General features: G+C 48.5%; 1 protein-coding gene across 2 annotated transcripts; it reads right to left on the bottom strand.

Annotated features, from left to right (window-relative positions):
- Nucleotides 1-26645: 26645 nt before the first annotated feature.
- Nucleotides 26646-60731, bottom strand: RAB4B (RAB4B, member RAS oncogene family). 2 transcript variants are annotated; one of them, XM_063937710.1, is made up of 8 exons: nt 60550-60726; nt 56804-56884; nt 43031-43145; nt 42080-42142; nt 35481-35635; nt 33532-33627; nt 32573-32701; nt 26646-27529 (listed from the first exon to the last, which is right to left on the bottom strand). In XM_063937710.1, the coding sequence occupies exons 1-7, from the start codon at nt 60563-60565 to the stop codon at nt 32586-32588; spliced, it is 642 nt and encodes a 213-aa protein (XP_063793780.1). In that variant the 5' UTR covers nt 60566-60726; the 3' UTR covers nt 26646-27529; nt 32573-32585. The 2 variants fall into 2 exon arrangements, with proteins under 2 accessions (XP_063793780.1, XP_063793781.1); XM_063937711.1 differs by lacking the exon at nt 56804-56884 and having other exon boundaries at nt 60550-60731.
- Nucleotides 60732-72089: the final 11358 nt, after the last annotated feature.

Below are 72089 nucleotides of genomic sequence, written 5' to 3'. Positions count from 1 at the left end.
TGGGGAGATGTATCAAACCTTGCAGAGTGATAAAGTGGATAGAGATACAGTACTAACAGGGCCAGATTTAGGCTTGCGGGGGCCCCGAGGCAACTAATTATAACTGTCATTTTCAAACACAGCCTGAAAAATAGCAGCTAGAACTTTTGGTAGCTGTGAAGAGGGACATCTGCGCGCGCCCGTCTGAAAAGGGGGCACGGTCTATCAAAAGGGGGCATGGCTTCACGAGAGGGTCCGCTATCGCGAGCCACGCCCTTGTTTTCATCACTGAGGGGCATGTCCAGCGCTCTGTGAGCTGCTGGCATGCCCCCTCTCCTCCTGTCTCCACTGAATAGACGCTGTGCAGGAGTCTCCCAACTGCCTCCCCACCCCCACCACGGGACACCGTGGCCCGCAGGTGGGGCAGCGGGACAGTCCCAAAAAAACGTGACTGTCCCGCGAAAATCGGGACAGTTGGGAGGTATGCTTTATCTATCACCGCTTTATCTGTCTCCGAGGTTTGATGTATCTCCCCCTTGGTGTGAAGTTGTTTGCAGACTAGCTGCGCTTGATAGAGAGGGCTGACAAAGTTATAAGTGCCAAACAGACCACTTTTTGTTTTGTTTATAGCAATCTTCCTTGCCCTGTTCTACCCTGTCAGACATACATAACAGCAATTATATACTGCAGATCGTCTCATAGTGAGGAAACTGTAAAAATAGGATCATTTTCACCTGTTTTTACACATTTGCAGTTCTTAAGAGGGACACTGTCCCTTCCACCGGGAGCATTATTCCTGCTTACATCCGTTATTGTGGCTTTTTATGTATCCAGAAGTTTCCTCAATCTGACTGGATGGTTCTTAACTGTACTGTGATATTTATAATAGTGACACAGTAAAAGGAAGTCCTGGCAGAGAACATGTATACTGTGAGATGGAGATAGATCATTTTACAGAGCCAGTGCAATGAGAAATCTCAGCCCTGAATCAATCTCCCCATCAGCCACCAGGAAAACAAGCAGTGACTGGAAATACACACATATACACACAGACATATACACACAGACACTGCTCGCTTACTCCGCAGTCTCTTGTTTTGGAAGACGCAGACGGGCCAGAGGAAACAAACTTCTCACCAAAACTTCCTGGCCTATTTTTCCCCTCAGCACCCCTCCCTTTTCCTCCCAGGAAGACCAGGAAGTGTCACGCGAAAGCCCCATTATGGAATTCTTAGGAAAACACATGCGTGTGTGTGTGTACGTGTGAGATTATTGACCTTGACCAGGCCAAGGAGGGTTCAGCCACATGGTTCAGACAAATGACCCAATGATAATGGCCTGTTTAACCTGTCGGATGCAGGAGGGAGTGGACTTCAGGCTCAGCCTTGCACATATCCCACTGAGAGGTGACCGATGCAGAGAGACGGATGTAATTAGTAATTATGGGAACAGGTATTGCACACACACTCAGGAAAGAGACTCCACTTACTACTAATATGGAACTAGTGAATCCCTCACAAAAGCACATTCTAAACCAAGATGTATGAGGGTGACAGCACAGGCAGAACAATAAGGGTGGATAAGTTTGAAGTCTCACCATCCTCTCTCTTGCTGCAGGCAGTGGGCAGCGAGGTGCGGTCCGGGCTGCGCTTGCGGCAGACTGCACAGTGTGACCTCTGACTTCTCGTCACACTGCTCAGTGCGCACAGCATGGGGCAGGGGGAGCCAGGAGGAGGGAGCTGGGCAGCGCCTGAGCCTCCTGAGGGCACACAATGCTGCCTGGCGTTAATAAACAAGGGGGCTTTCTAATCCTGAAATCCCTGGGATTAAAACATCCAATCCCGGGATTGAAGCCCGGCCAATTTTAGACCTAAATCCTGGGATCCCGGCGATCCTGATCCCGTGGTTGGCCACCCTACTATTATATGGCAGCACCGCAGGGACACTCCCCTTTACCCATGGCCATGCCCCTTTTTCCTAATATGTACCGAATTCTTGTTCTACGATGTTGGAGGGTATGCCATCATCAGTATCGGCACATCTTATCCCCATCCTAGGTGCAAGACATTAATCAGAAAAAGGCCAGGTTTCCTTTCTTTATAAAGCATGACTTAATCACACAGAGCTTTAACCACATGCCCAAAAGCACCGAGAGGGAAAGAGTATTGGGTACTAATTACCTGGCCCAGGCTAGTTGCAGGGATGTGGCCACGCCTCTCTAAATGTGGCCATGCCCCCAGTATCCAGGCCCATGACACTCCCATGAGACTGACTTCTTACATGGTACCACCCAGTTTTAGTAAATTTCATGCAAACTGAGATCCAGCAAAGAACTGATCCTAGGTACGCAAAAATGCATAAACTTGCTTCTGAGCATGTGATGTATGTTACAAATCGCTATTACATCCGTAAGAAGAGATCCGTCCGACCCAGGTCCAGAAGATGCATCTATTCCGAGGCCTGAGAGAGCAGCTAATGGTAACTAATTATCTTATAGGCTGAATTTTTATAAATATTAAAATAGTTTAGATGTCAGAGTGATTACTGAGTCATAATACAATAACACATCCTTATCTACTCTCCTGGAATGGCCGGGAGGCTCCTGAAAATCAAGTTGCGCTCCCGGCCACCCGGAAGAGTTGGCAAGTCTCCCGGCCGGCAGCTGAGCCCCTGCACCCCCTGGGGAAACAATCAAGTATCCCCCGCAGGCCGCAACGGGGGTGCTGATGACGTTATTCGCGTCCTCATGACCCCCTGCCCCAACTATGCCGGTAATCTCGGCATAATGTAGAGGGGGCGGGGCTACAGTGATGAGATATCGCTGTCACGCCCCCTGCTCCTCCCCGTTATGCCTTCCTTTGCCATGCCACACCCCCTGCTGAGCAGACCTGGAGGTCTCCTCCCGGAGGAGGCAGCCAGAATGTCGGCCACTATACAATAACATTTACCCCATAGAATTGTGCCTATAACACAAAACTTTGGCCTGAAGAGTGAAGACCATCGATGTGTATTATCTGACATACAGACAGCGCAACAGAAACGGACCTTAGTCAAATGAGAACGAATTTATGTGAATCTTAACACATAGGACCGGATGTAATGACACCGAGATCAGCGGCCGTGCGGGATGCCGGCAAAACTCGGATGTTTTGTTTTACTTTAAGGGGCAATCACTTACAAGGCATGGGGTGGATAAGTGAGGAGTAGGAACAGTATAATAAACTACAACATGTGTTATTAAATGAAACAGAACTTTGTGCCAGATACATTAATAAGAGAAAGCCAGCTAGGTTCCCCAAAGACGTGGCAGCTAAAAAAAACTACATATAATAAACAGAGACGGACCCAGTCAGGGGGCAGGGTAAGGCAGACACTGTAGCTAGTGTGCAGGGGCAGATTGGGATGGAAAACGAGCCCGGGAAATGTATAGAAGCAGCCCTAATGGGGGTGTGGTCTGATGAGGGGGTGGAGTCTGTTGAGGGGGACAGAATCCCTCCTCATAGGGCCTGATTGTACGCAATTGCATCCTTCCTTGTGTCTTTTGCTGCAGTTGTGTCTGAGACCAGGGACGGATTGGGAACTAAAAGTGACCCTGTAAACTTTTGTAGAAGTGTCCTGACATAGGCAGCACAAGAGGCATAACATACCGTGTAGCCATGGCAGCATCACTGGATGGCAGAGTTGCTGTATAGCAGAGATGGTATAACAGAATGAATGGGGACAATGCAGTGTACTGAGGGGGTCATTCCGAGTTGTTCGCTCGTTGCCGATTTTCGCTGTACTGCGATTAGTCGCTTACTGCGCATGCGCTTAGTTATTTTACACAAAAGTTAGGTATTTTACTCACGGCATAACAAAGCTTTTTCATCGTTCTGGTGATCGTAGTGTGATTGACAGGAAGTGGGTGTTTCTGGGCGGAAACTGGCCGTTTTCTGGGAAAAACGCGGGAGTGTCTGAAGAAACGGGGGAGTGTCTGGGCGGACGCTGGGTGTGTTTGTGACGTCAAACCAGGAACGAAACTGGCTGAACTGATCGCAATGGCTGAGTAAGTCTGGAGCTACTCAGAAACTGCTAAGAAATTTCTGTTTGCAATTCTGCTAATCTTTCGTTCGCAATTCTGCTATGCTAAGATACACTCCCAGAGGGCGGCGGCTTAGCGTGTGCAATGCTGCTAAAAGCAGCTAGTGAGCGAACAACTCGGAATGAGGGCCTGAGTGCGGTGGGCTACCGGTCATGTGGGGGATGGGGCCATTTGACAACACACAAAACAGGCCCCACATACAAGTCAGCCTACCAGGAATCTTCCTGGTGAGCCCCATGGCCAATCAGCCGCTGCTAGTGTGAGACATTAAAAATATATTTGAAACAGAATAAAACTTTGGACAGTTAGTGCAGGAGGTGACAAAAGTTCTTTACATACATTAATAAAATTAAATGTAAATTTGAAAAAAAGGAAGTAGGGCGAAAACAGAAGTGGGCGGATGTGCTGATATTGTCCAAATAGCTACAGCAAGAGAGGAGAATGCAACACTGCTGGAAATAGATATATTTATATTTACCACAGAAGAAATATTGAGGCAGATTTACTAAACATTGTTTTTAAAGCCGCTGATGATCAGCGATGGATTTAAAATGACAGTAGTCATTAATGCTACACAAGTCTGATCTAGAGTTTATTACAGTGGCTGTTTGAAATCCATCGGTCTAAGCCATGGTGAACCCTGATCATCAGCGGCATTAAAAAAACTATTTTTAGTTAATATGTATCATTGTGTAACCAGTGCTTTAACTGGGCCAATAAACATCCTGGGCTGCCTGTCTGTAGCCCCATGTGATATCAGAACACGCGCTGGGAACAGGGGAAAAGCAGGATATATAGCGGTGGGGGGAGGGGAGTTTCCAGAGCGGGGCTGGAGCCAAGCATGGGAGGTAGAGGCCGAGGTCCATTAAACTTACAGACACAGTAGATAGACAGGCACACATTACCACACACAGCCACATGCTTACTAGTAGATTTACCTTGTGCAGCAGCATCAGGAGCAGCAGACCAGCAAGAACGAGCCACTGATGGGGGCGGGCCCTGGGTGCATTATGTCATTAGACCCCACCCCTTCCCGACGTGATTCATCTTTAAATGGGACGTGTTCAAATGTTGATAGGGACAGGGCTTAAACCGCGTACCGCGATAGGTAGATCCTGTGCAAAAAAAAAAATTATTGGTATATCAGGGGGTTTTCTGGGTACTTCAAATCCAACCCTAGGTGTACCACTGGGGAGCAGGAATATGGGTGCAAGCTAGTCCCAAAGATAAGCCATGCACCTTTGCTAAGTGGTGGGGAGCCTTTCCCACATGCTGGCAGAAGGTGGCACTGTCGCAACAACCATGCTGCTCTCTGGGTGGTAGCACCGGTCATACACCCTCTGTTGATACGCAAATCTACCTTTTCTTCCCTGACCTCTCCCGCGCTCTCTTCACTCGGGTATCCAACTGTCTCTCTGCTATCTCCTCTTGGATGTTCCAGCGCTTTCTTTAACTTAACAAGTCTAAGACTGAGCTGATCATCTTCCCACTCTCCTGCACAACCTCACCTCCCACAATTTCATTATCTCCTGTAGCCCCCAAGTACACTGTCTTGGAGTAAACCTTGACGCCTCCCTCTCCTTTAAACCACACATTCAGCATCTATCACAAACCTGTTTTCATCTCAAAAATATTTCCAGGATCACACCTTTTCTCACCCAGGATGCAACTAGGACCATTATCCACTCACTGGTCATCTCCAGACTGGACTACTGTAATCTCCTCCTAACCGGCATCCCTGACAAAAGCCTTTCTCCACCCCAATCTATCTTCAGTGCTGTAGGCCGGCTCACCTTCCTCACCAAACGTATTGCGTCCACCACCCATCTCTTACAAGCCCTTTACTGACTCATTTTCATTTTCAGAATCCAACTGAAGCTTCTCATACTTACAAAGCCCTCACCCACTCCTCTCCCATTTACATCTCTGACCCTATCTCCCCTTACACTCCTACCCATCCTTTTCGCTCCGCTAACGCATGCCGTCTCTCCTGCCCACTGATTACTTCCTCCCACTCATGCCTCCAAGATCTGAAATTCTCTAATTGTGGACCCAAGTCAGACCTGATCGTAGCAGCAAATTTGTTAGCAGATGCAAAGCCATGTGCATGAGGGGGGGGGGGGGGGCAGATATAACATGTGCAGAGAGAGTTAGATTTGGGCAGGGGCTGGCTGGGCAGGGTGCCATCTACCCCTGTGTTCCAGGGACATTTTCTCACTGCATTCCCTGTGAAAAGCTGGGCCAGGCTGAAAGATGCCAGCCAACCCCTGGTTTTGGGTGGGGTGTGTTCAAACTGAAATCTAAATTGCAGTGTAAAAATAAAGCAGCCAGTATTTACCCTGCACAGAAACAATATAACCCACCCAAATCTAACTCTCTCTGCACAGGTTATATCTGCCCCCTCCCCCCCTGCAGTGCACATGGTTTTGCCCATTTGCTAAGAAATTTGCTGCTACGATCAGATCTGAATTAGGCCTTTTAAACGGACCCTAACCCACTTCTTCACCAAACCCAGCCTAATCTCATCTCATCTCTGTTCCACGCTCACTGTCTACCCCATCTGTGTCACCTCTGTCTGTGTGCCATTCCCTTTTAAAATGTAAGCTCTCATGAGCAGGGCCCTCTTCCTTCATGTGCCTTTCCTTCTCTTACTTAAACCATCGTCTACTACACAGTCCCTTTGATGGCACCAAACCCCTCGGTTTTCTGCCACCCTAATACTTATTTCAGTGTTGTCTGCCGATGCAGCTGTTTATATCCCCTGTACTTGTCCTATATTGTCTTGAACGGTTAAGTCTCTGTTTTCTTGTTTTGCTTCTTTGTTTACATGCTCTGCAGTTGGGCACTGCGGATCCCATGTGACGCTATATATATATATATATATATATATATATATATATATATAAAGGATAATAATAATAATGATGATGATAATCGCAGCAAATGTAGTTGCATTTTACAACAGTAGCAGTATTGAGCATTGTAATCACAGGCCTGGAAGCCGCAAGAAAATATATGGAATTGAGGCAACAGTTCATGGCGGGAGACTCGCGGAACTGGTCATGAACTGGGGGGAGGGGCGACCAGGAGAGGGTCTAACTCCCCACCGCTGACGTCAACCCTAGGGATTGCAGCCTCATACTAATCCTGGTGCCTTATGATCCCTAAGGCCTAGCGCTGGAGCACCCGTGGTGGCGGCGCGTCAGCTACTGTTTGGTAGTCTCCTGCCAATACAGTGCGGCTGTGTCCGAATTCCCCGACTACGTGGAACCAATGCCTTACCTTCTCCCTGTGCTCAGACCACAGCCTGGTAACGTCTGCTGGACCTGCTAGTATATCCGACACAGACGCCTGTCGAGACAGCACTGTACACATGGGTAAGCCTTGTTGCGACCCGGCGGAGAGTTGTTGCAGCGACTCTTTCCAATATGCGTATAAGACGCTGTTAGGAAAAGTCGCTCAAAAACATAGTAAGACTATAAAAATAAAATAAGAAAGCTTAGGGCTGCCAAGAACAGCAGCCCTGTGACCATGGTCCGGCTCCTGCCGCACCAAACAAAAAACTGATTTGCCTGAGCCAGTTGGCGGGGATATATGGACGGGCTCGTTGCATCCTGGGAGGACTGAAAGCTTGTGATCGTTTGGTGCCAATACGCTGTCGCTCGATCATATCCCATTATTATCCTGTGGATAACCTGTGGACCCTGCCGGAGAAAAATCTAGTGGATTTTGTGACTCGTAACTATGATTGGCCAGTGGATGTGCTGTAGCTGAATTTTATCAAAGCATCTGATTAAAAGTGAATCCCATTGCATTATAAAATACGCGGCACTATAAAGTATCTGCAGAACAGGAAGTGGGTGTCTCACATTTAGTTCGGCAATTAGTTAACACTTGTATTTTTTTAAGGTATAAACTTAATGTACCGATTTAACTTGTTTTGTAAGTCTTTTTATACACTATATGATACTTAATGTAAAGCTTTACTGCTTGTCTTTATATATATGACTTCACTATTCGATCAGCACATTACTTCGGTCAATATTGTGTATTTAATGTGTGACTTCATTACTTTTTCAAAATAAATTGAAAAAACTGAAGGGGATTCCTTGAACATGAGACACACCATGCTTACCTACTCTGCCGGATTCTGCGGGAGACATCCGGTTTCTTGGGTAGTCCCCCGCAGCCCCAGAAGAGTAGGCACCCCTAGTGAAGTAGGCAGTATGTGAAGATAAAATAAGATTTTAAACCTACCGGTAAATCTTTTTCTCCTAGTCCGTAGAGGATATAACCTGGAATATACGCAACCAGTTAACAGTATGAACAAAAAACAATATCAGTCAAAGACCGATTCCAACTGTAACATAACCCTTTATGTAAGCAACAACTATATACAAGTCTGCAGATGTACTCCGCACTGGGACGGGCGCCCAGCATCCTCTACGGACTAGGAGAAAAAGATTTACTGGTAGGTTTAAAATCTTATTTTCTCTTACGTCCTAGAGGATGCTGGGGACTCCGTAAGGACCATGGGGTTTATACCAAAGCTCCTAACCGGGCGGGAGAGTGCGGATGACTCTGCAGCACCGACTGAGCAAATGCAAGGTCCTCATCAGCCAGGGTATCAAACTTGTAGAATTTTGCAAAAGTGTTTGAACCCGACCAAGTAGCTGCTCGGCAAAGCTGTAATGCCAGGACGCCTCGGGCAGCCGCCCAAGAAGAGCCCACCTTCCTAGTGGAATGGGCCTTTACTGAATTTGGTAACGGCAATTCAGCCGTAGAATGAGCCTGCTGAATCGTGTTACAGATCCAGCGAGCAATAGTCTGCTTAGAAGCAGGAGCACCAACCTTGTTGGCTGCATACAGGACAAACAGCGCCTCTGTTTTCCTAACCCTAGCCGTCCTGGCTACATAAATCTTTAAGGCTCTGACTACATCTAGGGACTTGGAGTCCTCCCAGTCCCCCGTAGCCACAGGCACCACAATAGGTTGGTTCATATGAAATGAAGAAACCACCTTAGGCAAAAATTGAGAATGCGTCCTCAACTCTGCTCTATCCACATGGAAAATCAAATATGGGCTCTTGTGGGACAAGGCCGCCAATTCGTACACCCGCTTTGCAGATGCCAAGGCCAATAACATGACCACCTTCCACGTGAGAAATTTTAATTCAACTGTTTGAAGAGGTTCAAAGTCAAACCAGTGAGATTTCAGGAAACTTAACACCACGTTAAGGTGCCACTGGGGGCACAAAGGGGGGCTGGATGTGCAGCACTCCCTTCACAAACGTCTGGATTTCTGGGAGAGAAGCCAATTCCCTCTGAAAGAATATAGATAGGGCCGAAATCCGTACCTTAATGGAGCCTAACTTTAGGCCCATATCCACTCCTGTCTGTAGAAAGTGGAGAAACCGGCCCAGATGGAAATCTTCCGTAGGAGCATTCTTGGCTTCACACCAAGATACATACTTCCTCCAGATACGGTGATAATGCTTTGCCGTCACCTCCTTCCTAGCCTTTATCAGAGTAGGGATGACTTCCTCCGGAATACCTTTCCCAGCTAGGATTCGGTGTTCAACCGCCATGCCGTCAAACGTAACCGCGGTAAGTCTTGGAACACACATGGCCCCTGCTGTAACAGGTCCTCCCCGAGAGGAAGAGGCCACGGATCTTCAGTGAGCATTTCCTGAAGATCTGAGTACCAGGCCCTTCGAGGCCAATCTGGAACAATGAGTATTGTCGGCACTCTTCTTAGTCTTATGATTCTCAATATTTTTGAGATGAGAGGAAGAGGAGGAAATACTGTACGTAGACCGACTGAAACACCCATGGTGTCACTAGGGCGTCTACTGCTACTGCCTGAGGGTCCCGTGACCTGGCACAATACCTCCGAAGCTTCTTGTTGAGGCGTGACGCCATCATGTCTATTTGAGGAATTCCCCAAAGACTTGTTATCTCTGCAAAAACTTCTTGATGAAGTCCCCACTCTCCTGGATGGAGATCGTGTCTGCTGAGGAAGTCTGCTTCCCAGTTGTCCACTACCGGAATGTAGGACAGCTGACAGAGCGCTTACGTGATTTTCCGCCCAGCGAAGAATCCTGGTGGTTTCCGCCATCGCCACTCTGCTCCTTGTCCCGCCTTAGCGGTTTACATGAGCCACGGCTGTGACGTTGTCTGATTGAATCAGAACCGGTAGGTCGCGAAGAAGATTCTCCGCTTGTCGTAGGCCGTTGTATATGGCCCTCAATTCCAGTATGTTGATGTGTAGACAAGCTTCCTGGCTTGACCATAGTCCCTGAAAATTTCTTCCTTGTGTGACTGCACCCCATCCTCGGAAGCTCGCGTCCGTGGTCACCAGAACCCAATCTTGAATGCCGAACCTGCGTCCCTCTAGAACAGGCATGTCCAAACTGCGGCCCTCCAGCTGTTGAGAAACTACACATCCCAGCATGCCCTGACACAGCTTTAGCATTCTCTGACAGTAAAACTGTGTCAGGGCATGCTGGGATATGTAGTTTCACAACATCTGGAGGGCCGCAGTTTGGACATGCCTGCTCTAGAAGGTGAGCACTCTGCAGCCACCACAGGAGACACACCCTGGCCCTGGGGGACAGGGATATTTTCTGATGTATAAGTAGATGGGACCCAGACCACTTGTCCAGAAGGTCCCACTGAAAAGTCCTCGCATGAAACCTGCCGAAGGGGATGGCCTTGTAGGCTGCCACCATTTATCCCAGACCTCGAGTGCATTGATGAACAGACACTCTTTTTGTTTTTAGCAGGTCTCTGACCATGTTCTGGAGATCCTGGGCTTTTTCCAATGGAAGAAAAACCCTCTTTTGTTCAGTGTCCAGAATCATGCCCAGGAATGATAGCTGAGTCGTTGGAACCAATTGTGACTTTGGCAGATTGAGAATCCAACCGTGCTGTTGCAGCACTTTCAGGGAGAGCGACACGCTCTTCAGCAATTGCTCTCTCGATCTCGCCTTTATCAGGAGATCGTCCAAGTATGGGATAATTGTGACTCCCTGCTTGCGCAGGAGCACCATCATCTCCGCCAATACCTTGGTGAAAATCCTCGGGGCCGCGGAAAGCCCAAACGGCAACGTCTGAAACTGGTAATGACAGTCCTGTACAGCGAATCTCAGGTACTCCTGATGAGGGGGGTAAATGGGGACATGAAGGTATGCATCCTTTATGTCTAGTGACACCATCAAATCCCCCCCTTCCAGGCTGGATATTACAGCTCGGAGCGATTCCATCTTAAATTTGAACTTTTTCAAGTACAGGTTTAGGGATTTTAGATTTAAAATGGGTCTGACCGAACCATCCAGCTTCGGGACCACAAACAGGGTCGAATAATACCCTTTTCCCTGTTGGACCAGGGGAACCTTGACCACCACTTGCTGTTGACACAGCTTTTGAATTGCAGCTAACACCACTTCCCTCTCCGGGGGTGAAGCTGGCAAGGCCGACTTGAAAAATCGGCGAGGGGGCACCTCTTCGAATTCCAGCTTGTAGCCCTGGGAAACAATTTCCATCGCCCAAGGATCCACGCCTGAAAGAATCCAGATCTGGCTGAAAAATCGAAGGCGTGCCCCCACCGGTGCGGACTCCCTTAGGGGAGCCCCAGCATCATGCAGTGGATTTTGTAGAAGCCGGGGAGGACTTCTGCTCCTGGGAACTAGCCGAAGCAGGTGTTCTCTTTCCTCTACCCTTACCTCTGGAAAGGAAGGAGGAGCCCCGACCTCTTCTGGACTTATGCGACCGAAAGGACTGCATCTGATACTGTGGAGTTTTCTTTTGCTGTTGGGGAACAAAAGGTAAAAAGGTAGATTTACCCGCGGTAGCTGTGGCAACCAGGTCCGCGAGCCCCTCCCCAAACAACACTTCACCCTTGTAAGGAAAAACTCCATATGCTTCTTTGAGTCTGCATCACCCGTCCATTGGCAGGTCCATAGAGCTCATCTCGCAGAAATAGCCATGGCATTGGCTCTGGAACCCAGCAGCCCAACGTCTCTTTGAGCGTCCCTCATATATAAGACTGCGTCTTTAATGTGGGCTAAGGTTAATAAAATGGTATCCATGTCTAGGGTATCAAGGTCAGCTGACAAGGTATCTGTCCATGCTGCAACTGCGCTACATACCCATGCCGATGCAATTGCCGGTCTGAGCAAAGCACCTGTATGCGCATAGATAGACTTTAAAGTAGTCTCCTGCCTGCGATCAGCAGGATCCTTGAGGGCTGCCGTGTCCGGAGACGGTAGCGCCACCTTCTTGGACAGGCGTGTTAAAGCACAGGGGTTTATTGCTGCCCTGGGCGCCCCTGCGCCCTGCACCCATCAGTGCCTGTGTGTGTAGTGTGTGGGAGCAAAGTCTTCTTTTCTTCCTATACTCACCCCGGCTTCTATCTTCCGGCTCTGCGAGGAGGACGGCGGCGCGGCTCTGGGATGAACGGCGGGGTGAGACCTGCGTTCCGACTCCCTCTGGAGCTAATGGTGTCCAGTAGCCTAAGAAGCAGAGCCTATCAGTTAAGTAGGTCTGCTTCTCTCTCCTCAGTCCCACGATGCAGGGAGCCTGTTGCCAGCAGTGCTCCCTGAAAATAAAAAAGTTAACAAAATTATTTTTCAGAGAAACTCTGGAGAGCTCCCCTGTAATGCACCCTATCTACTCTGGGCACAAAATCTAACTGAGGTCTGAAGGAGGGGCATAGAGGGAGGAGCCAGTGCACACCCATACTAAAAGTTCTTTATAGTGCCCATGTCTCCTGCGGAGCCAGTCTATACCCCATGGTTCTTACGGAGTCCCCAGCATCCTCTAGGACGTAAGAGAAATACGTAAAAACTGCAGAGCCCGTCAGAGGGGGCGGGGACTAATGACTTAATTATATAATAATTGCATAATTTTAGCCCCGTCTATATGCTAATCACACAATTTTCCCCATGAGGGGACGAGGCCTAATGACACAATTTGCTCAGCCCCGACGCCACCCACCTGCTTCTCCTCTACGGGTATCTCCCGGAGTGGAGATTTATAATGTAGGTAAGTATGGGACACACTGAAATTGGGAGTGAAGAAGACTAGAAATCATGAATGAATTCATGAATGCACAGGGCAAAAACGTTCCGATTGTTAATGTGGAACCCCAGAAAGTGGTGTGTGTGCCCCTTTTAAATCTAAACTTATAGTGACTGCAGCAGTGACGTTAAAGTGCTGGCACAACAGGGTTTAAGGATAGACCCTGTCCGATCACATGGTCTCGATACTGATCGCGTATTGGACAAGGCAGTCTGGGAGCAAAGGAGCCTTATAGGAAGAAGGAGTCTGATGGAAGTGATTGGAGGTGCTGGACATGCTGAGTGAAGAGCAGAGTGGGAGCTATTGTTTTGCCTTACTTTTGTAATTATTTTTAATATTTTTGTCAATCAATCCTCATCCTCAATCCAGAGTTCATTGCGGCTCAATAAAAAGACATCCTGTTGGAATTGCTGACTCACTCCTGTTGCGTATCAATCTATCCTACATCTCTAAGCAAGGTATTACAGAACAAGGAAGGAAGAACATTTCAAGGGAAAGATCTGTCACATAGCTAGTGGTTGAGAGAGATACCTCTCTCAACCACTTAGACATAACCGCCAACCCCGGGGTGTTAAATTAAGACATATCTAAAATATTCAAAAGTTCCCTCAATAAGAAAACACGCAAAAGGTAGCCTATATGGACTTGCGATTTTTGCTATTCTGTTCTATGTTGCTATTTTGTTCAAGCCAAAAAATGGCTACCTCCACTACATATACCTACCAACTGTCGTGGTTTCAGTGGGACAGTCCCAATTTGAAAACTTCAAAAGGGACAGAGGTTACATGGAAACCGTCATAGCTGCATCAAGAACTGGACATTTCCAGGCAGAGTTTGGATGGATCAGTGAGGGTCTTATTTTATTCTGATTTCACATTTATAAATATTGGGAGGCAGTTTCGGACTGGGGCATGAAGGACCCACCGGGGGTATGCAGTGGTAGGGTCCCAGGGGTTTGACTAGCCAAAGAGTGTATGCACTAGGATCCTTTATAAAGATATACAATATTGCTATCAGTATTTACTGTATATTGTCATGCACGTACTAAACAGCAATGTACTCTAGTGAATACACCATAATCCTGGGAATGCAATATACTGTAACATATGTATAATAATAAGAATTTACTCACCGGTAATTCTATTTCTCGTAGTCCGTAGTGGATGCTGGGAACTCCGTAAGGACCATGGGGAATAGACAGGCTCCGTAGGAGACTGGGCACTCTAAGAAAGAATTAGGACTACTGGTGTGCACTGGCTCCTCCCTCTATGACCCTCCTCCAGACCTCAGTTAAGGAAACTGTGCCCGGAAGAGCTGACACAACAAGGAAAGGATTTGGAATCCAGGGTAAGACTCATACCAGCCACACCAATCACACCGTACAACTTGTGATAACCATACCCAGTTAACAGTATGAACAACAACTGAGCCTCAGTAACAGATGGCTCATAACAATAACCCTTTAGTTAAGCAATAACTATATACATGTATTGCAGAGAGTCCGCACCTGGGACGGGCGCCCAGCATCCACTACGGACTACGAGAAATAGAATTACCGGTGAGTAAATTCTTATTTTCTCTGACGTCCTAATGGATGCTGGGAACTCCGTAAGGACCATGGGGATTATACCAAAGCACCCAAAAGGGCGGGAGAGTGCGGATGACTCTGCAGCACCGAATGAGCTAAGGCAAGGTCCTCCTCAGCCAGGGTATCAAACTTGTAGAACTTAGCAAATGTGTTTGAACCCGACCAAGTAGCAGCTCGGCAAAGCTGTAAAGCCGAGACCCCTCGGGCAGCCGCCCAAGAAGAGCCCACTTTCCTTGTGGAATGGGCTTTTACCGATTTTGGATGCGGCAATCCTGCCGCAGAATGAGCTTGCTGAATCGTGTTACAGATCCAGCGCGCAATAGTTTGCTTTGAAGCAGGAGCACCCAGCTTGTTGGGTGCATGCAGGATAAACAGCGAGTCAGTTTTCCTGACTCTAGCCGTCCTGGCTACATAGATTTTCAAAGCCCTGACTACATCCAGTAACTTGGAGTCCTCCAAGTCCCGAGTAGCCGCAGGCACCACAATAGGTTGGTTCAAATGAAACGCTGATACCACCTTAGGGAGAAATTGGGGACGAGTCCTCAATTCTGCCCTGTCTATATGGAAGATCAGATAAGGGCTTTTACATGACAAAGCCGCCAATTCTGACACATGCCTAGCCGAAGCCAAGGCCAAAAGCATGACCACTTTCCACGTGAGATATTTTAGCTCCACGGTCTTAAGTGGCTCAAACCAGTGGGATTTCAGGAAATCCAACACAACGTTAAGATCCCAAGGTGCCACTGGAGGCACAAAAGGGGGCTGAATATGCAGCACTCCCTTAACAAACGTCTGAACTTCAGGCAGTGAAGCCAGTTCTTTTTGAAAGAAAATAGATAGGGCCGAAATCTGGACCTTTATGGAACCTAATTTTAGGCCCATAGTCACTCCTGACTGTAGGAAGTGCAGGAATCGACCCAGCTGGAATTCCTCTGTAGGGGCCTTCCTGGCCTCACACCAAGCAACATATTTTCGCCATATACGGTGATAATGTTGTGCTGTCACGTCTTTCCTAGCCTTTATCAGCGTAGGAATCACTTCATCTGGAATGCCCTTTTCCGCTAGGATCCGGCGTTCAACCGCCATGCCGTCAAACGCAGCCGCGGTTAGTCTTGGAACAGACACGGCCCCTGCTGTAACAGGTCCTGTCTGAGAGGCAGAGGCCATGGGTCCTCTGAGATCATTTCTTGTAGTTCTGGGTACCAAGTTCTTCTTGGCCAATCCGGAACGATGAGTATAGTTCTTACTCCTCTCTTTCTTACTATCCTCAGTACCTTGGGTATGAGAGGAAGAGGAGGGAACACATAAACCGACTGGTACACCCACGGTGTCACTAGTGCGTCCACAGCTATCGCCTGAGGGTCCCTTGACCTGGCGCAATATTTTTTTAGCTTTTTGTTGAGGCGGGACGCCATCATGTCCACCTGTGGCCGTTCCCAATGGTTCACAATCTGCGTGAAGACTTCTGGATGAAGTCCCCACTCTCCCGGGTGGAGGTCGTGCCTGCTGAGGAAGTCTGCTTCCCAGTTGTCCACTCCCGGAATGAACACTGCTGATAGTGCTAGCACGTGATTTTCCGCCCATCGGAGAATCCTTGTGGCTTCTGCCATCGCCATCCTGCTTCTTGTGCCGCCCTGGCGGTTTACATGGGCGACCGCCGTGATATTGTCTGATTGAATCAGCACTGGTTGGTTTTGAAGCAGGGGCTCTGCTTGACTCAGGGCGTTGTAAATGGCCCTTAGTTCCAGTATATTTATATGTAGGGAAGTCTCCTGACTTGACCACTGTCCTTGGAAGTTCCTTCCCTGAGTGACTGCCCCCCATCCTCGGAGGCTTGCGTCCGTGGTCACCAGGATCCAGTCCTGTATGCCGAATCTGCGGCCCTCGAGAAGATAAGCACTCTGCAGCCACCACAGCAGAGACACCCTGGCCCTGGGGGACAGGGTGATCAACCGATGCATCTGAAGATGCGATCCGGACCATTTGTCTAACAGATCCCATTGAAAGATCCTTGCATGGAACCTGCCGAAGGGAATTGCTTCGTAAGAAGCCACCATCTTTCCCAGGACTCGCGTGCAGTGATGCACAGACACCTGTTTTGGTTTCAGGAGGTCCCTGACCAGAGATGACAATTCCTGGGCCTTCTCCACCGGGAGAAACACCTTCTTCTGTTCTGTGTCCAGAATCATGCCCAGGAAGAGCAGACGCGTCGCCGGAATCAGCTGCGACTTTGGGATATTCAGAATCCAGCCGTGCTGTAGCAACACTTCCTGAGAGAGTGCTACGCTGACTAACAACTGCTCTCTGGACCTCGCCTTTATAAGGAGATCGTCTAAGTACGGGATAATTATAACTCCCTTTTTCCGAAGGAGTTTCATTTCATTTCATTTCATTTCGGCCATTACCTTGGTAAATACTCTCGGTGCCGTGGACAGACCGAACGGCAACGTCTGGAATTGGTAATGACAATCCTGTACCACAAACCTGAGGTACTTCTGGTGAGGTGGGTAAACGGGGACATGCAAGTAAGCATCCTTGATGTCCAGCAACACCATAAAATCCCCCTCTTCGAGGCTTGCAATAACCGCCCTGAGCGATTCCATTTTGAACTTGAACTTCCTTATATAAGTGTTCAAGGATTTTAAATTCAGAATGGGTCTGGTTTCGGTACCACAAACATTGTGGAATAGTAACCCGTCCCTGTTGAAGGAGGGGAACCTTGATTATCACCTGCTGGAGGTACAGCTTGTGAATTGCCGCCAGTACCACCTCCCTTTCCCTGGGAGCAGCTGGCAAGGCTGATTTGAGGTAACGGCGAGGGGGAGTCGCCTCGAACTCCAGCTTGTATCCCTGAAATACAATTTGTACCGCCCAGAGATGCACTTGTGAGCGAACCCACTGGTTGCTGAAGTTTCGGAGACGCGCCCCCACTGCACCCGGCTCCGCCTGTGGAGCCCCAGCGTCATGCGGTGGACTTAGAGGAAGCGGGGGAGGATTTTTGTTCCTGGGAACTGGCTGCCTGGTGCAGCTTCTTTCCTCTACCCCTGCCTCTGGGCAGAAAGGATGCGCCTCTGATCCGCTTGCCTTTCTGAGGCCGAAAGGACTGTACATGATAATACGGTGCTTTCTTAGGCTGTGAGGGAACCTGAGGTAAAAAAGTTGACTTCCCGGCTGTTGCCGTGGATACGAGGTCCGAGAGACCGTCCCCAAACAATTCCTCACCCTTATAAGACAAAACCTCCATGTGTCTTTTAGAATCAGCATCACCTGTCCACTGCCGAGTCCATAATACTCTCCTGGCAGAAATGGACATTGCATTAATTCTAGATGCCAGCAGGCAAATGTCCCTCTGTGCATCCCACATATATAAGACGACGTCTTTTATATGTTCTATGGTTAGCAAAATAGTATCCCTGTCGAGGGAATCAATGTTGTCTGACAGGGAATCAGACCATGCGGCTGCAGCACTACACATCCATGCTGAAGCAATAGCAGGTCTCAGTATAGTACCCGAGTGTGTATACACAGACTTCAGGATAGCTTCCTGCTTTCTATCCGCAGGCTCCTTTAAGGCGGCCGTATCCTGAGACGGCAGTGCCACCTTTTTTGATAAGCGTGTGAGCGTCTTGTCCACCCTAGGGGATGTTTCCTAACGTAACCTGTCCGTTGGCAGGAAAGGGTACGCCATCAGTAACCTCTTAGAAATCACTAGTTTCTTATCGGGGGAACTCCACGCTTCCTCACACAATTCATTTAATTCATCAGATGGGGGAAAAGTCACTGGCTGCTTTTTCTCCCCAAACATAATACCCTTCTTGGTGGTAACCGGGTTAATATCAGAAATGTGCAATACATTTTTCATTGCAGTAATCATGCATCGGATGGCTTTTGTAGATTGTGCATTTGTCTCATCCTCATCTACACTGGAGTCAGACTCCGTGTCGACATCTGTTCTTTCTAGCAAGCTCAGGAGAGCCCACTAGGAGCACCCAGCTCTGGCCGGGCACAGATTCTAACTGAGGTCTGGAGGAGGGGCATAGAGGGAGGAGCCAGTGCACACCAGATAGTACCTAATCTTTCTTTTAGAGTGCCCAGTCTCCTGCGGAGCCCGTCTATTCCCCATGGTCCTTACGGAGTTCCCAGCATCCACTAGGACGTCAGAGAAAACTAGGTGATACGGTCTATAGATACCATATTAATGCACTCTACATGTGACAGGGGACCCAGTTACTGACCAGACAGTGTCTAATCTCAGAGAACAGCATTAGGCCAAGTTAAAGAGACATACTGTACATGGCATTGTTAAAACAAAACAAAATGCAAGTGATAACCTCTTACCACTGTGATGACTTCATTGTACTGTAGGATAGTGAATGAATGCAGAGCTACAATGCCATTCCAGTCACTGGCAGGAGTCCAGTTGCTTCATAATCACCCACTTTTAGTGGCAGGAGGGTGAACCTTGATGTAGTTTCTATAGGAGCGAACCAAGCGTCCATGTTCATCTTTGGTCCAACAGTTAATAAATACTTTGAATGTAATTCAAATGTTATCTTGCTGGCAGCCACTACATAGCACCCTAACAGAGCTATTCAATTGTACTGTAGCTCTGTTCGGGTTCGATAGCTACTGGTGTCTGCACTTCAGCTTGTACCCCCTGGGGGTGGCGAGCTGAAATGTGCAAAAAGTGCCCCTTTTTGGTGCACAAATGGCATTTTTCATGATCATGCCCAGCACTTTGGTCGGGTTTAGTTGCTTTAAGTGGCTAAACCGGACCTCTATGGGCACGATCAGCGCAAAAAAAGAAAATTGAATGTCACCCCCACGATCTCCCGTAACTTTAATCAATTGAATTTCACCTTTTGAGTGCATAGTCAGCAACCTGACTCCTAGAGGAAGGAGTTGGACCTTAGGTGGTAGGACCCACAGGGGATTTTCCCTGTTCGCCTGTGGGTCAATCTGACCCTGAGGTATGACTACACTTAAATAAATCACTTGCATTTTAAACTATAATGAAATGCAATGATCAGTAAGATAAGCAGAAGCATAGAACATCATATATAACCAAAATAACATCTCCCTGGGTACTTAGGACACAAAGCAAGTAAAGAACAAACAAACCAGCACCAAGACCTATCAGTGACAGTTTCCTGTTGTAGTACAAATAAACCACTTCCATCCTGATTGTTTTTACACAATATGATCAGAGTGAATCCATTCAGCTACATGCAGAGGGAAGTTGATAGAAAAAAAAAAAAAAAAGGACAAAAATAAGATTTTACTTACCGGTAAATCTATTTCTCGTAGTCCGTAGAGAATGCTGGGGACTCCGTAAGGACCATGGGGATAGACGGGCTCGGCAGGAGACATGGGCACTTTAAGAAAGAATTTAGTTCCTGGTGTGCACCGGCTCCTCCCTCTATGCCCCTCCTCCAGACCTCAGTTAGAGAAACTGTGCCCAGAGGAGATGGACAGTACAAGGAAAGGATTTTGTTAATCCAAGGGCAAGATTCATACCAGCCACACCAATCACACCGTATAACTTGTGATAACTACCCAGTTAACAGTATCAAAGCAACATATCATCAGTTCAAGACCGATGCAACTATAACATAACCCTTATTGAAGCAATAACTATATACAAGTATTGCAGAAGAAGTCCGCACTTGGGACGGGCGCCCAGCATCCTCTACGAACTACGAGAAATAGATTTACCGGTAAGTAAAATCTTATTTTCTCTAACGTCCTAGAGGCTGCTGGGGACTCCATAAGGACCATGGGGATTATACCAAAGCTCCCAAACGGGCGGGAGAGTGCGGATGACTCTGCAGCACCGATTGAGCAAACATGAGGTCCTCCTCAGCCAGGGTATCAAACTTGTAGAATTTTGCAAAAGTGTTTGAACCCGACCAAGTAGCAGCTCGACACAGCTGTAGTGCCGAGACCCCCTGGGCAGCCGCCCAAGAAGAGCCCACCTTCCTAGTGGAATGGGCCTTGACCGATATTGGTAACGGCAAACCAGCCGTAGAATGCGCTTGCTGAATCGTGTTACAAATCCAGCGAGCAATAGTTTGCTTTGAAGCAGGGGCACCAATCTTGTTGGATGCATACAGGACAAACAGCGCTTCAGTTTTCCTGACTCTAGCCGTTCTGGCTATGTAAATTTTCAAAGCCCTGACCACATCAAGTAACTCGGAATCCTCCAAGTCACGTGTAGCCACAGGCACCACAATAGGTTGGTTTATATGAAAAGATGAAACCACTTTTGGCAGAAATTGCGAACGGGTCCGCAATTCTGCTCTATCCATATGGAAAACCAAATATGGGCTTTTGTTGAGGCGGGACGCCATCATGTCTATCTGTGGCAGTTCCCACCGACTCACAATCTGTGCGAAGACTTCTGGATGAAGTCCCCACTCTCCCGGGTGTAGGTCGTGTCTGCTGAGGAAGTCTGCTTCTCAGTTGTCCACTCCCGGAATGAACACTGCTGACAGTGTGCTTACATGATTCTCCGCCCAGCGAAGAATTCTGGTGGCTTCCGCCATTGCCACTCTGCTCCTTGTGCCGCCTTGGCGGTTTACATGAGCCACTGCGGTGATGTTGTCTGACTGGATCAGAACTGGTCGGTCGCGAAGTAAGGTCTCCGCTTGACGTAGGGCGTTGTATATGGCCCTTAGCTCCAGGATGTTGATGTGAAGACAAGTCTCTTGACTTGACCAAAAACCCTGGAAATTTCTTCCCTGTGTGACTGCTCCTCAACCTCGGAGGCTTGCGTCCGTGGTCACCAGGATCCAGTCCTGAATGCCGAATCTGCGGCCGTCGAGAAGGTGAGCACTCTGCAGCCACCACAGTAGTGACACCCTGGCCCTGGGAGACAGGGTGATCAACCGATGCATCTGAAGATGTGACCCGGGCCACTTGTCCAGTAGGTCCCATTGGAAATTCCTCGCATGGAACCTGCCGAAGGGAATGGCCTCGTATGACGCCACCATCTTTCCCAGGACTCGAGTGCAATGATGCACTGACACCTGTTTTGGTTTCAATAGGTTCTTGACCAGAGTCATGAGTTCCTGGGCCTTCTCTATCGGGAGATAAACCCTCTTCTGGTCCGTGTCCAGAATCATGCCCTAGAAGGGCAGACGAGTCGTAGGAACCAACTACGAATTTGGAATATTGAGAATCCAGCCGTGTTGCTGTAACACTTTCAGTGAAAGAGATACGCTGTTCAGCAACTGCTCTCTTGATCTCGCTTTTATGAGATCGTCCAAGTACGGGATAATTGTGACACCTTGCTTCCGCAGGAGCACCATCATTTCCGCCATTACCTTGGTGAAAATCCTCGGGACCGTTGAGAGACCAAACGGCAACGTCTGAAATTGGTAATGACAATCCTGTACCGCAAATCTTGGGTACGCCTGATGAGGTGGATAAATGGGGACATGAAGGTACGCATCCTTTATGTCCAGTGACACCATAAAATCCCCCCCTTCCAGGCTTGCGATGACCGCTCTTAGCGATTCCATCTTGAACTTGAACCTTTTCAAGTATAGGTTCAGAGATTTTAAATTCAATATGGGTCTGACCGAACCGTCCGGTTTCGGGACTACAAACATGGTCGAATAATAACCCCTTCCCTGTTGGAGGGGAACATTGACCACCACCTGCTGAAGATACAATTTTTGTATTGCGTTTAACACTATTTCCCTCTCTAGGGGGGAAGATGGTAGAGCCGATTTGAAATACCGGCGAGGAGGCACCTCTTCGAATTCCAGCTTGTAACCCTAAGACACAATTTTTATTGCCCAAGGATCCACCTGGGAGTGAACCCACATGTGGCTGAAATTCCGAAGACGTGCCCCCACAGGGCCCGGCTCCGCCAGTGGAGCCCCAGCGTCATGCGGTGGATTTTGTAGAGGCCGGTGGGGACTTCGGTTACTGGGAACTAGCTGCGTTGTGCAGCTTCTTTCCTCTGCCCCTACCTCTGGCAAGAAAGGACGCACCTCGGACTTTCTTGCTTCTTTGTGAACGAAAGGACTGCATTTGATAATGCGGTGCTCTCTTAGGCTGTGAGGGAACATAAGGCAAAAAATTTGACTTTCCAGCTGTAGCTGTGGAGACCAGGTCCGAGAGACCTTCCCCGAACAATTCCTCACCCTTGTAAGGTAAAACCTCCATATGCCTTTTTGAGTCGGCATCACCTGTCCATTGCCGAGTCCACAGGAACCTTCTGGCAGAAATTGACATAGCGTTTATTCTAGAACCCAGTAGACTAATGTCTCTTTGAGCATCTCTCATATATAGGACAGCGTCTTTTATATGCACCAGGGTCAATAATACAGTATCCTTATCTAGGGTATCCAATTCCTCAGATAAGGTATCCGTCCATGCCGCTACAGCACTACACAGCCAGGCCGACGCAATTGCCGGTCTTGGTAAGGTACCCGAATGTGTATAAATGGACTTCAGAGGAACCTCCTGTTTGCGATCAGCAGCATCTTTGAGGGTAGCCGTATCCTGGGACGGCAGGGCTACCTTTTTGGATAAGCGTGTTAAAGCTTTGTCCACCCTAGGGGAGGATTCCCATCGTAACCTATCCGTTGGCGGGAAAGGATACGCCATAAGAATCCGTTTGGAAATCTGCAGTTTTTTATCTGGAGATTCCCAAGCTTTTTCACATAACTCATTCAGTTCGTGTGAGGGGGGAAAAGTTACCTCAGGCTTCTTTCCCTTATACATATACACCCTCGTGTCAGGGACAGGGGTTTCCTCTGTGATGTGCAAAACATCCTTTATTGCTATAATCATATATCGAAGGGATTTAGCCAATTTTGGCTGTAACTTTGCATCATCGTAACCGACACTGGAGTCAGAATCCATGTCGGTATCTGTGTCAACAATTGGGATAGTGGGCGCTTATGAGACCCTGACGGTCACTGCGACATAGGGTCAGGCATGGGTTGAGACCCTGACTGCCCCAATGCATCAGCCTTGTCAAATCTTTTATGCAAGGAATTAACATTATCATTTAAAACCTTCCACATATCCATCCAATCAGGTGTCGGCACCGTCGGCGGAGACACCACATTCATTTGCTCCCGCTCCTCTCCCACATAGCCTTCCTCATCAGACATGTCGACACAAGCGTACCGACACACCGAACACACAGGGAATGTCCTTTCTGAAGACAGTTCCCCCACCAGGCCCTTTGGAGAGACAGAGAGAGAGAGTATGCCAGCACACACCCCAGCGCTATAATATCCCTGGAATAACACAGTAACTTAATGTTAACCAGGTAGCTGCTGTATGTATTAGTTTTTGCGCCTAATTATGTGCCCCCCCTCTCTTTTCAACCCTCTTCTACCGTGTATCAGCAAGGGAGAGCCCGGGGAGCTTCCTCTCAGCGGTGCTGTGGAGAAAAAATGGCGCTGGTGAGTGCTGAGGGAGAAGCCCCGCCCCCTCGGCGGCGGGCTTCTGTCCCGCTTAAACAGTAATTTTGGCGGGGGCTCATAATTATATATACAGTGCCCAGCTGTATATTTGTGTTCTTTTTGCCAATATGAGGTCCCAAATGCTGCCCAGGGTGCCCCCCCCCCCCCCCCTGCGCCCTGCACCCTTACAGTGACCGGAGTATATGAGGTGTGTGGAGCAATGGCGCACAGCTGCAGTGCTGTGCGTTACCTCTAGTGAAGATCATGAAGTCTTCTGCCGCCTGTGATGTCTTCTTTTCTTCTCATACTCACCCGGCTTCTGTCTTCCGGCTCTGCGAGGGGGACGGCGGCACGGCTCTGGGACGGACGGCGAGGGTGAGATCCTGCGTACCAATCCCTCTGGAGCTAATGGTGTCCAGTAGCCTAAGAAGTAGGACCTAGCTTCAGAGAGTAGGGCTGCTTCTCTCCCCTCAGTCCCTCGATGCAGGGAGTCTGTTGCCAGCAGAGCTCCCTGAAAATAAAAAACCTAACAAAATACTTTCTATCAGTAGACTCCGGAGAGCTCACTGAAAAGCACCCAGCTCCTCTGGGTACAGTATCAAACTGAGGTCTGGAGGAGGGGCATAGAGGGAGGAGCCAGTGCACACCAGGAACTAAATTCTTTCTTAAAGTGCCCATGTCTCCTGCGGAGCCCGTCTATCCCCATGGTCCTTACGGAGTCCCCAGCATCCTCTAGGATGTTAGAGAAAATAGCTAAACAAAAAAAGTTTAGATTAATATACAAATAAGGGATTCTTTATACAGCATGATAGAATGTTTTTATATGCTGTATTATAATAATTTTATTTATATAGCGCTCTTTCTTCAATAGGACTCAAGGTGCTTAACAGATACATAGCGTAATATAGTACAGAAAATATAGTACAGTACAGCTTTTCATAAAATGTATTCTACGCTGTAAATTATAACTATGTAGAAAGGCTGCAGTCTAAGTGCTTTCATATAATCTACAGGGATTTCTAAATTTCGTTTTAGGCTTTATAATGCACGTTTCCTAAAAAAAACTAAAAAATAATTAAAAAAATTATGACATCATAGTTCATTCTTTACGCAGATATCACGTACAGTTGAGTCATATTATAGCATTATGTTTATATTATGAAGTAATACAGAATCTGTCAGTTTTTAGTGGATACCTATGAAAAATATTCAATAAACCTTGCGATAATACTTTCTCTACCCTTCAGAGAAATGAGATGGAGCTACATCACAAATGTACGTTATAACTCTTTGTGAACTTGTAAAATTTCAATGATGGCGGTAAAATAAATGTGTGACTATTCATACCTGATCACACCTCTGCATTTTTTGCAGAGGTCTTCCATCAGATAGCCACCGCCCATAGAGAGTGAAAACACACCCTGTGCAAGTGTGCGAAAACTTCGCCAGACATCTGCAATCTGTTCGCAACTCACTCACCATCGAATGATTTTTCCAGTCTGTGCGTAGCCCAAGACTTACTCCTATACTATGAAACAAACAGGCTGATTGGGGCCGGACCTGACACACCCATCTGCGTTTTTCCTGACACTCCCAGAAAACGGCCAGTTACCACCCCCAAATGTCCGCATCCTGTCAATCAGCCTGCGTTCGCCTAGCGATCAAAAAAAGCCTCAGGATTTTTTCGCTGTTTGGCGTCGTGCCTGCACGTTATGATCTGTACACATGCGCAGTCAATCGATAATCGGCCGCACAACAGCGATTAGGTCTGAATTAGGCCCTATATCTGTAATCACACCCTCTTGAATATACTATATATACTGTAGATATTCTTTATTCTAGTTGAACCACTGTATTTTCATGCAGCAAGCGCTCAAAAATATTAGCACTCTTATTCAGTGTAGTATCAGACCCAGCTGCTGGCTGCAAGGGAATCTCCCTCTGTGTAAATACACCTGCTACCTGTGGAACTGTCCCCATTGCTAGATAGGTGGTAAATCGCATTGGAATTGTATTGACTGTGATCTTTAAATGCCCTCCCATCATTTGGGCACCTCGCCATGTTTGTCTGGATCCTGAAGAGCTGAGCGCCCAAGTAGCGGATCCGTTATGTAACAATAGAATATAAACATTACCTGTGCTTCAAGCTGGGTACTTCTTCCAAAACCGCTAAATCTCTTAGCATATTTTTACAGCATATCTCCCTTCTTTCCTGCCACTATTTCCTGCTTTATGCTACAAACAATCTACAGATGGAGAGCAGTTTATTGTATGGAACAGTGCGCTATAAATTGCAAGAGCCAATCAGATGCTTACTTTCATTTTCTAACCTGCACTAGAAAAAAAAATAAAAAAATTTCTGTATGCATATTAGAATAGGCAAATTCAGCAGGGAATGGCTCCGCCCACCACAGTCACTCAGCAGTGAGGATGTTTGAAGGGTGTGAATAGGTGGACTTTAAAATAAATTATCAGTGTTTTCTCTACAATCTGGATAAATAATACATATGTTTTATTTAATACATGATGTATTTATAACACATACAGATAAATGTATAATATAGCATCACGATGTCATTCTTCCATCCCAGGCATAACTATTTAAATGACATTTTTTGACACAGATCACACCAGTCGCTTCTACAGTGAACCTTAAAATAAAAAAATGTAAATAAAAAAACAGGTATAATGGCTTTATGAGAGATGTGCTGAATTTACAGCTATGGATTTTTGTCATAAAAAAAAAGAAAAAAATATTAAGTGAACTTTTTGGGTAATCTACAAAAAAAAAAAAAAAAAGTTTATAGGCGCAGATATGCCTGTAATGTATATATAAATTAACCGTTTTCCAGCCTAGGTGATGTGCAAAGCAGGACTGGGCACTTTAGGGGAAGATGAAGGGTTACTCTGGAACTGTCCTGTAGCCTCCCAGATGAATAAAATTGTGAATGACAGCACAGAAGAACGCCACATTTTTGAGCAGCAAAGCATTGTGGGATGAAGATAATAAGTGCCATATAGCTATCTTGCCAGCCCCCTGCCACGGACGGAATGAGGGGGTTCCCCTGGCATTGTAGACGGCAGAACCAGAATAATCATGTTTTTGGCTGTTCCTCCACCTGGGAGGAGGTTTGTGGTTTGTGGTGGATACATTCTGGCTGTGGGATCTCCGACATTTAGGGTGCGTTAAGAGCCATATCAGGAGCCAGGCCTTCATAGGGGGCTTCTAAACACAAGGCCATAGGAAGAGACAAGTAGAGTATCCTTCATATAGGATGGGTGCATGTGCAAGTCAGGGGTCCGTGCAGTCTAGTCCTGGGGGATGTGAAGAAAAGTGCTTCTCCTTCTCGACATAATAGTCATTTACAAGTTTCTGTAGAGAGAAAAACACAATATTAATATTAATTCAATACAAGGCCCACCTCCCCCTTTTGAACCATAAGTAACACCTATACAAAACCTCCCAGTCTCTCTTCATTACCAAATGTAATATTCCCATTTACTTATCCCAGACATACCTTTCCTATAATGCTCCAATACTCCATATTCTGCCCACCCATATCTAACTACCCATAGAAACCCACACACTAACACTTCACCTCATAGAACACAGCCATGTCCAACTTTGTCACACAGACTCCAGGTAACATATTACCACATTTACACTCGCAACCTTCAACACACACTCCTAGTTACCCCTCTGCAGTCCTCACAGAAACCTTCTCACTACCTCATGTAATACTCCTATTCAGTTATGAGTTCACACATTTCCAATAAATCTCTACTACCCCATGTAACAGCCCCATCCACACCCTCTAATAGCCCTCTACTACCTCATGTAACAGCCCCATCCACACCCTCTAATAGCCCTCTACTACCTCATGTAACAGTTGCAATCATCACCTTACAAATACCTCTATACTACCTCATTTAACACCACCATCCTCATCCTCCAAATAGTCTTCTACTACCTGATGTAACAGAAGCCATCCTCAATTACCCCATCCATACCCTCCAAATAACCCTCTACTACCACATGTAACGGTCACCATCTGCACACTCCAAATAACCCTGTTACCCCATGTGACAGCCGCCATCCTCAAATGCACCATCGATATCTTCCAAATAACCCTCTCCTACCCATTGTAACAGCAGCCATCCTCACTTACCCCATCTATACCCTCAAAATAACCCTCTACTACCCCATATAACAGTTGCTATCCTCATTTACCCCATCCATACCCACCAAATAACGCTCTACTATCCCATGTAACAGCCGCCATCCACTATTACCCCATCCATGCCCTCATACGCTCTACTACCCACGTGACAACCTCCTTCCCCAACTATCCTTTCATACCACATAAATCACTACGCCATGTTCTTCCCATGCACTACCTATTCACACTAACAATCAATTACCCCAGGCAGCCTCCTAATAACGCAGTTTCCTTGCAACATCCCAATGTCCTAACTCCCATGAAAAGAAACAAATGACACTCCCTCATTAACTTCTTACCACATCTGAAATACATACCTGAAACTACCACGCTCTAAATCATCTCTCTGCAGCTTCTCTTCATTCAACTTCAATTACCGAACATTCCTCTGAAATATCCATACACACATTTCCAAAAACTCTTATCCCATACCCCATGTAATAGTCTCCATTCACACACACACTCCCTCCGACTTGTCCCTTGTCAAGTGATGACCTGGTATTTGTCCCGCTCTGCATTAGGTTATTAGGTTGTCTGGAAAGAAAAAGTGCATTCTGGGTACTAAAGCACAGTACTGCTGATGGTACTGTGTAACAGTCAGCTGTTCTGGCAGCTATTAAGCAAAACTAAACTGTACAAGCATGCCGTATGAACACTCCACTGTTCACAGCAGTCACCATGCATCAGACTCATGCTGTCCACTTGTGGATAGCAGCTATGAAATACCTTATGGTTACATTACCGAGATCACATGAATGGATGAATACATAGCAGGATAGCTAGCCAGAAGAGAGCACAGCTGGGGCAAAACACTACGCGAGTATAGAGCCGGAGCAAGAAGCTAGCCAGGTGAGAGTATATACATGCTAGCAAGGCGAGAGCAGCCCTAGGGTATACACGCTAGCAAGGCGAGAACAAAGTCAGGGTATACATGCTAGCCAGGACAGAGCAGATCTAGGGTATACACGCTAGCAAGGCAAGAACAGAGCTAGGGTATACACACTAGCCAGCCCAGATCAGTGTCAGGGTATACACACTATCCAGGCCAGAGCAGAGTCAGGGTATACACACTATCCAGGCCAGAGCAGATTCAGGGTATACACACTTGCCAGTCCAGAGCAAAGTCAGGGTATACACACTATACAGGCTAGAGCAGAGTCAGGGTATACACACACACTATCCAGGCCAGAGCAGAGTCAGGGTATACACACACTATCCAGGCCAGAGCAGAGTCAGGGTATACACACTATCCAGGCTAGAGCAGAGTCAGGGTATACACACTATCCAGACATTATCCAGGCTAGAGCAGAGTCAGGGTATACACACTATCCAGACATAAGAGCAAAGTCAGGGTACACACACTACCCAGGCTAGAGCAGAGTCAGGGTATACACACTATCCAGGCTAGAGCAGAGTCAGGGTATACACACTATCCAGGCTAGAGCAGAGTCAGGGTATACACACTATCCAGGCTAGAGCAGAGTCAGGGTATACACACTATCCAGGCTAGAGCAGAGTAAGGGTATACACACTATCCAGGCTACAGCAGAGTCAGGGTATACACACTATCCAGGCCAGAGCAGAGAGTCAGGGTATACACACTATCCAGACATTATCCAGGCTAGAGCAGAGTCAGGGTATACACACTATCCAGGCTAGAGCAGAGTCAGGGTATACGCACTATCCAGGCATTATCCAGGCCAGAGCAGAGTCAGGGTATACACACTATCCAGACATTATCCAGGCTAGAGCAGAGTCAGGGTATACACACTATCCAGGCTAGAGCAGAGTCAGGGTATACATACACTATCCAGGCTAGAGCAGAGTCAGGGTATACACACTATCCAGGCTAGAGCAGAGTCAGGGTATACACACTATCCAGGCTAGAGCAGAGTCAGGGTATACACACTATCCAGGCTAGAGCAGAGTCAGGGTATACACACTATCCAGGCTAGAGCAGAGTCAGGGTATACACACTATCCAGGCTAGAGCAGAGTCAGGGTATACACACTATCCAGGCTAGAGCAGAGACAGGGTATACACACTATCCAGGCTAGAGCAGAGTCAGGGTATACACACTATCCAGGCTAGAGCAGAGTCAGGGTATACACACTATCCAGGCCAGAGCAGAGAGTCAGGGTATACACACTATCCAGACATTATCCAGGCTAGAGCAGAGTCAGGGTATACACACTATCCAGGCTAGAGCAGAGTCAGGGTATACACACTATCCAGGCTAGAGCAGAGTCAGGGTATACACACTATCCAGGCCAGAGCAGAGTACACACTATCCAGGCCAGAGCAGAGAGTCAGGGTATACACACTATCCAGGCCAGAGCAGAGAGTCAGGGTATACACACTATCCAGGCCAGAGCAGAGAGTCAGGGTATACACACTATCCAGGCCAGAGCAAAGAGTCAGGGTATACACACTATCCAGGCCAGAGCAGAGTCAGGGTATACACACTATCCAGGCCAGAGCAGAGTCAGGGTATACACTATCCAGGCCAGAGCAGAGAGTCAGGGTATACACACTATCCAGACATTATCCAGGCTAGAGCAGAGTCAGGGTATACACACTATCCAGGCTAGAGCAGAGTGTCAGGGTATACACACTATCCAGGCCAGAGCAGAGTGTCAGGGTATACACACTATCCAGGCCAGAGCAGAGAGTCAGGGTTTACACACTATCCAGGCCAGAGCAGAGTCAGGATATACACACTAGCCAGCCCAGAGCAGTCACAGTATACACACTATCCAGGCCAGAGTAGAGTCAGGGTATACACATTATCCAGGCCAGAGCAGAGTCAGGGTATACACACTATCCAGACATTAACCAGGCCAGAGCAGAGTTAGGATATACACACTAGCCAGCCCAGAGCAGAGTCACAGTATACACACTATACAGGACAGAGTAGAGTCACAGTATACACACTAACCAGGCCAGAGTAGAGTCAGGGTATACACATTATCCAGGCCAGAGCAGAGTCACAGTATACACACTATCCAGGCTAGAGTAGAGTCAGGGTATACACATTATCCAGACACTATCCAGGCCAGAGCCGAGTCAGGTTATACATGCTAGTCAGGCAATACCACAGATGGGGCCCAGGGCATCAGGCAAGAGCAGAGCCAGGACAACACGACAGCCAAAAGAGAGCAGAGCTGGGCAAAATGACAGCCAGACGAGAGCTGAACTAGGCCTCATGTTAGCCGATTGAGAGAAGTACATGGGGAACAAGCTAACCAGATAAAAACATAAACCAAAATAAGCTAGCCAGAACTGTGCCGTGCAACAATAATAGCCTTACCTAATAGCACAGCCAAGGCTGTAAGCAGAGAGACAGAAGTGGAGTCCTCTCATGAGGGTGACTATAACCCACCCACTGCAACGGCTCCATGAATAAGCTGTACCTCAGAAGGATCCATCATATTTTTATTTATTTTTCACACTGGGGATATTGTTGTGAATAACCTTAAAGCTTTTTACTTCACCCAAATGAATTTATATCAGAGATTTCTTATGGGGATGAGCAGGTATCTTTTTAATCTAAAAACTAAATAGTGGAACAGTAAAGATGAAATACACAGCTATTTTCTCTTCTACAGCACGTGACGTTTGCAGGGATACCACTTATGTGTGCACTTTGATAAAGGTTTTCGTCATAATAAAATGAGTTTCCAAACTGTATCTGTGAGGTTTTCCCTACTATAAATATGTATTTATAACGTCTCTTCTTTTACTTCACTGGCGCCTCCTGCAAGTCAGCGGGGGTGTTATCATGATGCATGGGATAGTGAACGCTATCAGACCACTTTGCTCAAGTAATTAGCGATCCACTGTAAAAGGGGACACATAACCACTATTTACAGGTAAAGCAGGATCCTCCCAGCTCACTGAAGTCCTACAGTAATTACTGTGATTGTACCTTATATGATGGACTGACAGCGCCGTGAATCCTTCACTGGTGGGACTAGGGTTAATAAGAGCGTGCACTACACATTGATGACAGGGGATGTCGTTGGCATCCCGACGTATGGGATGCCGGTGGTCAGAAGACCTGCACCGGAATCCTGACAGATGTCAGAATGCCGACGCAGGAATCTTGACAGCCAGAATCCGGAACGGAAGTATCCCAGGGAGGGTTATGGTTAGTTTACATACACGCCCCTGTCTTTAGTTACCATGCTATTTACCTAGCTTGTGGTCTTAACAGTTGCACTGCTGTCTGTTCTGCAGTTGTGTTCCATGCGTGTGTCTTGTGTGTCGTGGGGAGGCTTCTCCATACTGGATACCAGATCCCATCCTCTCCGGATCCAGCTCCCCTGAGGAACACATGGAAATTAGATGTTACAAACAAGGGTTTTACTATGAAGATGGTTTCATGATGCTTCTGAATTAACAGGATTAGTGAGGATATGTTCCTGTAGCAGATTTACATCATTCATTTATCCTGGATCTCGGATCAAAGAAAAGAAGAGGACTAGAGCTGTATAAAGAGGAGGAGCACCAATATAAACATACTTTATATTACTATCCTACTGTTATTGACAACTTGCTAGGAACTAGTGTCTCTCATGCCTTAGTGCTGTCAGGAGACATATTGGTTCAGTCCACAAAACAGCTGCTGCCACTGTAAGCATGTGACTGGTATGGAGTGAAACTATTGGCAAGGAATAGACAGCCATTTGTGGTGGATGCTGTCTCGCTCTCATGTATTTATTATCTGTTGTCACTTCAGTTAGGGTGGGTACACACTAGCCAATATCAGCACACCATATTGGGCATATCGTCTAGTGCATATGCCCAACTGTGCATTCCCGCAGGTCGCAAGCTATATCTTCTGGTTGGCTGCGCTGCGCGGCCAATCAGAAGATATTGCATGCGACCCAATGCAGTTTAATGACGGAGGGGACGAAAAATCATTCTGTCGTTAATTGACTAGTTCTGGTGTGTAACTCTAATATGTTATGTCGGCCCTTCGGCCGGCATATCAGCCAGTTACACATTGTTCTAATGTGTAGATGTAGTACAACTCATACCAGAAGTGATATTTTCAAACAACTATTACAGTTGTGTACAGCCAAACGTACATATCTGTAGCGAGCTGGTGTCATGTGATTACCAGTGACGTGTCAGCAACAATCACTCATACCTGATTCTATTTTACTTAAAATCGTCCGGGCACATTTCAAGAAAGCTTCCTCCACGTTCTCTCCAGTTAGCGCACTGGTTTCCAAAAACATCAGCTCTGGAAAATGAAGACACATTCAGCTTGCTGATACGTTATAGTAGTGCGCCTAGAAATCTTACATAGACTTCCTGTGAAGAAGAGTTCTGCTCTCTGTATGACCTGTAAGGGTTAAATAATTACTAGGGAGCCAGTTTCTGGTAATTGTTTTTCTGTTTGTCAATCCATGGTCCAGGGTTTTCTTTTTGCCATCCTGAATAAGTTTTAGTTTGTCAATAACACTAAGTAAACTACATTTCCAATAAGGGGTGATGCCTCTCATAAACCTTTAAATCTGTCACCAAAATATCAACGGCTGAGGACAAGATCAGGAGGAAATTCACTGCGAGGTCCACCTGTGCACATTACAGATTACTATGTAGGTTAGGCAATCTTTGCTCATTTCCTGTGCACCTCTATGGGAACGGAGGAAAGGTTAGCAAAGATATTGGTCATGGAGTGCCTCCACCTGACTGTTGATTTCATGCTCAACGCTGTGTGATGGGTGTCATATTTTGTCGACATTTATAATGTCAACATTCTCGACCATGTGGACACTGATAAAATAAAAAAAAAAGTATCTGGTGGTCTAGTGGTGACTTACCCAGTTCAGCGGCTCCAGCAGTGTCTTACTTGTCTAGTGGTGATGCAGGATAACTTTTGGTGGATCCTGCGGCGCTACAGTCAGTGAGTATGTCGCTAACCTCTAACCCTAACCATCCCCTCCCGTAGCCTAACCCTTACACTCCGCTGCTGGTCCGTGTAGAATGCTCACGTCGGCGTCTGCAGATGGGGACATGTTCAATGTTGAAATTTCAAAACTGTTGACTTTCTGGTGTCAACATTAAACGTCGACTACTTGCCTACATCCCTTCTGTAATGTAATGCCACATATTTGTCCAAAGTCTGACACCCCAGAGCAGGATTTCCCAAACTCGGTCCTCAAGGCACCCTAACGATCCAGGTTCTAAGGATATCCATGCTTGTGCACAGCTGGTACAATCAAACTGACTGATGTACTACTTAAGGCATCCGTGCTTAAGCATGGATATTCTTAAAATCTGGACTGTTACGGTGGCTTGAGGACCAAGTTTAGGAACCACTGCCCTAGAGGACAAAGGGCTGATTATTTTACTACCAAACCAAAAAAGTACATTAATGGGTAAAAACATGTGCACTGCAGGGGGGAGGGGTCTGATGTAACATGTGCAGAGAGAGTTAGATTTGGGTGGGTTATATTGTTTCTGTGCAGAGTAAATACTGGCTGCTTAATTTCTACACTGCAATTTAGATTTCAGTTTGAACACACCCCACCCAAATCTAACTCTCTCTGCACGTTACATCTGCCCCCATACACCCCCCCCCCCTGCAGTGCACATGGTTTTGCCCAATAGTGTGCTCTTTTGGTTTGCTAACAAATCTGAATAATACCCTTAATCCAACAGATCATGTGCAAATAGCTGTTTATTAGGCAGACACACTGGGCCACGTGAGACATTTATAAAGCAGATGCGGTGACTTTAATAAATGTGAGCCATTTCTGCACTGAACGGCAAATTTTATTTATGCTGATGGGAACATGTTATCATGCAAATCTTTTTACATTTGTAAATGCTCCCTACTATTCGGAGGACTAAGTTTATGTATCTGGTAAAGTTGCTTGATAAATGAACATGCGTCTGTATCACAATTATTTTGGCAGGCTGAGTGATAAGTCACAGGAATGGAGCCTAGGAACCAGCCACGGGACTGGAGGACTTCATGGCAAATCATTCATCGGGAACTGATCCCTAGGAATGGTCAGGCTGCATCCTGTATCGGCAGGTGCGCTTAAAGACGTGTGTTTTTGTTTTATTCCATGGCTGATAGCTCACCGTTCTCTTGGGCGAATCGTGATGCTTCTAAAAATGTCACCTCTCGTTCCGCATCCAAATCCTTCTTGTTGCCGCATAAAATAATGATGATGTTGGGGCTGGCCAGAGTCCTGGCATCGGTCAGCCAGTTGGTCAGGGAGTTGTAAGTTTCCCGACTACAAGAACAATACAGAAAGGATATCAGTACACATACACCAAGAGCAGTTTCAAAGCTATAGCTTATATAGGGAATCACATGCTCTTTACATAGTGAAAACCAAGGCTGAACACACAGCCACAAGACTAAACCATTATTTGTGCAAAACAATCGTTATTTACAGTTAGAATTATGTGAAAGTGGAACTTTAAAAGCAGAGAAAGGTTCTAAGTATCAACCTCACAACCTGCCTGATCTCAGAGCAACAAGAGCAACTCCAAGGTCAAAAGCATACTGGCAGAAACCCTACCCACCTCTACATACTGAATGGCTCAAGAACACAACTGTAATACATGCCCAGGGCACCTAATCTCTCTACCGTCAGGATCTCGTAACCACTGGCTTTTGCTGCAACAGACATGTAAGTGACATGAAGAGTATGTAGGTTGGAGAATGCTACCAAGTGGTCCAACCCATTAAATCTAAGTACTTGAGGACAATATCCAACAAAACAGCGGTTCCCAACAGTCCAGGTTTTTAGGATATCCATGGTTAAGCACAGAGCTTGCTAAATCACATCTTGCTGGTGGGGAGAGGGAGGGACATGCATGTCTGACTCTGGACAGACCTTATAGGATTATTACTGTATATACTATAATAAAAGCCCATATCAAGCCATTAAGCAAGAGGAAAAACGAAAAAAAAAGCCAATTTTCAGAACTGATAACTAGCAAGACACAGATGTAGATTTTACATGACCAAAAAACCTGTTACATGTCTATCACAACACAATGGGCGACATTGAAATGTTTCCCCGCCAGCAGCCACTAGATGGCGTCCAAATAGAGCTATTCAATTGTAGCTCCGTTTAGGCACGATGGCAGCCAGCGTCTGCATTTCAGCTCGCACTCCCCGGGGAGTACTCTGCGGTATAGTGCATCGTCAAGCAGTAACATGAAGGGGGAAAACGTAGCATACACTACAAACATGTACGATAGACTCGACATGTTAGACATATTAGACATTTTATATATTGTTCAGCTGGTGGACAGCTAGTGGGAAGAAGCTTTTAAAGAATCTGGCGGACTTCGCGGGAATGGACCTGTAGCATCTGCCTGATGGAAGCAGTTCAAACAGTTTGTGACCTGGGTGCTGCATATATGCCACGATTATCTCTGCTCGCTTCCTGACCCTTGACTGGTATAATTCCTGGACGGGAGGGAGGTCAGCCCCAACAATCTTTTTAGCTGTCCTCACCACCCTTTGCAGCCTCCGTCTGTCACTCTCATTGGCAGCTCCATACCAGACTGTGATCGAGGAACATAGGACCGATTCTACGATCGCTGTGTAGAAGATGAGCAGCAGGTTCTGCGGGATGTTGAATTTACTGAGTTGCCTCAGAAAGAACATCCGCTGTTGGGCCTTCTTTACGACAGTGCTCATGTTGGGTCCCCATTTGCGGTCTCGGGAACTGTTGGACCCTAGGAATTTGAAGTAGTCGATCCACGAAACGAATCGTCCTTAATTAAGCCGATGACGGTGGTGTCGCCTGCACATTTTATAATTATTACTGATTGCTCGGCCGAGATGCAGTCGTTGGTATATAGAGAGAAGAGCAGGGGGGAGGGGTTCACTATGGTATGCCGGCGGTCGGGCTCCCGGCGACCAGCATACCGGCGCCGGGAGCCCGACCGCCGGCTTACCGACAGTGTGGCGAGCGCAAATGAGCCCCTTGCGGGCTTGCTGCGCTCGCCACGCTACGGGCACAGTGACGCGCGCCACGCTATTTTATTCTCCCTCCAGGGTGGTCATGGACCCCCACGAGGGAGAATAAGTGTCGGTATGCCGGCTGTCGGGATCCCGGCGCCGGTATACTGTGCGCCGGGATCCCGTCAGTCGCATATTGAAGACCACCCGGGGGGAGAGGACACATCCTTGAGGGGACTCTGTACTGATCGAGCGCCCAATAGAATGACCCGTCATTCACCACCTGTTTCCTTGCTGGCAGGAAGTCGATGATCCAGAAGCATGTTGATTCTGTGACCCCTAAGGAGAGGAGTTTGTCTTGAAGGATACTGGGGACGATTGTGTTGAATGCCGAACTGAAGTCGACAAATAGGACCCTCGCATAACAGCCCGGTCAGTCTAGGTACTGTAGGATGTAGTGCAGCCCCAAGTTAACTGAGTCTTTGTTTCCAGCCGTTCAGCTAGCTAGATATTTACAGCCATGACCAACAAGTTATTAAGTTTGAACAGAATAACATGAATCTTTTATGTTATATACAATATGTAAATTACTCAATTAATTAGCTAACCACAAGTGTGTGTAAGTGAGGGGTTAATCTAGACAGGAAAAAATAATAATCCCTTGGCACAGTCCAGCATGCCAGCAACAAAGGCCTGTACGCTGCATAATAACACGCAGAAGACTCTGTTACACACATTTGCACATATATGGCAAGCCACCTACCACATCAAGGCACCTCTACTAAGGGGGTCCTAACTAAATAGATTACCCTTCACATTGGGTTATACATTCATGTGTTTTTAATTGAGAGGTAACTTACTTGAAGGCACTCCAAAATCACCCAATATGAAAAAAAAGCACACAACTGGGCAAAAATAAGATTTTAAACCTACCGGTAAATCTATTTCTCCGAGTCCGTAGAGGATGCTGGGGACTCCGTAAGGACCATGGGGTATAGACGGGCTCCGCAGGAGATAGGGCACCTAAAAAGAACTTTGACTTTGGGTGTGCACTGGCTCCTCCCTCTATGCCCCTCCTCCAGACCTCAGTTAGAGAACTGTGCCCAGAGGAGATGGACAATACAAGGCAGGATTTAGCAATCCAAGGGCAAGATTCATACCAGCCCACACCAATCATACCATGTAACCTGGAACATACATAACCAGTTAACAGTATGAACAAAAACAACAGTAACGGTCCAAGACCGATGTTAACTGTAACATAACCCTTATGTAAGCAACAACTATATACAAGTCTTGCAGAGTTTCCGCACTGGGACGGGCGCCCAGCATCCTCTACGGACTAGGAGAAATAGATTTACCGGTAGGTTTAAAATCTTATTTTCTCTTACGTCCTAGAGGATGCTGGGGACTCCGTAAGGACCATGGGGTTTATACCAAAGCATCCAATCGGGCGGGAGAGTGCATATGACTCTGCCGCACCGACTGAGCAAATGCTAGGTCCTCATCAGCCAGGGTATCAAACTTGTAGAATTTAGCAAAAGTGTTTGACCCCGACCAAGTCGCCGCTCGGCAAAGTTGTAAAGCCGAGACGCCTCGGGCAGCCGCCCAAGAAGAGCCCAGTGGAATGGGCCTTAACCGAATTTGGTACAGGCAATCCAGCCGTAGAGTGAGCCTGCTGAATCATATTACAGATCCAGCGAGCAATAGTCTGCTTTGAAGCAGGAGCGCCAATCTTATTGGCCGCATACAGGACAAACAGAGCCTCTGTTTTCCTAATTCTAGCCGTCCTGGCTACATAAATCTTTAAGGCCCTGACTACGTCAGGCACCACAATAGGTAGATTCATATGGAACAACGAAACCACTTTAGGCAAAAATTGTGGACGTGTCCTCAATTCAGCTCGATCCACATGAAAAATCAAGTAGGGGCTCTTGTGTGAGAGAGCCGCCAATTCTGACACTCGCCTTGCTGATGCTAAGGCCAACAACATGACCACCTTCCAGGTAAAAAATTTCAACTCAACCTTGTTAAGCAGTTCAAACCAGTGTGATTTTAGGAACTGCAACACCACGTTGAGGTCCCACGGTGTCACTGGAGGCACAAAAGGGGGCTGGATGTGCAGCACTCCCTTTACAAACGTCTGGACTTCTGGAAGAGAAGCCAATTCCTTCTGAAAGAAAATCGAGAGGGCCGAAATCTGTACCTTAACCGAGCCTAATTTCAGGCCCATATCCACTCCTGTCTGTAGGAAGTGGAGAAGACGACCCAGATGAAAATCTTCCGTAGGTGCATTCTTGGTCTCACACCAAGACACATACTTTCGCCAGATACGGTGATAATGTTTTATCGTCACCTCCTTCCTAGCCTTTATTAAAGTAGGGATGACCTCTTCCGGAATCCCCTTTTTTGCTAGGATTCGGCGTTCAACCGCCATGCCGTCAAACGTAACCTCGGTAAGTCTAGAAATACACAGGGCCCCTGCTGCAACAGGTCTTCCCTCAGAGGAAGAGGCCAGGGGTCTCCTGTGAGCATCTCTTGTAGATCCGAGTACCAGGCCCTTCGAGGCCAGTCTGGGACAACGAGTATCGTCTGTACTCTTCTTCGTCTTATGATCCTCAACACTTTCGTGATGAGAGGAAGAGGAGGAATCACGTAGACCGTTTCGAACACCCACGGTGTTACCAGTGCGTCTACTACTACTGCCTGAGGGTCCCGAGACCTTGCGCAATACCTCCGAAGTTTTTTGTTGAGGCGTGACGCCATCATGTCTATTTGAGGAGTTCCCCAAAGACGTGTTACGTCTGCAAAGACTTCTTGATGAAGTCCCCACTCTCCTGTCCACAATATGCAACACATCCCTTATTGCCACACTCATGCACTGAATGGTTTTAGTCACCCTAGGGTGCAATTTTACTTCGTCATAGTCGACACTGGAATCAGAATCCGTGTCGGTAGTAGTGTCTTGTGTTAAGGGACGCTTTGAGAGACCCCGACGGGCCCTGTGAGTCGGTCCAATCTGAGGATTGACCGCCTGATGTCCCCCCTAACCCAGCCTTATCAAGCCTTTTATGTAAAGATGCCACACTTGCATGCAACGTATGCCACATGTCCATCCAATCTGGAGTCGGTACAACCGACGGGGACACACCACTCATTTGCTCCACCTCCTCCTCGGAGAAGCCTTCCGCCTCAGACATGTCGACACACACGTACAGACACCCCACACACACAGGGATTAACCTATAAGGGGACAAAACCCCAACCAGGTCCTAAGGAGAGACAGAGAAAGAGTATGCCAGCACACACCAGCGCTTTACAACACTGGAAGAAAATATATATATCCAGGTAGCGCTTTTTTTATATATATTATGTCAATTCCCACTCACTGCGTCGCCAAAGTGCCCCCCTCCTCTTTTTTCCAGCCTGTGTTCAGCAGGGGAGAGACCAGGGAGCCAGCGTTTTCTTTCTCATGCAGCTTCTATGGGGAAAATGGCGCTGGTTAGTGCTGAGGATCAAGCCCCGCCCACCCGACAGCGGGCTTCGGTCCCAGTGATTTTTCAATAAAATGGCGGGGATCAACGATTTACTGCCTCCGCAGTCTAATGCCACTGTTTTTGTGCCAAAATGTGAGGTTTATTGCTGCCCAGGGTGCCCCTCCCCCGCGCCCTGCACCCTTCAGTGCTGCTCTGTGTGTGTGTGACTGGGAGCAATGGCGCGCAGCTTACCGCTGCGCGCCTTACCTCATGAAGATCTGATGTCTTCTGCCGCCTAAGATGTCTTCTGTCTTCTCTATCCGCTTCTACCTTCGGCATCTGTGAGGAGGACGGCAGCGCGGCTCCGGGACGAACCCCAGGTGAGACCTGTGTTCCGACTCCCTCTGGAGCTAATGGTGTCCAGTAGCCTTAGGAGCAGTGCCCAACTTGACAAGCCAGCTCTGCTTCTCTCTCCTCGATCCCACGATGCAGGGAGCCTGTTGCCAACAGGACTCCCTGAAAATAAAAAACCTAACAAAATTCTTTTTCCACAGAAAACTCTGGAGAGCTCCCTGTAATGTACCCTATCTCCTCTGGGCACAAGATCTAACTGGGGTCTGGAGGAGGGGCATAGAGGGAGGAGCCAGTGCACACCCAAAGTCAAAGTTCTTTTTAGGTGCCCCATCTCCTGTGGAGCCCGTCTATACCCCATGGTCCTTACGGAGTCCCCAGCATCCTCTAGGACGTAAGAGAAACCACGTTGCACTGCAGGTGGCGCCGATGTAACATGTGCAGAGAGATTTAGATTTGGGTGGGGCGAGTTCAAACTGAAATCTAAATTGAGGTGTAAAAATAAAGCTGTCTAACATTTGTGGGCTACATGCAAAAGCAGCCAGTATTTATCATGCACAGAAACAATATAACCCACCCAAATGTAAATCTCTCTGCACATGTTACATCTACCCCACCTGCAGAGCAACGTGGTTTTGCCCAGTTGTGTGCTTTTTTGCTTTTCTAACAAACCTGAATCAGGCCCTACGTATTTCATAACAGCATATTTGGAGGTCATCTGTCAGCTTCCAAGAACTGTATTTACAGCAATTATTAACTACAACACCAAGACCCAAAAACAGGTCTAGCAGGAGCCTTTGTCCAATAATTGGCAGGATCTGACAGGACATGGAGTCCCCAGAACTAGAGAGACCTGCTGTAACAGCTGAGATAACTCCTTGTGTGGAAAAGATCTTATCTGAGCCCTAACAGGTGCAGCACCAACTCACCTTGCAATGTCGTAGACCAGCAGCGCCCCTGCTGCTCCTCTATAGTAACTTCGGGTAACTGACCTGTTATGAAGAGGCAAAAATGAGCCCAGATAGCATGACATATTCTCACAACTCTCCCGTGTATGCTGCATTTACACCATGATCTAAATCTATACTGTAGGAAACCACAGAGAAATTGGCTCCTATTTTCACTTGCGTGGGGGACACAAGAATGGGGACAAGGGGCCAGACCCTGCGGCCATGGGAAGGGGGTTATAGTCCTTGTTCTCTACAGGACAGGGGAGGGCAGAAATTGAGCTGTACTGTAGGGGAATGGTACCATTCAGGATGCCCCAAGGGAAGGACTGGGGTAGAAATCATGTTTTTGCACAGTTCTTGGAAGTACTGGGCAAGGAATCAGAGGGCATCAGACGGTATCCGGACACCCATTGGTCGATAGTGGATAGGTCAACACTAGAAATAGGTCGACTTGAACAAGGCCGACATGAGTTTTTCACTTTTTTTTTTTTTACTTTTTCATACTTTACAATCCACGTGGACTACGTTCGGGAACGGTAATCTGTGCCGAGCGCAGGGAGGCACCTTTACCGCAGCGATCCATGCAAGGGGACACGGTGCACTAGTTGGGGTTCCCGGTCAATTGACGGAGAAAACGACACCAAAAAAAAACATTAAAAAAACCTCATGTCGACCTTTTTTCCCCAAGTCGATCTTGTTTATGTCGACCTATTTCTAATGTCGACCTAGTGACTGTCGACCAATGGGTGTCGACCATGAGTCCCATACCCCATCAGGCTGCTTCCATGGAGACTAATGAGTAGAACGGACCTGTTCAGTGTTCTGCAAAACTGGTTGAAAGCAGGGCTAAGGGGTTATGAAAGGACAGGACTGGGCTGGGGGGGGGGGGGGGGGGGGGGAGGATGGGGTTTGAGACCTTACACAACGTACCTAAATCTCTCCTGTCCGGCTGTATCCCAGATCTGCAGCTTAACAGATTTACCACCAACATTCACAATCCTGGATCCAAACTCCACACCAATTGTGTGATTAGAGTCTTGTTTAACTAGGAGACAAATAAAAAAACGTATAAAGAGAAAGTGCGATGGTGAAAAGTAACTGCGAGCAAGATGACTAAACAATGGTGGGCTATAAGTGTGCCCCCTAACCTTTATCATGCATGATGATTACCTTGTAATTGCGGCCTACTACTAGGGTGTTCCCAGATTTTATAATAAAGCACAACACTAAGAAAAGTGACACTGTAATCCTGTACTGTAAGAACCTGTAAGTGAGATCAGGGCTTCTTTACTGGTAGGTGACGGAACCCAGATTATGTTAGGTCTAGATCTTGGTTAACGACCAAATGACAGGATGTGATTGGCTGCCTCTTCGTGTCTAAACCATATGTTTTGTAGCTGCGTCTATTTAACCGGGAATAACTTTCCAGGATTAATGAATTAACCGCTATAATCCATTTATAGTTACACTTGCAGAAAAATGAGAAAAAGGTTTCATCTATTAAAATATTGTTATGTGTTTTAAAGAGGTCACAAAAGTCTCTCTTACGGGACGTCATATTGACCTTGATTCACAGAGAACAATGAACAGTCCCAGGCAGCTAGGACTTTAGTTCTTATTATACAGGTATGTCCTATGGAAATGTACAAAGACATATTTCTCTGGTTGTAAATGTTCTGGCTAATAATACAAAAGTTAAGATTTAGTGAACCTTCTAATGAGGAGAAGTAGAGATAAATCACATAGCATCCAATCAGATTCTAGCTTTCATTGTATAGAATATACTAGATTAATGATAGGTAGAATCTGACTAGTTGATAATGGCAACATCTCAACTGCTCCTTTTTAGAACATTTGATAAATCTAACCCCATGTGCTCTAGAGGGAATACATACGATTTACCGGCGGCCGGGATTCCGGCTATCCATATCCCGACACCTGCATCCCTCTCCCGCTAGAATGCCGGCAGCGGAGCGAGTGCAAAGAGTCACTTTGCGGGCTCGCTGCGCTCACTACGCTGCGGGCTCGGTGGGTCGCTACGCTTGCCACAGTATCTGTTCCCACTCTATGGGTGTCGTGGACACCTACGAGTTGGAGTCCTGTTTTGCCGGGATTCTGGCTGGCGGCATGGCCGGCTGGCAGGATTCCTGCGTCTGTACCCTGACTGCCGGGATCCCGACAGCCAGCAAATTGAACGGATCCCCTGTAGAGAATACTGTGTACTGCATATCACACTTTTTAAAAAAAAAAAAATTAATTGATGAACAGTGCCAACCTCAAACGAAGCAATATGACATACAATAAACTTGTAAATAATGACTTAGATTAATACACAATGCTAAAGCAACATAATGACAGGGAAGGCTTTTTTATAGATCCACTACAGACGCTGGGCCTAATTCAGACCTGATCGCTGCTGTGCGTTCTGAACAGTGCGCCGGCGCATGTCAGACAGCCGACAGCCATCTCAGCCCTGCGATCGCCTCTGCCTGATTGACAGACAGAGCTGGTCGTTGGGCAGAAGGGTGCAGGCCGGCGGCGTATGGCCGCCGTTTTAGGAGCCCGTACCGGGCAACGCAGGCGTGCCCGGACTGTGCAGGGGGCGGGCCGCGGTGGCTGCGTGATGTCACATGCAGCAGCTGCGACCCGGACAGCGATGAGTAGTTCCCTTCCAGCGCGCAGGAGCTCCCTTCCAGCGCGCAGGAGCTGCGCTGGTAGAGAGCTACTCGTCAAGTACAAAAGCATCGCCACTGTGCGATACTTTTGTACTTGTGCGGCGGGGAGGGCAGAGCCAGATATGCAGGATGGACTATCCCTGTGCGGGGCGTCCCCCCGCATCCCTGAGTAACTGATCGTAGTCGTGCAAAATTTTGCACGGCTACGATCAAGTCTGAATTAGGCCCAGTGCTGGGCCATCTATTCAAACCACGAAGACCAAAGGGCCTACTGTATGTACTAAGCCTTGGAGAGAGATAAAGCAGAGAGAGATTTTTCATTTCACACACAGCCTGTAACATGGCAGTTAGGAGCTGACTGGCTGGTACTTTATTATTATTATACTTCATGGTCTATGTACTAACCCTTGGAGAGAGATAAAGGTAAAGGCATGACCCTCTGTTATGGGGGAGAAACGGTATCAGCACGCGTTATGGGGGTCATTCCGACCCAATCGCACGCTGCACTTCCTCGCAGCAGTGCGATCGGGTCGGAATTGCGCGCATCGTTGCCTGGTGACCCCTGTCGCCGGGCTACGACGCTGGAAATGAAGAAATCGGTCGCAGCGGCGACCGCAAGAAGATTGACAGAAGGAAGGCGTTCCGAGGTGTCACCTGTCCGTTGGCAGCCGTTTTCGGGGAGTGGTGAGTATAACGCAGGCGTGTCCAGGAGAACGGGGGGCGGATGTCTGACGTCAAAGCTGGCCCCATCACCGCTGGATCTGTCGCACAGGGTAAGTATGTCCAGGGCTGGTCTTGTTTTGAGTGAACTTTTTTAGCATAGCAGAGCTGCACAAGCGATCGCAGTCCTGCTATGCTAAAATACACTCCCCCCATAGGTGGAGATTAGTTGATCGCACCAGCAGCAAAAAGTTGCTTGGTGCGATCAACTCGGAATGACCCCCTATGTACGCTATACCGCTTCTCCCCATGTATGACTCTGAGAAGATAGCACGCCGATATGCAGGGCAATGTATGAACGGATCCGACACCTGCAGCTATTGATTTTGACAGCTGCAGGTGTTGTTGCCCATACACCACAGCAGGGACAGCTCTATCCCAAGCTGTGGCAGCTGCCGGCTCCGGGCTGCATAGGAGACCTTATGAGAGTAACAAGACCTCGCGCATGCCATTGCAGCCGGCCAGGGGGAGAGACAGAGCATCAGCACTAGAGTCATGCGCTAACAGTCATCGCCGGAGGGGGGAGTTTTCACTCTCCCTCTCCGAAAACCGAGATGTTAATACATCTTGGCGCTAGTGCATGCCGCCTCGCCTTCGTAAAGAGGTGAAGAGGGAAGAGCAAAGCCGGCACAGTATGTGCCAGTATCATACATTTACCTCTATGTACCAACCAATCAGTTCCTAACTGCCGTGTTACAGGCGGTGTTTGAAAAATGGCAGTTAGGAGCTAGTTGGCTGGTACTTTATCTGCGTCCACTTTATCTCTCTACAAGGCGTAGGGGTTCATTCCGAGTTGATTGCACGTAGCAACGTTTTGCTGCCCGTGCGATCAACTCGACACCGCTTATGAAGGGGGGGGGAGGGGGGGGGGGCTTTTTTGCATAGCAAGGCTGCGATCACTTGTGCAGACCTGCTATGCAAAAAAAGTTGTGTAGAACTAGACCAGGGTAACAGTTACTTACCTTGTGCGATCGATCCAACGATGCAGGTCCCGGAATTGACGTCAGACATTTGCCCTCCAAACGCCTGGACACGCATGCGTTGGGCTCACCACTCCCAGAAAATGGTGAGTTGCCTTGCTGCTGTCAATCTTCTTGCGATCGCACCAGCGATCGCTTTCTTCGTTCTTCTAGTCGTTGCCCGGCGACGGTCGCTGGGCAACGACGCGTATGCGCATTGCGGCCGCTGCGCAGGCCCGACCCGTTCGCACCGCTGCGACAACCAGCAGCATGCGAACGGGTCGGAATGACCCCCTTAGTACATACACCCTGTGGCCGGAGAGACTAGCCAGCCACACGTGTAATGGCGTCTGCGGCACTGAAGGGGTTAACCCTCGTGCCCAGCGCCATGTTACGGACTGTTTAAAAGTTTGTTTAATTATGTGTTTTACTTTTAACATGTCATATGTAGTGCTCTGTGCACCATTGCAGGAAGACATGTTTAACTGTATCTATTTTATATTCAAGACAGGCTTGGTGTATATTTAAAGGAAAAATGCAGTTACTATAGCTGTCTGAATACGCATCTCTTATCCTCTGGAAATAGGAAGGGGCATGCTAAGGGCCCTGTACTAGCAGTGAGGTGTGAAGGACACTACCTTTTGATGTGTAAGTTCCTTAGAGAGAGATGCTAATCATTGGGTTTATGGGCTTGGATTTGATATACGATCCCTGAATGGAAGTTAAAGGAAGGAAGACCGTTTGTTTGTATTGTAGCCATTCCTGTTGTAATCTTAAACACTGAGATTGCCTGCAGATGGGAATGACCAGACACATTTGTATTTTGAAGATATGTGATAAATTTATCAATAGTGAATGTTAATCTGATACCAAACGTTGTCTGGGTGACAGGAAGGAGGATATTGTTTTATTGCACTTATATCCTTGTAAAATGTAATTTATTGGTATTTTGTAAAATAACCTGATTGGTTGGAGAAGACAGGGAGGGCTTACCCCCCTGTGGTACTGTGTGGAAAACGGACATAAATAGGAGACCTGCGTGCCTCCAGAGTTGTAGTTGTACCATCTTTATTCTGCTGAAACATCTAATTGTATGCTGTTGCCCCTAGCAATAGGGAAGGGTTCTCTTTAGAACTATTGAGCAAATAAACATCTTTGCCTCAAGAAGACTGCTTCATCTTGTGACCAACAGGGTTAGGCCAAACCTAGCCCCGTCCTCCGGCTGTCCAGGGAAGTACCTAGCGTCTCCAAGCTCCGCCTTCCGCCAGCTACCGGTAGAGGCCTAGCAAGTGGCTAGTGGGGATTCGTCAGCACCACACAGCTGTGGTAAGGCAGTGCGTCAGCACATACAGAGCAGAACCGTGGTTCCAAACGCCACGGCAAGTTAGGAGTTTGGTGGTGGCAGCAAGAACCCGCCCACAACGCAGTGGGTGGAGTCAGTAACAGGCGGTTACTGACGGTAAGCGGGAATCCCCTATGTGGTCAGGCCTCGTGCGGCTTGACCTTCCATTCTGTGCGCAGTCGACGGGACGCGGCAAGCGGTGAGTGCTTCCGTACGGTACCGTCCTGTCACAGAAATTGGTGGCATAATGGTGGGATATTCCCAGGCGGCTTTTCATCACCTGATTGGAGAAGCCGAGTTACTCAGGAGAGGAGTAACTGCAGCGCAGGAGGACGCACAAGATGGCGGAATTCAGCGGAATGTCCAAGGATGATCTGGAGATCGTATGCCAGGAGAAGGGTGTGGATATCCCTTTCAACGCGTCCAGGAGCGTCATGCAGGCGGCGCTCAGGAGCTGGGAGGAGTCTCATCGGGCGGAGGTGGAAAGCACTGACGGCGTCAGCATCGCAGAGGACGGCCCAACAGTGGACCTTCGTAAGGAACCGGTGAGAACCACAAGTCCCGCTCTCTCTCACAGCAGCAATGTTTCCCAGCAATCCCTAGCAGGGCCAGGATCCCAACGTCCCAGGGGGGGCGGCCCGGATACCCTAGCAGATCGGCTAGCGGAATTGGGGGAAAGGGCAACGGAGCAAGAGCGCTTGATCATCATCCAGATGTGGCGTGATGAGCGGGCACCACAGGCCGTGGTACCCCGGGAGCCGTTGTCAGCTGTTGTACACAGATCAGGACGCATTCAGTTTGCCAAGTTTGCAGACAGTGATGGGGACATTGATGGACATTTACAAGTTTTTGAAAGGACTTGCAAACTACACGATTTACCCAAGTCGGAGTGGGTGAGTCACCTTGTACCCACTCTGCATGGAGAGGCCTTGGAGGCCTATCGAGGAGTGGCGACGGAGGACTGTGGGAACTATGACGAAGTCGAGAAGGCCCTCCTCCAGCGATTCTTCATCACTCCCGAGTCTTACAGGAAGAAATTCAGAGACTTGCCTAAGAATCCTAGCAGCACCCATGAGCAGTTCGCCACCCAGCTGCGGCAGTACGTGGTGAAGTGGGTGAAGGATTCGGAAGCCACTACATGGGACGCACTGATCGACCTGATCTGCAGGGAGCAGTTCTACCGCAGGTGCGCCCAAGAAGTGAAGGAGTGGGTGCTAGATCGGGAGCCACCCAGCTTAAAAATGGCTGCCCAATTAGCCGACAAATATGTGGCAATTCGGCCACGGGGCCAGAAGCGCCCAGCGAGCAGCCAGCTCCAAAAGACTGTACCACCAGGGGGACCCCCCTCTTCAACTCATCACCCCCAAAGACAAGCATCTTCCAACCCGGGTGCTCTTGGCCAGCAACCGCACCGCAGCGTCCCTGCAACTGATCAGAGATCATCGGTGCCACGACTGGAGAAGAAGTGCTACGGCTGTGGGAAAATCGGACATCTGAGGATGAACTGTCCTGCATCCCAAGCACCCCAGACTCGTGCCCCAAATCCGAGTGCTGGAGCCCGGATCGCTTGTTTGACGAGAGGAGATGAGCCTACAGAGACTGTTCCCCCTCCAGTCAGTCCGATGGAGTGTGGCGAGAGACAGGTGCACTCTGCGGAGAGAGTCACCTGCATGGCCAAACAGCCCCTACACAACATGTGGAGGCACCTGCAGCCGGTCCACGTGGGACCCCTGCAGGGGGAAGGCCTAAGAGACTCTGGGGCCTCAATCACTGTGGTGAGCCCCCACCTTATAGATCCTGCTGCAGTATTGCAGGGTCGCACTGCCACGGTCACCCTGGCAGAAGGAACAGAAAAAGCGGTTCCCATGGCAAGAGTCTACCTGGACTGGGGAGCTGGACCAGAGTTGCGAGAAGTTGCCGTCATGGATGGTCTCCCAACTGATGTGGTCCTAGGAAATGATCTGGGTGGTGGGATCGTCACTACGTTTGTTGGCGCCATTCCCCGGAGTCAAGTTCCAAAACCACCGTTGACATCAGCTACTCCAGCACAGCCCAGCCCAGAGAAAAAGACTACAGCTGCTAGACAACTGCCAGCACAGCCAACCACAGCATCAACCAGCCCAGAGGAAAAGATCACAGCGGCTAGAACAGTACATCGACCCCGCATGCCTTTTGCCTCTGGTATGCCTACGTCCCCTAGCAACGCAGAGGATGTCGGTTCCAGCTCGTGTGATCCTGTGGGGGTGCCTAATGATGCTCCTGACCCAAGTGGTTTGCCAACTCCGGCGGTGAGTATGAGAAACCACACTGATTTTTCCATGACTGACCCCTACCAGACTGACCCTAATAGTCCCCACCTAGATCCCCCTGTAGAGTTTCCCAATTTAGGAGAGATTGAGGGCCACAGGCAGGAGTTTAGGGAGGCTGAACTCTCTGACCCATCCCTGAAAGGCATGAGGCGCCACTCTGGCAGCGGCCTTGACAGGGTTGGGGCAGGAAGTTTGACCTGGCGGGAAGGGTTAAGGTACAGAGTAGCCAGGAAAGTGGGAGGGGATAGACCAGATAGGGAATGTGTCCAACTGGTCCCCTCAGGGAACGTTCCTGCGCAACCGGTGTCGGTTGCCAGCGAAACCCCTTTGGACAGCAACCCGGAGACAGACCGTACCCTGAAGTGCCTGACACAGAGCTTACCCTGGTCTGGAATGTCGGATGACGCCCAGACCAAATGTAAGGCTGGTGCCATGCGTTGGCAGCCGGGGCACTCCAGCGGTTGTGTTGTCTCTGGGCCTCTGCCCATAGGAGAAACCTTGCAGCTAGTTGCTGTGGACATAGCAGGTCCCCTGCCTGTGCGCAGTAGATCGGGGAAGACACGCAGCCTCCCTGTAGTGGATGCCACACAGGATCCAGAGGCTGGTGGTCTGGCCGCCATCACTGTGGCACAGGTAGCGGACGAGGAGGAAGGAGTAGGCCTAGGTGACAGGATAGGTTTCCCCGAGTCATAGGTCGACAGAGGAGGATTGGAGGGCAGGTCTGACAGTAAGGGCAGACAGTTGCCAGATAGGTATGACGGAGGTGCAGTGCCTGGGGCACCATGTGGGAGGAGACAGGGGTAGGCCCAACCCAGAGGGGGTGGAGGCAACCAGAGGCTGTCCCCGACCCACATCACCCAGACCGGTACTGACCTTAGAACCTGTAAGGCCCTACGGACATGTTGTCATTGACTTTAGTCCTGTAGTGAACCCCTTGACAGAGGTGGCTAGGAAGGGCATTCCCAAGTCAGTGGACTTTGCACCCGCTTGCGAGTTGGCATTCCAGTCATTGAAGGAGGCTCGGGTACCCGCTCCAGTGCTGATGGCGCACATTCTTGACCAGGACTGTGTGTTACGAACTATTGCGCCACTGCATGGACTGGGAGCTGTACCGAGCCAGAAAGAGCCATATGGGCAGGAGCACCCTGTGGTCTGTTTGAGCAGGAAACTGCTATTGTGCGAGGTGGGGTATGCCACAGTTGGGACACCGTGGGTGGCACTTGTTTGTAACCGGCCCCCCACCGTGGTGACTTACCACCTACCTGTTAGGTGGCTGCAACCTACCTTGGGGGAATTGGACAGACTTTTGTGGTGGAGCCTTGAACTTGGACTTCAGGTGGACTATTTGAACATTGTGCACCCACGAAGAGAGGCCCACTGCACTATGGATGAACTGTCTAGGCCAGAGCCTACACCCCCCAGGTAGCGTCCCCTTCACCCCAACGGACTGCGGGACCAGGACCCAAATCGTTGGGACATGGGTCCCTGGTTGACCCGCTTGAATGGGGGGGGGAGGAATGTGGCCGGAGAGACTAGCCAGCCACACGTGTAATGGCGTCTGCGGCACTGAAGGGGTTAACCCTCGTGCCCAGCGCCATGTTACGGACTGTTTAAAAGTTTGTTTAATTATGTGTTTTACTTTTAACATGTCATATGTAGTGCTCTGTGCACCATTGCAGGAAGACATGTTTAACTGTATCTATTTTATATTCAAGACAGGCTTGGTGTATATTTAAAGGAAAAATGCAGTTACTATAGCTGTCTGAATACGCATCTCTTATCCTCTGGAAATAGGAAGGGGCATGCTAAGGGCCCTGTACTAGCAGTGAGGTGTGAAGGACAATACCTTTTGATGTGTAAGTTCCTTAGAGAGAGATGCTAATCATTGGGTTTATGGGCTTGGATTTGATATACGATCCCTGAATGGAAGTTAAAGGAAGGAAGACCGTTTGTTTGTATTGTAGCCATTCCTGTTGTAATCTTAAACACTGAGATTGCCTGCAGATGGGAATGACCAGACACATTTGTATTTTGAAGATATGTGATAAATTTATCAATAGTGAATGTTAATCTGATACCAAACGTTGTCTGGGTGACAGGAAGGAGGATATTGTTTTATTGCACTTATATCCTTGTAAAATGTAATTTATTGGTATTTTGTAAAATAACCTGATTGGTTGGAGAAGACAGGGAGGGCTTACCCCCCTGTGGTACTGTGTGGAAAACTGACATAAATAGGAGACCTGCGTGCCTCCAGAGTTGTAGTTGTACCATCTTTATTCTGCTGAAACATCTAATTGTATGCTGTTGCCCCTAGCAATAGGGAAGGGTTCTCTTTAGAACTATTGAGCAAATAAACATCTTTGCCTCAAGAAGACTGCTTCATCTTGTGACCAACAGGGTTAGGCCAAACCTAGCCCCGTCCTCCGGCTGTCCAGGGAAGTACCTAGCGTCTCCAAGCTCCGCCTTCCGCCAGCTACCGGTAGAGGCCTAGCAAGTGGCTAGTGGGGATTCGTCAGCACCACACAGCTGTGGTAAGGCAGTGCGTCAGCACATACAGAGCAGAACCGTGGTTCCAAACGCCACGGCAAGTTAGGAGTTTGGTGGTGGCAGCAAGAACCCGCCCACAACGCAGTGGGTGGAGTCAGTAACAGGCGGTTACTGACGGTAAGCGGGAATCCCCTATGTGGTCAGGCCTCGTGCGGCTTGACCTTCCATTCTGTGCGCAGTCGACGGGACGCGGCAAGCGGTGAGTGCTTCCGTACGGTACCGTCCTGTCACACACCCCTTTATCTCTCTCTTAGTAACTAGACCCCAATGAACCAGCCAACAAGCTCCCCAAGTCCTTTAGGTGTGTAGCATGTCCTTTAATATACTCATTTATTATTAAGCTACAGTTTACTTGCGTGCATAAATAAACATTGTTTTTATCTACATGTGAGTCGGAGCACTATATTCAAGGTGGAACAATATCGTTCAAAAAGTAATCCTGCAGTGGCAGCCGAGCACAATATTCCATGCAAGAGAGAGCACCAACGTCTACACTGTAAATACACCAAATATGTACCCTCATACACTGTGGCTTCTGTCGCGCCAAACAGACGCTCGCGTCGTCCCAGGTCTCGCGTGACCTAACTTGCACCGGGCATCTTTACTGCTCAAATGTACACCTTAATTGCACAAATAAAACCATTGGATACGTGGATGTGCCAAACCACATAACAAGACTACAGTGATTAATCGCATATATGACACTTGTACATCTGTGTGTGACTAGGTCTGAATCTGTGTAAGCTGTGCTACGATGCAGCCTCTTTTCACGCCGAGTTCTGCTGTGCTTCATCTGCGACACTGCATAAATTTAAAGCCAATACCTGCATGGTTAAAGTCGCAGCCTATTGTCTCTAGTAAAGACTGAGTGTATGCCATGCTGTGTCTGCGGTGTACATATGATGCAATAAATGTGAAGAAGAAGTCACGGAGCATGGGGTATGAATGCTTGGTTTATTAGGACACATCTTTATAACAATTCTGCTGGATGACAGCAGTAACACAGATATATCAGTCCGTAACAGCTTTATACGGAATCAGTATTATATCCCAGCTGTTGGGATCTCGGAGGTCAGCAGACCGACGCCGGAATCCCGACAGCCGGTATACAGGTGGCAATCGCAGCGTGTCTCTTCGCGGGCTCGCTGCGCTCACCTCGCTTCGGGCCCGGTGGCGACTGTATTCCCCGTCGGGTGGTGGCGTGGATTGCCGGCATTTCACCGGGTGTAGGGATTCCGGCGTCTGTATCCTGATTGCTGGGATCCCGACAGCCGGCAACGTGATTGCCTCCCCATTACACAGACCGTGTGATATTTGAGCTGACACGCAGCAAATAGACACTAATGATATTTGGTGGGTGGTAGCACGGACCAAAGGTAACCAGCCGCTAAATAGCCCACAGTTTTATTGACTAATATGGTTGTACTACTGCAGTAATCCATGAAACATTTTCTAGTCCATCCCAAAAATTGTTAGGTACTTTTAGGCATTCTGGGTAAAATCAGAAACACGCATAAACCTTAACTGGCAACATCTCTCAAGCAGATAAGCGTACTCATCCCCAGAACCACTGTATCAGATTACAAAGCATCACTTTACACCGCCGAACCCGAATGGATGTAAGTGATCGTCGAACCGCTGGGACACACTGGTTTGTTGACATTCTTAAGCCGGGTACACATTGGAACGATATCAGGATGATTTGTCGTTTGTTTTGTAACTACAAATCGTCTACATCGCACAGTATGTACAGTATGGGTGTTTTGCGCGCTCCTGCGCTCTGGTTGGCCTATTTGCTCGGCCAATCAGACGATTTAGCATGTGACCTGGTGTATGATAATGAAGGACAGAACAATATATCATTCCGTCATTTATTAAATCGTGTAGTGTGTAGCAGCAATCAGGCTCAAGGGAAATCGGCCCTTAAAATCGGATAAGGATGTTGACATTTCATCAGTGTCGATAGGCTTCATGTCATCATAATGAATGTGGATAAAACATAACAAACTCATCCCAAGTATACGGTTATCAAATCTGTGTACTTTTTAAAGGACTGAGGGGTCAACCAGCTCCTAAGAGTCATTTTTCAAACCCAGCCTGTGACATGATAGTTAGATGCTGATTGGCTGCTACTTTATCTCCTTCCACTTTATCGCCATCCAGCGCTTAGTAAATAGACCCCCAATTCAGTAATAAGGCCCAAAACAAACTTATGTTATTTGAATTTTTTTTGTTAAACTACAGTCGGGTACCCAAATCCTTAGGATGGGCCTTAATGGGTAGAGGGCTGGGGGGTGGTAGGACCAGACTGTAGATGGCTGCCCCTCTTGTGTGCCATTTAAACGTTTAGGGCATGGGTAACAAACGGATATACAAAAGACAGTAATGTCACAGAGAATATGGGATATTATTTCGGGCTGAGACGGTGCCTGGGGAAAAAGATTTCTAACGCTGCCTTATTTATATATTTTACTTTGTTAATAAGTTTTTCATTTTGATACTAACCGGGGGAGGGGGTAATTCAGACCCGATCGCTAGCTAGCGTTTTTTGCAGCGCTGCAGTCAGGTCAGAGCTGTGCATGCGTATGCACCGCAATGCGCAGGCACGTCGCACAGGTACAAAGCGGATCACCGCTCAGCTATGGGTTTGTGCAACGGATCCGTTCGCACAGTCGTTCGCAATGAGACTAACAGGGAGACTAACAGGAAGAAGCCGTTTGTGGGTGGTAACTGACCGGTTTCTGGGAGTGCTTGGAAAAACACAGGCGTGTCCAAGCGTTTGCAGGGCGGGTGTCTGACGTCAATTCCGGTCCCGGACAGGCTGAAGTGTTTGCAGTGGCTGAGTAAGTGCTGGGCTACTCAGAGACTGCACAAGATCTGTTCGTAGACATGCGTTCGCACACTTGCAAGCAAAAATATACTCCCTATGGGCGGCGACTATCTATTTGCAGCAGTGCAAAAAACCCCTAGCGAGTGATCAGGTCTGAATTAGGCCCCAGGTCTGTACAGAGGTGACCTAATCCCAGCCTCCCTCATTCTATGCAGCAATAGATTTCATGCAGTAGTACTAAAGCTAGCGGACACGCCAGCTAACAATCAGACGCTACTACAAATGATTTATTAATGCAGAATTGCAGGGGAGAGCGGTGTCAGCAGTTACAGTATTAGATGTGCAGATGTATCAGAGCTTGGAGTGTTGTCTAAGTGGGGTTGGAAGACAGCAAAACAATTAGGTGAAGGCTAGCATTTGTGTGTTTGCATTATTTACACAAAGCCAACAGGGAGGTGATATAGGGGTAAGCAGAATGTCTCATTGAAGGTGGTCGCTCCACTTGATCTGCTAGATGGGCGAAGAGTAGACTTAGAGGAATACACAGTCTAATGTAACTCACTGGTGAAGCTAAGAGACACCATTATTCTACAGCGTCCGCGGGCAATGAAAGCTACATTTACACATACTACTCTACCTGACTGCTTCTTCATTAGCAACTATGGCCCTCATTCCGAGTTGTTCGCTCGGTAATTTTCTTCGCATCGCAGCGATTTTCCGCTAATTGCGCATGCGCAATGTTCGCACTGCGACTGCGCCAAGTAAATTTGCTAAGAAGTTTGGTATTTTACTCACGGCATTACGAGGTTTTTTCTTCGTTCTGGTGATCGGAGTGTGATTGACAGGAAGTGGGTGTTTCTGGGTGGAAACTGGCCGTTTTATGGGTGTGTGTGAAAAAACGCTGCAGTTTCTGGGAAAAACGCGGGAGTGGCTGGAGAAACGGGGGAGTGTCTGGGTGAACGCTGGGTGTGTTTGTGACGTCAAACCAGGAACGACAAGCACTGAACTGATCGCACTGGAAGAGTAAGTCTCGAGCTACTCAGAAACTGCACAGAAAAATCTTTCCGCAATATTGCGAATACTTCGTTCGCAATTCTGCTAAGCTAAGATACACTCCCAGAGGGCGGCGGCTTAGCGTGTGCAATGCTGCTAAAAGCAGCTTGCGAGCGAACAACTCGGAATGAGGGCCCATATGCCATTAATACTAATGAATGGGAAGAACAACTCTATGGCCAAAACATAGCTCCATAACTTATTTATATAAGGCATTTTATGAAGTAATTGGTTTTTACACACATGACCAAGAATGAAAACTTACATTTGCTCTCAATGAACTGGTGGAGCAGGCAGGACTTCCCTGTCCCTGCACTGCCGATAACAAGGAACTTGAACAGAAAGTCTGAAACCACAAAGAAATGTCAGTGACAAACAAAATGCTTCTATTCAGCCTGAAGTAAAACAGTACAGACTTCTGTGCCTCATAGCTCCATTTTGTGTGTGTCACCCTGCAGCAGGAAGAACAGACCTCCATGCGTCATAGATCCATTCTGTGCGTCACCCTGCAGAGGGAGGAACATACCTCCATTCTGTGTGTGTCACCCTACAGAGGGAGGAACATACCTCCATGCCTCATAGCTCCATTCTGTGTGTGTCACCCTGCAGAGGGAGGAACATACCTCCATGCCTCATAGCTCCATTCTGTGTGTGTCACCCTACAGTAGGAGGGACAGACCTCCGTGCCTCATAGCTCCATTCAGTGTGTACTACCCTGCAGTGGGAGGGGCATACTTCTATGCCTAATAGCTCCATTCTGTGTCAGCATGAAGCGGGAGGGAGAGACCTCTGTGCCTCATAGCTCCATTCTGTGTCACCCTGCAGTGGGAGGGACAGACCACTGTGCCTCATAGCGTCAATCTGTGTGTGTCACCATGCAGTGTCTGGGCCGAGCCCCATGTCGCATAGCTCTTTTTGGTGTGTGTGCCTGTAATGAACAAGATTTACTTTAGGTCTCACTGCTATATTCTGTGTGTGTGACCTTGCAGTGGACAGGCCAGGCCTCATGTATAATAGCCCCATTCTGTGTGTGTCGCTCTGCAGTAGGAGGACCAGACCTCAATGCCTCATAGTGCCATTCTGTGTGTGTCGCTCTGCAGTAGGAGGACCAGACCTCAATGCCTCATAGTGCCATTCTGTGTGTGTCGCAATGCAGTGGGTGGGCCTAGCCCCATGTCTCACATCTCCATTCTGTGTGTGTCACCATGCAGTGGGTGGGCCAGGCCCCATGTCTCTTAGCGCCAGTCTGTGTGTGTCACCATGCAGTGGGTGGGCCAGGCCCCGTGTCTCATAGCGCCAGTCTGTGTGCATCATGATGCAGTAGGAAGGACAGAGCTCACTACCTCATAGCACCATTCTGTGTGTGTCACCATGCAGTGGGTGGGCCAGGCCCCATGTCTCTTAGCGCCAGTCTGTGTGTGTCACCATGCAGTGGGTGGGCCAGGCCCCGTGTCTCATAGCGCCAGTCTGTGTGTATCATGATGCAGTAGGAAGGACAGAGCTCACTACCTCATAGCACCATTCTGTGTGGGTCACCATGCAGTGGGTGGGCCAGGCCCAGTGTCTCATAGCGCCAGTCTGTGTGTATCATGATGCAGTAGGAAGGACAGAGCTCACTACCTCATAGCACCATTCTGTGTGTGTCACCATGCAGTGGGTGGGCCAGGCCCAGTGTCTCTTAGCTCCATTTGGTGTGTGTACCTGTTTACTTTACGTCTCACTGCTACATTCTGCGTGTGTGTGACCTTGCAGTGGGCGGGGCGGGCTACATGACTCATAGCTCCCTTTTTTCTCAGTGTCAATATGTACCATAGCTATTCTGTCATTGCACTGTGGGTGAAACTGTAGACCAGTCACCAAGCAATGTACAGCAAGTTTCCATTTGTAGGCTGAACCCCCTTGCAGTCAGTCAATTCTAACACAGGTCTCAGGAGTACAATTGGTCTGGGAGGGCCAGCAAACTGACAGCCTACATACTGGTTCAGGTCAGAAATTGGATGCCTCCATTTGTTTAGGTGATAGGGCAATTATGTTTTGTGGCCCACCCTCACAGAATGCCAACCATGCAATATATCTAAGATAGGGAAAGGTGCATAACATCACTACAGCATACGACACAGAGTCTTTACACAGTGACAAATAGATAAAAGTTGCTTAACAGTTCTATAAAATGTTGCCCACGACAGAAAACCACTATTACATGTCCCGCAATATACCTTACAGCTCAGATATGCAAATCTGCTAACATACTGGAAGGGGCTGATCTGAAACATACGTTATGCAGCAGACCATGCTCTTACACAGGAAATATCTGTGCACACATACAGACAAACCCGAAACCACATGAAGAAGCACAGACATGTGGAAACAGAAAATATTTTATCACATCACACTCGCTCCTCTATAAGGTTCTTTAGGGAAAATAATCAATACATTACGTTGTTACCCCACAGCCTCCATCATCACCTGTCACCCCACAGTCTCCATCCCTAAAACACTATCATTACCTCACAGTCTCCATATCCAAGTCATCATCTGTCACTTCATAATTCTCTATTCCAGAGACATCATCACCCCACAGTCTCCATCCTTGAGACACCATCCTCACCTGTCACCCCACAGCCTCCATCCCTGAGGGATCATCACCTATAAACCCGAAGCCTCCATCCCCAAGACATCATCGTCACCTGTCCCCACACAGCCTCCACCCCACGAGACATCATCATCACCTGTTAACCACAGCCTCCATCCCTGAGACATCATCAGATGTCAACCACAGCCTCCATCCAAGAGACATCATCATCAGATGACAACCAAAGCCTCCATCCCAGAGACATCATCGTCACCTGTCATCCCACAGCCTCCATCCGAGACATCATTACCTCAAATTCTCCATATCCAAATCATCATCATCTATCAACATACTCCATCCCTGAGGCATCATCATCACCCGTCACCCACAACCTCCATCCCTGAGACATCAACATTACCTCAGTGTTCATTTCATAGTCAACATCATCTGTCACTCCACATTCTCCATTCCAGAGACATCATCACCCCACAGTCTCCATTCTTGAGACACCATCATCATCATCACCTGTCACCCACTGCCTCCATCCCAGAGACATCATGGTTACTTGTCAGCCACAGACACCATCCCCGAGACATCACCTTCACCTGTTAAACACAGCCTCCACCCCAAGACATCATTGTCAACGGTCACTCACAGCCTCCATCCCCGAAACACCATCATCACCTGTCACACCACAGCCTCCATCCCAGACACCCCACTGTCACCTGTCAACTCACAGTCTCTATTCCCGAGGCACCATTGTCACCTGTCAACCCACAGCCTTCATTCCCGTGTCATTATTGTCACCTGTCACCCACAGACTCCATCCTTGAGACATCATAATCTCTGTCACCCATAGCTTACATCCCCAACAACATAATTGTCACCGATCACCCACAGCCTCCATCCCTGAGGCACCATTGTCACACCACAGCAACCATCCTAGAGACACCATCTTCACCTGTCACACCGCAGCCTCCATCATCACCTGTCACCCCACAGCCTACATCGCTGAAACATCATCACCTGTCACCCCACAGCCTCCATCCCTGAAATATAATCACCTGTCACCCCACAGCCTCCATCCCTGAGGTACAATCACCTGTCACTCCACAGCCTCCATCCCTGAGGCACAATCATCATCTGTCACACCACAGCCTCCATCCCAGAGACACCATCATCACCTGTCACCCCAGAGCCTCAGTCATCACCTGTCACCCCAGGGCCTCCATCCCTGAAACATCATAATCATCATCACCTATCACCCCAGAGCCTCCATCCCTGAGGCACCTTCATCACCTGTCACCCCAGAGCCTCCATACCTAAGTCACCATCATCACCTGCTAGCCCACAGTCTCCATCCCTGAAACATCATCAGTCACCCACATTCTCTATCACTAATACATGTCTGATTAGAGAGCTCGATATGACAATCTCACCGTATGTCTCAGACATGGTTTCCTGTGGGCTCGCTCGGCTGTCCAGGGCCCTCTCCTCCTCCTCCGGCCCCGGTCTATTTTCTATCTTCCTCTATCTTTCCTTGGTGCTTCAAGATGGCCGTTACGGCTTCATGTACAGTTCCTGCCTATTCTACGTATCCTGCGTGCTGACGCCATGCCTGTCTTCAGCGAGGACATTAAAGATGGCCGTTCTGCCTTCACGTACTGTTACTGCCCACATTACGTCCTCTGCGTGGTGACGCCATGCCTGGAAACATAAAGATGGCCGTTTTGGCTTCATCGTACCTTTCTGCCTGTGTGCAGTGCGTTATGTCTGTGAGTCAGGTGACTAGAAATGGTGGAAATATGAGCGCGTATGTGTTGTGTACGTTTCATTTTAGGAGCTGGATAGTATCAGTGATTATTTTATGGCTCTGACAGGGCCAGGCGCTCCTAGTATATAAGTAATATATATTTCTCTAACGTCCTAGTGGATGCTGGGGACTCCGTAAGGACCATGGGGAATAGCGGCTCCGCAGGAGACTGGGCACAGCTAAGAAAGAATTAGGACTACCTGGTGTGCACTGGCTCCTCCCACTATGACCCTCCTCCAGACTTCAGTTAGAATCCTGTGCCCGGCCGAGCTGGATGCACACTAGGGGCTCTCCTGAGCTCCTAGAAAGAAAGTATATGTTAGGTTTTTTATTTTACAGTGAGATCTGCTGGCAACAGACTCACTGCAGCGAGGGACTAAGGGGAGAAGAAGCGAACCTACCTAACTGGTGGTAGCTTGGGCTTCTTAGGCTACTGGACACCATTAGCTCCAGAGGGATCGACCGCATGGAACCGGCCATTGGTGTTCGGTCCCGGAGCCGCGCCGCCGGCCCCCTTACAGAGCCAGAAGCAAGAAGAAATCCGGAAAATCGGCGGCAGAAGACATCAGTCTTCACCAAGGTAGCGCACAGCACTGCAGCTGTGCGCCATTGCTCCTCATACACACTTCACACTCCGGTCACTGAGGGTGCAGGGCGCTGGGGGGGGGGTGCCCTGAGAAGCAATAAATACACCTTGGCTGGCAAATATATCACAATATATAGCCCCAGAGGCTATATATGTGATAAATACCCCTGCCAGAATCCATAAAAAAGCGGGAGAAAAGTCTGTGAAAAAGGGGCGGAGCTATCTCCCTCAGCACAATGGCGCCATTTTCTCTTCACAGTGCAGCTGGAAGACAGCTCCCCAGGCTCTCCCCTGTAGTTTTCAGGCTCAAAGGGTTAAAAAGAGAGGGGGGGCACTAAATTTAGGTGCAATATTGTTTATACAAGCAGCTATTGGGGGAAAAAATCACTCAGTTATAGTGTTAATCCCTGCATTATATAGCGCTCTGGTGTGTGCTGGCATACTCTCTCTCTGTCTCCCCAAAGGACTTTGTGGGGTCCTGTCCTCAGTCAGAGCATTCCCTCTGTGTGTGCTGTATGTCGGTACGGCTGTGTCGACATGTGGGATGAGGAAGGTTACGTGGAGGTGGAGCAGAGGCCGATAAATGGGATGTCGTCCCCTGTGGGGCCGACACCAGAGTGGATGGATAGGTGGAAGGTATTAAACGACAATATCAACTCCTTACAAGGCTGGATGACGTAAAACAGCTGTGGGACAGCCGGCTTCTCAGCCCGTGCCTGCCCAGGCGTCTCAAAGGCCATCAGGGGCTCAAAAAAGCGCCCGTTACCTCAGATGGCAGACACAGATGTCGACACGGAGTCTGACTCCAGTGTCGACGAGATTGAGACATATACACAATCCACTAGGAACATCCGTTACATGATCTCGGCAATAAAAAATGTGTTACGCATTTCTGACATGAACCCAAGTACCACATAAAAGGGGTTTTATTTTTGGGGAGAAAAAGCAGCCAGTGTTTTGTTCCCCCATCAGATGAATGAATGAAGTGTGTAAAGTAGCGTGGGTTCCCCCAATAAGAAACTGGTAATTTCTAAAAAGTTACTGATGGCGTACCCTTTCCCGCCAGAGGATAGGTCACGTTGGGAGATATCCCTTAGGGTGGATAAGGCGCTCACACGTTTGTCAAAAAAGGTGGCACTGCCGTCTTAGGGTACGGCCACCTTGAAGGAGCCTGCTGATAAAAAGCAGGAGACTATCCTGAAGTCTGTATATACACACTCAGGTTATATACTGAGACCTGCAATCGCCTCAGCATAAATAGTGCTGCTGCAGCGTGGTCTGATACCCTGTCAGATAATATTAATACTCTAAGACAGGGAAAATAGTTTGCTAACATAGAGCATATTAAACACGTTGTCTTATATATAAAGGATGCACAGAGGGATATTTGCCAGCTGGCATCCAGAATTAATGCAATGTCCATTCTGCCAGGAGGGTATTAGAAACCTGGCAGTGGACAGGTGATGCTGCCTATAAAAGGCACATGGAGACAGGTGCGGTAGGGGCGCGTCTCGGGAACTTCAGGGACCAGTGGGTTTGCCCACAGGTGGATCCCTAGGTTCTGCAAATAGTATCACAGGGATACAGGCTGGAGTTCGAGGCGACTCCCCCTCGCCGTTACCTCACCTCAGCCTTGCCTGCTGCCCTCGGAGAAAGGTAGTACTGGCGGCAATTCACAAGCTGCACTTCCAGCAGGTGAAATCTAGGTACCCCTCCTTCAACAAGGCCGGGGTTACTATTCCAAAATGTTGTGGTACCGAAACCAGACGGTTCGGTGAGACCCATTCTAAAATTGAAAGCCTTGAACACTTATATACGAAGGTTCAAGTTCGAAATGGAATCGCTCAGGGCGATTATTGCAAGCCTGGAGGGTATCACGACATCAAGGATGCTTACCTGCATGTCCCTATTTACCCTTTTCACCAGGAGTACCTCAAAATTGTGGTACAGGATTGTCATTACCAATTCCAAACGTTGCCGTTGGTCTGTCCCCGGCACCGAGGTATTTACCAAGGTAATGGCCGAAATAATTATCCTGTACTTGGACGATCTCCTTATAAAGGCGAGGTCCAGGGAGCAGTTGTTCGGCGGAGTAGCACTATCTCGGGAAGTGCTACAACAGCACGGCTGAATTCTGAATATTCCAAAGTCGCAGCTGGTTCCTACGACGCGTCTACTGTTCCTGAGTATGGTTCTGGACACAGAACAGGATAAAAAGGGTTTCTCCCGGAGGAGAAGTCCAAGGAGTTGTCGTCTCTAGACAGAGACCTCCTAATACGTATACAGGTGTCGGTGCATCAATGCACGCGAGCCCTGGGAAGGATGGTAGCTTCTTACGAAGAAATTCCATTCGCCAGGTCCCATTCAAGGATTTTTCAGTGGGATCTGTTGGACATGTGGTCCGGGTCGCATCTTCAGATGCATCGGCGGATAACCCTGTCTCCAAGGGCCAGGGTGTCGTTGTTGTGGTGGCTGCAGAGTGCTCATCTTCTAGGGGGTCGCAGATTCGGCATACAGGACTGGGTCCTGGTGACCACGGATGCCAGCCTTCGAGGCTGGGGGGCAGTCACACAGGGAAGAAACTTCCAAGGCTATGGAAAAGTCGGGAGACTTCCCTACACATAAATATTCTGGAACTAAGGGCCATTTACAATGCCCTAAGTCAGGCTAGACCCTGCTTCAACACCGGCCGGTGCTGATCCAGTCAGACAACATCACGGCGGTCGCTCATGTACACGACAGGGCGGCACAAGAAGCAGGATGGCGATGGCAGAAGCCACAAGGATTCTCCGATGGACGGAAAATCATGTGTTAGCACTGTCAGCAGTGTTCATTCCCGGAGTGGACAACTGAGAAGCAGACTTTCTCAGAAGACACGACCTCCACACGGGAGAGTGGGGACTTCATCCAGAAGTCTTCCAAATGATTGTACACCGTTGGGAAAGGCCACAGGTGGACATGATGGCGTCCCGCCTCAACTAAAAGTTACAAAGATATTGCGCCAGGTCAAGGACCCTCAGGCGATAGCTGTGGACGCTCTGGTAACCCCGTGGGTGTACCAGTCGGTGTATGTGTTCCCTTCTCTGCCTCTCTTACCCAGGGTAATGAGAATAATAAGAAGGAGAGGAGTAAGAACTATACTCATTGTTCCGGGTTGGCCAAGAAGAGCTTGGTAACCAGAACTCCAAGAAATGATCTCAGAGGACCTATGGCCTCTGCCGCTCAGACAGGACCTGCTGCAGCAGGGGGCCTGTCTGTTTCAAGACGTACCGCGGCTGCGTTGACGGCATGGCGGTTGAACGCCGGATCCTGAAGGAAAAGGGAATTCCGGAGGAAGTTATCCCTACGCTATTTAAAGCTAGGAAAGAAGTGAACGCTAACCATTATCACCGCATATGGCGGAAATATGTTGCGTACTGTGAGGCCATGAAGGCCCCAAAGGAGACATTTCAGCTAGGTCGATTTCTGCACTTCCTACAGTCAGAGGTGACTATGGGCCTACAATTGGGTTCCATTAAGGTCCAGATTTCGGCTCTATCGATTTTCTTCCAAAATGGAACTGGCTTCACTGCCTGAAGTTCAGACATTGTCAAGGAAGTGCTGCATATTCAGCCTCCTTTTGTGCCTCCAGTGGCACCGTGGGACCTCAACGTGGTGTTGGGTTTCCTAAAGTCACATTGGTTTGAGCCACTCAAAACCGTGGATTTAAAATATCTCACGTGGAAAGTGGTCATGCTTTTGGCCTTGGCTTCGGCAAGGCGGGTGGCAAAATTGGCGGCTTTGTCATGCAAAAGCCCCTATTGGATTTTCCATATGGATAGGGCAGAATTGAGGACTAGTCCCCAGTTTCTTCCTAAGGTGGTATCAGCTTTTCACTTGAACCAACCTATCGTGGTGCCTGCGGCTACTAGGGACTTGGAGGACTCCAAGTTACTGGACGTAGTCAGGGCCTTGAAAATTTATGTTTCCAGGACGGCTGGAGTCAGGAAGACTGACTCGCTGTTTATCCTGTATGCACCAAACAAGATGGGTGCTCCTGCTTCTAAGCAGACTATTGCTCGATGGATTTGTAGCACAATTCAGCTTGCGCATTCTGTGGCTGGCCTGCCGCAGCCTAAATCTGTAAAAGCCCATTCCACGAGGAAAGTGGGCTCTTCTTGGGCGGCTGCTCGAGGGGTCTCGGCTTTACAACTTTGCCGAGCAGCTACTTGGTCAGGGGCAAACACGTTTGCAAAATTCTACAAATTTGATACCCTGGCTGAGGAGGACCTTGAGTTCTCTCATTCGGTGCTGCAGTCATCCGCACTCTCCCGCCCGTTTGGGAGCTTTGGTATAATCCCCATGGTCCTTACGGAGTCCCCAGCATCCACTAGGACGTTAGAGAAAATAAGATTTTACTCACCGGTAAATCTATTTCTCGTAGTCCGTAGTGGATGCTGGGCGCCCGTCCCAAGTGCGGATTGTCTGCAATACTTGTATATAGTTATTGTTAACTAAAAGGGTTATGGTTGAGCCATCTGTTGAGAGGCTCTGTTATGTTCATACTGTTAACTGGGTATAATATCACGAGTTATCGGTGTGATTGGTGTGGCTGGTATGAGTCTTACCCGGGATTCAAAATCCTTTCCTTATTGTGTCAGCTCTTCCGGGCACAGTATCCTTACTGAAGTCTGGAGGAGGGTCATAGTGGGAGGAGCCAGTGCACACCAGGTAGTCCTAATTCTTTCTTAGCTGTGCCCAGTCTCCTGCGGAGCCGCTATTCCCCATGGTCCTTACGGAGTCCCCAGCATCCACTACGGACTACGAGAAATAGATTTACCGGTGAGTAAAATCTTATTTTCTCTAACGTCCTAGTGTATGCTGGGAACTCCGTAAGGACCATGGGGAATAGACGGGCTCCGCAGGAGACAGGGCACTTTAAGAAAGAATTTGGATACTGGTGTGCTCTGGCTCCTCCCTCTATGTCCCTCCTCCAGACCTCAGTTTGAATCTGTGCCCGGACGAGCTGGGTGCTACTTAGTGAGCTCTCCTGAGCTTGCTAAAAAGAAAGTATTTTGTTAGGTTTTTTTATTTTCAGAGAGATCTGCTGGCAACAGACTCTCTGCTACGTGGGACTGAGGGGAAAGAAGCAGCCCTACTCACTGAAGATAGGTCCTGCTTCTTAGGCAACTGGACACCATTAGCTCCAGGGGGATCGTACACAGGATCGCACCCTTGGTCGTCCGATCCCGGAGCTGCGCCGCCGTCCCCCTCGCAGAGCCGGAAGACAGAAGCCGGTGACAGAAGCAAGAAGACTTCAAAATCGGCGGCAGAAGACTCCAGTCTTCATATGAGGTAGCGCACAGCACTGCAGCTGTGCGCCATTGCTCCCACACTAAACCCACATACTCCGGTCACTGTAGGGTGCAGGGCGCAGGGGGGGGGGCGTCCTGGGCAGCAATTAGAGACCTCTTGGCAAAAGTGGGTATATATACAGTTGGGCACTGTATATATGCATGGGCCCCCGCCATATTTTTACACAGAAATGCGGGACAGAAGCCCGCCGCTGAGGGGGCGGGGCTTCTTCCTCAGCACTCACCAGCGCCATTTTCTCTCCACAGCTCCGCTGAGAGGAAGCTCCCCAGGCTCTCCCCTGCAGAATCACGGTAGAAGAGGGTAAAAAGAGAGGGGGGGGCACATAAATTTGGCGCAAAAACAGTATATACAGCAGCTACTGGGTTAACACAAAGTTACTGTGTGATTCCTGGGACATATAGCGCTGGGGTGTGTGCTGGCATACTCTCTGTCTCTCCAAAAGGCCTTGTGGGGGAACTGTCTTCAAATAGAGCATCCCCTGTGTGTGTGGTGTGTCGGTACGCTTGTGTCGGCATGTTTGACGAGGAAGGCTATGTGGAAACAGAGCGGGAACAAATTAATGTGGGGTCGCCGCCGACGGCGCCGACACCCGATTGGATGGATATGTGGAAGGTTTTAAATGATAATGTTACTTCCTTGCATAAAAGGTTGGATAAAGCTGAAGCCTTGGGACAGCCGGGGTCTCAGCCCATGCCTGATCCTATGTCGCAGAGGCCGTCAGGGTCTCAGAAGCGCCCACTATCCCAAATTGTTGACACAGATATCGACACGGATTCTGACTCCAGTGTCGATGGCGATGATGCAAAGTTACAGCCTAAAATGGCTAAAGCCATACGTTACATGATTATAGCAATGAAAGATGTATTGCACATCACAGAGGAAACCCCAGTCCCTGACAAGAGGGTTTATATGTATGGGGAAAAAAGGCAAGAGGTGACCTTTCCCCCTTCACATGAGTTAAATGAGTTATGTGAAAAGGCTTGGGAATCTCAAGAGAGAAAACTGCAGATTTCAAAACGGATGCTAATGGCGTATCCTTTCCCGCCAACGGACAGGTTACGCTGGGAATCCTCCCATAGGGTAGACAAAGCTTTAACACGCTTATCGAAGAGGGTAGCCCTGCCATCACAGGATACGGCCACTCTAAAAGATGCTGCGGATAGAAAGCAGGAGGGTATCCTGAAGTCCATTTATACACATTCAGGTACCTTACTAAGGCCGGCGATTGCGTCGGCCTGGATGTGTAGTGCTGTGCTATACCTTATCTGAGGAACTTGATACCTTGGACAAGGATACTATATTACTGACCCTGGGGCATATAAAAGACGCTATCCTATATATGAGAGATGCTCAAAGAGACATTAGCCTACTGGGCTCTAGAATAAATGCAATGTCGATTTCTGCCAGAAGGGTCCTGTGGACTCGGCAATGGACAGGAGATGCCGACTCAAAAAGGCACATGGAGGTTTTACCTTACATGGGTGAGGAGTTGTTTGGGGATGGTCTCTCGGACCTGGTCTCCACAGCTACGGCTGGAAAGTCAAATTTTTTGCCATATGTTCCCTCACAACCTAAGAAAGCACCATATTACCAAATGCAGTCCTTTCGATCACAAAAATGCAAGAAAGTCCGAGGTGCGTCCTTTCTTGCCAGAGGCAGGGGTAGAGGAAAGAAGCTGCACAATATAGCTAGTTCCCAGGAACAGAAGTCCTCCCCGGCTTCCACTAAATCCACCGCATGACGCTGGGGCTCCACAGGCGGAGCTAGGCCAGGTGGGGGCGCGTCTCCGAAATTTCAGCCACAAGTGGGTTCACTCCCAGGTGGATCTCTGGGCTATAGAGATTGTGTCTCAGGGATACAAGCTGGAATTCGAAGAGATGCCCCCTCACCGTTACTTCAAATCGGCCCTGCCAGCTTCCCCCTTAGAGAGGGAAATAGTGTTAGCTGCAATTCACAAATTGTATCTTCAGCAGGTGGTGGTAAAGGTTCCCCTCCTTCAACAGGGAAGGGGTTATTATTCGACCATGTTTGTGGTACCGAAACCGGACGGTTCGGTCAGACCCATATTGAATTTAAAATCCCTGAACATATACCTGAAAAGGTTCAAGTTCAAGATGGAATCGCTCAGAGCGGTCATCGCAAGCCTGGAAGGGGGGGATTTTATGGTGTCTCTGGACATAAAGGATGCTTACCTTCATGTCCCCATTTATCCACCTCATCAGGAGTACCTCAGATTTGTGGTACAGGATTGTCATTACCAATTCCAGACGTTGCCGTTTGGTCTCTCCACGGCACCGAGAATATTTACCAAGGTAATGGCGGAAATGATGGTGCTCCTGCGACGGCAAGGAGTCACAATTATCCCATACTTGGACGATCTCCTCATAAAGGCGAGGTCCATAGAGCAGTTGCTGATCAGCGTGGCACGCTCTCGGGAAGTGTTACAACAGCACGGCTGGATTCTAAATATTCCAAAGTCGCAGTTGATTCCTACGACTCGTCTGCCCTTCCTGGGCATGATTCTGGACACAGGCCAGAAGAGGGTTTATCTCCCGATGGAGAAGGCTCAGGAGCTCATGACACTGGTCAGAGACCTATTAAAACCAAAACAGGTGTCGGTGCATCACTGCATGCGAGTCCTGGGAAAGATGGTGGCATCATACGAGGCCATTCCCTTCGGCAGGTTCCATGCGAGGACCTTTCAAGGGGATCTGTTGGACAAGTGGTCCGGATCACATCTACAAATGCATCGGCTGATCACCCTATCCCCCAGGGCCAGGGTGTCTCTCCTGTGGTGGCTGCAGAGTGCTCACCTTCTCGAGGGCCACAGATTCGGCATTCAGGACTGGGTCCTGGTGACCACGGACGCAAGCCTTTGAGGGTGGGGAGCAGTCACACAGGGAAGAAATTTCCAAGGTCTGTGGTCAAGTCAGGAGACTTGCCTTCACATCAACATCCTGGAACTAAGGGCAATAAACAACGCCCTACGTCAAGCGGAGACCCTGCTTCGCGACCGATCGGTGCTGATTCAGTCAGACAACATCACCGCAGTGGCTCATGTAAACCGCCAAGGCGGCACAAGGAGCAGGGTGGCGATGGCGGAAGCCACCAGAATTCTTCGCTGGGCGGAGAATCACGTAAGTGCACTGTCAGCAGTGTTCATTCCGGGAGTGGACAACTGGAAAGCAGACTTCCTCAGCAGGCACGACCTCCACCCGGGAGAGTGGGGACTTCATCAAGAAGTCTTCACGCAGATTGCAAGTCGGTGGGAACTGCCACAAGTAGACATGATGGCATCCCGCCTCAACAAAAAGCTACAGAGGTATTGCGCCAGGTCAAGAGACCCTCAGGCGATAGCTGTAGATGCACTAGTGACACCGTGGGTGTTCCAGTCGGTCTATGTATTTCCTCCTCTTCCTCTCATACCCAAGGTGCTGAGAATCATAAGAAGAAGAGTGAGAACAATACTCATTGTTCCGGATTGGCCAAGAAGGACTTGGTATCCAGAGCTGCAAGAAATGCTCACAGAGGACCCATGGCCTCTGCCTCTAAGACAGGACTTGTTGCAACAGGGGCCCTGTCTGTTCCAAGACTTACCGCGGCTGCGTTTGACGGCATGGCGGTTGAACGCCGGATCCTAGCAGAAAAAGGCATTCCGGATGAGGTTATTCCTACGCTTATAAAGGCCAGGAAGGACGTGACGGCTAAACATTATTACCGTATTTGGCGAAAATATGTTGCTTGGTGTGAGGCCAGGAATGCCCCTACGGAGGAATTCCAGCTGGGCCGTTTCCTTCACTTCCTACAGTCGGGAGTGACTTTGGGCCTAAAATTGGGGTCCATTAAGGTCCAGATTTCAGCCCTATCCATTTTCTTTCAAAAAGAACTGGCTTCTCTTCCTGAAGTTCAGACGTTTGTAAAGGGAGTGCTGCATATTCAACCCCCTTTTGTGCCTCCAGTGGCACCTTGGGATCTTAACGTGGTGTTGAGTTTCCTGAAGTCACACTGGTTTGAGCCACTTAAAACCGTGGAGTTAAAATTTCTCACGTGGAAGGTGGTCATTCTATTAGCCTTGGCTTCAGCTAGGCGTGTGTCAGAATTAGTGGCTTTGTCACATAACAGCCCCTATCTGGTTTTCCATATGGACAGGGCGGAATTGCGGATCCGTCCGCAATTTCTGCCAAAAGTGGTGTCATCTTTTCATATGAACCAACCTATTGTGGTGCCTGTGGCTACTCGTGACTTGGAGGATTCCGAGTTACTAGATATTGTCAGGGCTTTGAAGGTTTATGTAGCCAGAACGGCTAGAGTCAGGAAAACTGAGTCGCTGTTTATCCTGTATGCACCCAACAAGCTGCTCCTGCTTCAAAGCAAACTATTGCTCGCTGGATCTGTAACACGATTCAGCAGGCTCATTCTGCGGCTGGATTGCCGCTGCCAAAATCAGTAAAAGCCCATTCCACAAGGAAGGTGGGCTCTTCTTGGGCGGCTGCCCGAGGGGTCTCGGCATTACAGCTTTGCCGAGCAGCTACTTGGTCGGGTTCAAACACTTTTGCAAAGTTCTACAAGTTTGATACCCTGGCTGAGGAGGACCTTGTGTTTGCTCATTCGGTGCTGCAGAGTCATCCGCACTCTCCCGCCCGTTTGGGAGCTTTGGTATAATCCCCATGGTCCTTACGGAGTTCCCAGCATCCACTAGGACGTTAGAGAAAATAAGATTTTACTTACCGGTAAATCTATTTCTCGTAGTCCGTAGTGGATGCTGGGCGCCCGTCCTAAGTGCGGACTTCTTCTGCAATGCTTGTATATAGTTATTGCTTACATAAGGGTTATGTTATAGTTGCATCAGGGTTGATCTGATGCTCTATTGATGTTCATACTGTTAACTGGGTAAGTTTATCACAAGTTATACGGTGTGATTGGTGTGGCTGGTATGAGTCTTGCCCTGGATTCCAAAATCCTTTCCTTGTACTGTCAGCTCTTCCGGGCACAGTTTCTTTAACTGAGGTCTGGAGGAGGGACATAGAGGGAGGAGCCAGAGCACACCGGTATCTAATTTCTTTCTTAAAGTGCCCTGTCTCCTGCGGAGCCCGTCTATTCCCCATGGTCCTTACGGAGTTCCCAGCATCCACTACGGACTACGAGAAATAGATTTCTCTAACGTCCTAGTGGATGCTGGGGACTCCGAAAGGACCATGGGGAATAGCGGCTCCGCAGGAGACTGG

This window comes from Pseudophryne corroboree, chromosome 8 (assembly GCF_028390025.1).
Source record: "Pseudophryne corroboree isolate aPseCor3 chromosome 8, aPseCor3.hap2, whole genome shotgun sequence".
Lineage (NCBI taxonomy): Eukaryota > Metazoa > Chordata > Amphibia > Anura > Myobatrachidae > Pseudophryne > Pseudophryne corroboree.
The sequence above is the reverse complement of the archived record's forward strand: the minus strand, read 5'-3'. Positions and strand labels throughout refer to the sequence as shown.

Coding starts and splice junctions, on each gene's coding strand:
- RAB4B (XM_063937710.1), bottom strand. Junction 43,146..56,803: donor CCAGTTCATTGAGAGCAAAT/GTAAGTTTTCAT, acceptor TTTGTCTCCTAG/TTAAACAAGACTCTAATCAC. Junction 33,628..35,480: donor ACGATTCGCCCAAGAGAACG/GTGAGCTATCAG, acceptor TTCATTTTCCAG/AGCTGATGTTTTTGGAAACC.